Source organism: Chionomys nivalis, chromosome X (genome assembly GCF_950005125.1).
Source record: "Chionomys nivalis chromosome X, mChiNiv1.1, whole genome shotgun sequence".
In the NCBI taxonomy this organism is placed as follows: Eukaryota; Metazoa; Chordata; class Mammalia; order Rodentia; family Cricetidae; genus Chionomys; species Chionomys nivalis.
In genome coordinates this window covers 63,747,961-63,820,049 of record NC_080112.1, presented here as the reverse complement: position 1 = coordinate 63,820,049, position 72,089 = coordinate 63,747,961, and the positions used below count along the sequence as shown (strand labels likewise).

Sequence of the window (72,089 nt, the reverse complement as noted above, 5' to 3'; positions counted from 1 at the left end):
ATCATATTTGCTTTAAATGAAGATTTATATTAAAATTAATCAGTGTTAATGGCTAAAACTTCATTTTCTACCATCATACCACCTCTTCTGCAGAAGCAGACACTATCATGTATTTGGTGCTCATGTTTTATATATTTACTGAAAATAAATTATATACAAATAAAACTATAACCAATAATTATAATGACTTTTGTGTTTTCTAATGATGCCAACATGAATAGCTAACTTTAATCCAAGTGGAATTTATTCTGGTTTTGTTTTCAGGAACCTTTTAAATTCTAATTGCTGTTAACATTTACTGTTCCAAACACTGGAGTAAGTCTGATCATAGTCCTAGGGATTGAATAAAGAAGGTATAAATCCCAATTTCTAACAGAACTTACATTATGTCTCTGAGAAGTCATTTATGTGCCAACCTTCTCAGATTTCTAGACCACACATAGACTTTACACATTTCTCATAAGATTTGGGGGTATTTTATATTGTAACAGAAAGAGGGTAACCCTAATTTTTCAAGTTTGGGAGGCTTCTGGTTTGGGAAATAGCAGGGGCCAATAAAAATCTTCCTGTCTTAGACAATAATAAATGCGTTTAAACCCTAAGTCATGAACCATGAATTGAGTTGTTCTATGGCATTAAACCATAGAGTAAATGAAAAATCTGTTCCTTGCCTATAGGACTTGGGGAAAGATTGTTAAACTGTGTAGACAAATGTTGTTCTCTTAAAACATATATCATGAGGGAGGGCAGATATCTGTCAACTGCCCCTTTATGCTTCTGAACCTTAGGCCTTACGTTATCATAGAGTGATTTGAACATATACCAAGACCTATGATTCATAACTGGCTTTGTGTCTAGTTACAACTCTGATTTAGCAAGGAGAATACAATAGTGACTTATTCAGAAGAATATAGAATAGATCAATGTGTTCAACTATGGCTGTACCCTATAACTTTTGGACTAGAGCTAGAGTTTGGACAGGAATCATTTCACATTTTCCATAGTAAAATTTGTCACGCCTAATTGCTTGAGTCAGAAGGGGGTTCACTCTACTGGGAAGTGAATACATCTTTCCAAACTTCTATTTTCTTTGAGATTCTCCTGTTTGAAGGAAACTCATTCCTTCCTTCACATATAGATTTAGATCCTAATGCTTACAATTTGATACTGTAGTTCTTCCGTTCTGAGGACTAGTCAGAGAGTGGCCTTTCAGTGCTCTAACACTGTTATAGGAGAGGAAATGGGCAGAAACAAGGTCTTTGCCCTGTACATAAAGCTTACACCGTGGTGAACACCGACAGATTCTCATTGCTCCCAGCACATTTTCTGGAATTAGAATTGGAATGTATTGCTGCCATACATGCCTTACATTGGAGTGTGAAGATAGATTTGAAGGAAAAGCAAAATAACAGGAAGTAGAGAGACAAGGCTGGGTCCTGGGGTGTAGTAGTCTGTAGAGATAATCAAAAAACAGATGTCATTGGAACAAGCACTTGAATAAAGCAAGGAAACAAATCATGTTGCTGATGTATTCAGATCAAATATGTACAGATAAAGGTTATAACCAAATATAATCAGACAGAATGTGAAAAAGAGACTTAGGGGAGATTGTACAGATATAAAAACCCAAACAAAACTCATAAATTCCTACAGTATCAGACCTCAATGCTTTGAGTCTGTCTGACCTAGTAACTTGTGCGATCTTATACAAATATTTAGGGAGTATAGCTTAGTAGTAGAATATTTGATTGTATTTAGAGCCTAGCTTCTAATGACTTGTGGTGTCTCAATGCAAATGACCAACCTTAGGAAGTACAAATGGTGCTATAATATTTACTACCTAACACAATATTGATTTCCTACTTCCTTTGTAGTTTAATTAACTAAAAGTTTTTCATTTCCTTGTTTATTATTTTTAAATATTTATTACTTTTTCTGGACGGGTTTTTTTTTTTTTGCCTACATGTTTATCTGTGCATCACTTGCATGCCTAGTAACAGGTAGAAACCAGAAGAGGATGTTGGATTCCCTAGAACTGGAGTTACAGATGGTTGTGAGTCATCACGTGGGTGCTGGTAGTTGAACCTAGGTCCTTTACAAGCCAATGCTCTTAACTGCTGAGCCATCTCTCCAGCTCTATTTATTTTTACTCTATAAGAATTTCATATATTTATTCAAATATCCCACACCAAGGCTCTGGAGGTTGAGATAAAAAAAATTTTCTTAACTCTTGTGACAGTGGAACTGATTTATTGGGAGCCTACCAAGGCCAGCTGGACTGGGACTGAATAAGCATGGGTTGAAACTGGACTCTCTGAACATGGCGGACAATGAAGGCTGATGAGAAGCCAAGGACAATGGCACTAGGTTTCGATCCTAATACATGAACTGGCTTTGTGGGAGCTTAGCCTGTTTGGACGATCACCTTCCTGGACCTAGATAGAAGTGGGAGGACCTTGGTCTTCCCGCAGGGCAGGGAATTTGTACTGCGCTTCAGTATCGAAAGGGAGGGGGAATGGTGTGGGGGGTGGAGAAGAGGAGTGGGGATAGGGGGAGGGGAGTGGGGGGAGGGGGTAATATTTGGGAGGAGGGGGAGGGAAATGGGAAAAGGGGAGAGGTGGAAATTTTAATTAAAAAAGAATAAAAATAATAATAAAATAATAATAAAAAAAGAAAAGAAAGCTCGATTACCTATTGGCAGGAAATTCTTTCTCTGAGAATTATTTACTGTGTTTCTGCTTCTTCTACATAGAGGATATCCTTTACAAACTTTTTAATATCCATTCTGGTCTGGTCAATTCTTTTATCCCTGTACCTTTGGTGTATCATTCTCAACCATCTGGTGGCATGGATGGAGACCTGTGCCCAGCAGCAGTTTGTCCAAGAAGAAACCCACGCATACTATGAGGAGTCGCATTGCCCATGTCTCCCGTGTCCTTTCTTCACTCTGATGTTTGCGGTGGCTAACCAATCATCTGTGAACAACTGAGAATGTCTGGTTGGGGTGGCTCTCTACTAGTCAACCAGTATGTGACTCTGGACCATCTTCGCTTCTTAGTGTATAAACTAAGGAGTTCCTTCCACCCACTGTGAAATGTCTACTTTCTGTTTCTAACTTTGATGGACTCCGGTCAAAACTTATACTTTCATATAAACTGTAGGCAAAAGAACAAACAGGGCTGCTTGCTATATACTTTCTCAGGAAAAGGGCTTATTTTTCTTCCTTGTAGCGTGGTTGGTGGCACTAGCTTGTCTGAGGTGAATGTGCACATACTGTTAGAATTCCATCTTCCCTTTCTTGTCCTCCCCTTTTCCTGCCCTGGAAACACTGCTCCTCTGATGGGAGGGCACACAGCATGTGGATGACAGTCTGTCTATACACTCTCTCCTAGCTATGCTTTTATGCTTTCCTAGTGAGTCCTCTCTCCCCCTTATATTCATCCTAGTATGTAAAGTTCCCCTTTGCAGTGGGTCTGCCATGGCCAACTGGACAGGTTCATCTCCACAGCGAAATGCATTTCCATCTCTACAGGTTGAGAACGCCTTTTCTTACGAAGGCCAAGATTAAGGCACACTGACAGCAGGGAGGTCTTTTGCCCTAAGAGACACATTTGGTGTAATGGATTCCAAGTTCTCTATCCCCTATGAATGGCTACTGGAAGGCATTATCAAAGATTAATCAAAGTTTGATCGTCAGATTCTCAAAAAGAATAGTAATATGTATTTTCCTTGGTAAGAAAATTTGACCTTTGTACCTACTCCAGTCAAGAATGTCGACTGCATCAAACCTACACCCTGCAATTAGCATTCAAAAATAATTCAGAGACATACTCAGAGATTCCTTACATATAAGTTTTCTCATGACCTTGTCACAGAACGCTCAGCTGTGGAAAGGATGTCACACATGCCTTAATAGCTCACCTCCTCTAAACTCGGTTCCAGATGACTGTTCCTTTGCGTGCGCACAAACCATTGCTCAACTCTGGATTCTCTACCCTTCTACTTAACAGCTTGGTTCTATCTCCTCCTCCTCGGCCTCTTCTCCTACTGCTGCCTTTCTATTTGCCTTCAGAAGTCTTTGTGGCCTGCAGAAGTCTTTTGAATTGTTTCTATTCCTTACTCAGATACACTTTCTCCTCACACATTTACTCTGGTCCTTCATGTGGTAAATTTAGAAAACAATTAGAGACTTGCTATTTCTCTACGAAAACACCAACTTCTTTCCTAAGAAGCACCATATGAGTACCTAGCCCCTTCTCTTGTCCAAAATACAAGCCGAACCAAAGTCAGAACCCATCAGCCTTCATTATAGAATTATTAGGGTTCATTGAGTCCTTTGACCTAACATGGCAAGACATCTACACCATCATTACTACCTGCTATTTGTATAAGAAGTCCCGTATCTGGTCTTTAGTCTATGCCTGGTCAGGCTCAATTGTCATGCCACAGAGCTCCACTGGTTATAGCAGACCACTGACATAAGAAGCAATAAGGGAGCCTCCAACCAAACTCTAGAATTAATGACTGAGGGGAACTAATAAGGCCATTATCAATTCTGTTAATTATAACAAGTTATGGGAGATAACATTGAGAGCTTCCGAAAACTCTACTCTCTTTTAGTTTAGGCTAGTTTAAACCACAGATCCTCAGAATACAGAGGTCCAAGCTATCCTTGTCATAGAGTATATAAGTCAAACACCCCAGATGTCGCACAAAAACTTCAAAACTAGATTAGCCATCTCAGACTCCTTTCCCTACTCTACTAAACACAACTTTTTTCTTTCTATTTTCTTTTCTTTTGATCTTCAACAATTATTTCTTGCCACTTTTACTTTTCGATGAAAGCAGAGGGAATTTTCTAATTTTTTTTCATTTTACTAGCCATAGATTCTTTTCTCATACAATATAATCTGAATATCACTTCCCCTCCCTCTTCCCATTTCTTCCTCACCTCACCTCCCCTCTGGATCACCTTTCTTTCTGTTTCTCATTGGAAAAGAACAGGATTTTAAGAAATAACAGGACATACAAAAATAAAATATAAGAAGAAAAAACCAAAAACCACCATATTGAAGTTGGATAAGCCAAGACAATAGAAAAGTAAAAGAACCCCAAGATAAGACACAAGAATCAGGGAACTATTTGCTTGCACATCATTTTCAGAGCAAATTGAAGACAAGAGTGTATTGTTGGGAAGCACAGCAGTCTTGACTAGAAGATGAGTTGTCTATTTAGCTTCTTGACCAGTTTGTCTACTAGCACGAGAAATGTTAGAATGTTCCTTTTGGTATATATTGTAATATATAATGTCTATTGATGTTGGAAGTGAGGTGGCTTCTACTAAGGACAAAAAAAAATAGGGATATATAAAGAGAAATTTCCCTTTCCAGAATGCAGTATGGACATGAGTTACATTGAAAGCATAGACTGAATCTATGGAAATATCCTCATTCCTGGCCCCAGTCAAAGAACTCAAAGTCAATGAGTTTTGTTTTTTAGAGTGACCTTTACTTGTCTACAAGAAGGTCATAGTCTATGACTTTTGTTAGGCTTACTGCTGCATAATGTGAATGTTTGTATCCTGCCACCAGAAAATTGCTTTTATATGTGAATCAGGGGCTTCAGGCTAGTTTAAGAGAGGCATTGCTATAGATGTGTAGCCCTGCACTACAGTCAGACTTTTTATACAGGAGCACTGTAGAGAGGCCTTGGGGTTGGGATCTGGCAGTAAGGTAGTGCGGTGTTTACTGAAAAGGGTTGCTTTCGGGGGGAAATTTAAGGTAAAATAGTATAAATGTGGGCACTGGTCTTAAAGCACTGAGGTGAGACAGTTCAGATAAGCTACTGAGTAACCTATATGGAGAGGTCCTGCCATTTTCAGTCAAATAGGACCTGAGAGTCTGGGTTAGTGGGAATACAAAAGAAAACATCCTTAAGATCTGCCATCATGAACCAGGAGATGTTAGAGAGTATCTGTCTAAAGTGGGTATAAGGATTAATAACTTTTGGGTAGATCAGGACCCAAATTAGGACCACAACATAATTTTTGGTCCTCAGGTCATTCATTGGGATTCGTTTTATTTATGAATTGCCAAGATGGATATATTGAAGATTTATATTCTTGCAGTAGCTTAGTGGACAGGAATTTATCATTGAGAGGCTCTAAGCCTTCCCATGCTTTAGGCTTTAAAGGTATTGAGGTCTTTGTGTAATATTGATAAGGTCCTTATAAGTAACTATGACAGGCATGGCTGAAAGCATGCACATGGGAATAAAAGTGGATGAGCGCTTTTGTGTGGTATAGAGGATCTTTATGAGAGTACAAGGTATGCTTTTGAGGTCTCAGGCAGCTCTAAACTATTAAGCATCAGAGGACTTGGTATCAGAAATGCTTTTGGAGTCTCAAAACAACTTAAAAGTGTCCAAAGTTCAACCGAGTGTCCCTAATTAAGAGGTAAATGAAGCACCTAGAAAGGAACAGAACAGAATGAGTGAAAGGTGTTTGTCTATCATACAGCATACAGAGTTGGAAACTGGGCTGGTTAATGTTTGCCATCAATACCAGTAGGGGAGATTAAGGACCAGGAGGTCAAACCAAAGAATTAGGTCATAGCTAAATAAGTCTTCCTTGTATTGCTAAGAAATGTAATTTTGATCTCCAGCAAATCTAAGGTTAACTATGTGGCCTTCAAGACATACCATCTCAAAAAGAACATTGAGATTCTTTCTTCTTGGGTTACTTCACAGGGACGATCACAGCCTGCAGCATCTGTTCATTCTCACATTTGATATGAATGTGAGGTCCTCACAAGGAAGGAGATAGGGACACTCTTATTTTCAAATTGTCCCCACTTTGCACATTGTGCATGGCTCTGCTGGAAGCTTGTAACATGATGGCTTTGTGAATTCCTGGTTAAAATGTCCTAGCAAGACAAGAAAGTCTGTTACTGAGTATCAGGATAAGTAAAATTCTAACCCCAATTTTCCTTTTCTGGGATCACCTCCTAAGGTGATTATCTTAGATATGCTCCATCTTTAAACCCTCCCATGGGAGTCAGTAAGATGACTCAGTGGATAAGGGGTGCTTGAGGTCAGGGCTGACAACCTGAGTTCAATTCCCAGAACCCACATGGGAGAAGGAGATAACCAGCTTCTGCAAGCTGTTCTCTGACATCTACATTTGTGACATGGCACACACATACACACAATAAATAAATGAAATAAATAAAAGAAACCTCACAAGAGTTTTTGAAAAAGTCATTCAAAACTGGGTTTCTTTTTTATTTAGTTCTTTTTGAGAGTTTGTTTTTATTTTTATTTTTTTAAAAAAGAAAATAAACTGTCTTTTTTCATCATATATACCAATACAAATCCCTACTCCTTCTCCTCCTCCCACTCCTTCCACCTACCTCAACATCCACTCCCCAGAGAGTGGCATATTGCTTTGGGGAAGGTCCAAGGCCCTCCCTACTACATCTAGGCTGAGTAAGGTATCCATCCAAAGAGAATAGGCTCCCAAAAAAGCCAATAAAAGCAGTACGGATAAATCCTGGTGCCACTGCCAGTGGCCCCTCAGTCTGCCCCAGCCATGCAACTGTCAACCACATTCAGAGGGACTAGTTTGGTCCCATGCTGGTTCCTTCCCTGTCCTGCTGGTGTTGGTGAGCTCTCAATAGCTCAGGTAATCTGTTTCAGTGGGTGAACCCATCATTGTCTTGACCTCTTTGCTCATATTCTCATTCCTTCCACTCTTCAACCAGACTTTGAGAGTTCAGTCCGGTTCTCTAATCCGGGTCTCTGCCTGTTTCCATCAGTTGCTGAATGAAGGTTCTATGGTTATATTTAAGATAGTCATCAGTCTGACTACAGGGCAAGGCCAGCTTGGGCACCCTCTCCTCCATTGCCCAGGGTCACAGCTGGGGTCATTCCTGTGTTCTCTTGGGAATTTCTCTAGAGCCAAGTTTCTTGCTAGCCTCGTAATGGCTCCCTCAATCAACATATCTCCTTCCTTGTTATCATCCCTGTCCTTCCTCCATCTCAACCATCCTGCTCCCTGCTCCCTCAAATTCTCCTCCCCTCTCCCCTTTTCTGCTCCTCTTTCCCTTCCACCCTCCTTTCCCCCCCCCCCACCCCTATGCTCCCAGTTTTGGTAGGCGATCTTTTCTATTTCGACTTTCTGTATACGTTTTTCTTAGGGTTCACCTTGTTGCTTAGCTTCTCTAGGATCATGAACTATAAGCTCAATGTCCTTTGTTTATAGCTAGTATCCACTTATGAGTGAGTACATACCATATTCACCTTTTTGGGTCTGGGTTACCTCACTCAGGATGGTGTTTTCTAATTTCATACATTTGTATGCAGATTTCAGGACGTCATTGTTACTGCTGAGTAGTACTCTAATATGTAAATGTGCCACATTTTCTTTATCCGTTCTTCAATTGAGGGGCATCTAGGTTGCTTTCAAAACTGGGTTTCTTATACTTCCTTTTTCCCATTATTCATAGATTTGATCTGTTCATAGTATCCCAGATTTCCTGGATGTTTTATACCTGGAATATTTTAGATTTAACATTTCCTTTGGCTGATGTATTCACTTCTTCTACCTGTCTTCAACCCCTGAGGTTCTCTCTTCCATGTCTTGCACTCTGTTCGTGAGGCTTACTTCTAAGGTTTTTCTTTGACTTTCCTAAAATTTTTATTTACAGTTTTTATTTCAGTTTTACTTTCTTTAGTGATTCTATTTCTTTGTTCAATTCTACTTTTATTTTGTGAGTTGTTTTCTTTACTTCATTCCACTGTTTGTGTTTTCACAGATATCACAAGGTATGTCTAGAGTCATAGCCTCTTTACATTCCTCAAACACATTCATAATTACTGCTTGGAAGTTTTTGTTTGGTGCTTTAGCAACGTTATGTTTCTAAGGATCAGTGCTGGAAAATGGTCACTGGGCTCTGGGGGAGGCATATTGTCTCGGTTGTTAATGTTTGTATTTGTGTGCTGGTGTCTAGGCATCTAGAATTCGGATGATTGAGGTGTTTCTAGGTGTTGCTAAAACAATCCTGAACAACAAAAAACTGCTGGAGGTAACGTCATCCCCCAATTTTAAGAGATGTACCACAGTGATATAGTAATAAAAACAGCATGATATCATCATAGAAACAGATACATTGGTCAATGGAACTGAAGTGAAGATCCAGACTTAAGTCCACACACGGGGACATCTGATTTTTGACAAAATTAAATTCAGAAATACAGACTGGAACAAAGATAATACCATCATTAAATGGTGCTGATCAAACTGGATGCCTGCCTTGTAGAAGAATCCAAATAGATCCATATCTATTGCCCTGTACAAAACTCAATCCAAATGGATCAAGGACCTCAACATAAGGTCAGATACTCTGAATCTGATAGATGAGAAAGTAGAAATATTCTTGAATTAATCCTGACACAGGAAAATACTTCCCAAATAGGACATTAATAACACAGGCATTAAAAAAATTAATAAATCAAGGCCTCATGAAACCGAAAAGCTTCTGTATGGCAAAGGACAAGATCATTCAGGCAGTTTCAGGTTACAGACTTCAAAACTCATGCTCAGTGACACACTTCCTCCAACAAGGCCACATCTCCCAGTAGTTCCAGTTCCTATGAGTCTATGGGGTCATTTTCATTCAAACTACTATAGGCTTATACCCAAAGGACTCTACTACAGAGACACTTGCTCATTCACGTTCATTGTTGCTCTACTCATAGCAGTTTGAATTGGAATCACCCTAGATTTCCATCAGTGGATGAACAACAGAATATTATTCAGCTGCTAAAATATGAAAATACAGAATTCTCAGATAAATTGATGAAGGTAGAAATAGTCATCCTGAGTGAGGTAACACAGACCAAAAAATATAAATAGCATATATATTCTCTCTGTGTTTTTTTCCTGGCTTAGCTTTCTTTTTTTTTTTTCCTTTTTATTAAAAATTTCTACCTCCTCCCCTTCTCCCATTTCCCTCCCTCCCCCCCACTCCCTTGTAGAAGGAGCTTCAGGCTGCATTCCTGCCACCCGGCTCCCAGCCGCCTGGCTAGCTTATGCCCTGAAATAATTACATGGAAACTGTATTCTTTTAAACACTGCTTGGCCCATTAGTTCTAGCCTCTTAATGGCTAATTCTCACATTTTGACTAACCCATTTTTAGTAATCTGTGTAGCACCAGTCTTACCGGGAAAGATTCAGCATGTCTGACCTGGCAGCTTGCTCCATCGCATCTCTGACCTCACTTCCCTTCTTCCCAGTATTCTATTCTGTCTACTCCACCCACCTAAGGGCTGGCCTATTAAATGGGCCAAGACAGTTTCTTTATTAACCAATGAAAGTATCTCCTCCATCAATCTCCTCCCTCTCTCTCTCCAGTCCAAAGAGCAGTCAGGGTTCCCTGCCCAGTGGGAAGTCCAAGGTCCTCCCCCCTCCATCCAGGTCCAGGAAGGTGAACATCCAAACAGACTAGGTTCCCACAAAGCCAGTCCATGCAGTAGAATCAAAACCCAGTCCATTGTCCTTGGCTTCTCATCAGCCTCCACCATCAGCCACATTCAGTGAGTCCGGTTTGATCACATGCCCCATCAGTCCCAGTCCACCTGGCCTTGGTGAGCTCCCATTAGATCAGTCACAAGGTCTTAGTGGGTGGGTGCATCCCTTGCGGTCCTGACTTCCTTGCTCATGTTCTCCCTCCTTCTGCTTCTCATTTGGACCTTGGGAGCTCAGTCCAGTACTCCAATGTGGGTCTCTGTCTCTATCTCCATCCATCGCCAGATGAAGGTTTTATGGTGATATGTAAGATATTCATCAGTGTGGCTATAGGATAAGGCCAGTTCAGGCGCCCTCTCCTCAGATGCTCAAGGAACAAGCTGGGGACATCTCCTTGGACACCTGACACCTGGGAACCCCTCTAGAGCCAAGTCTCTTGCCAACCCTAAAGTGGCTCCCTTAATCAAGATATATACTTCCTTGCTCCCATATCCACCCTTCCTCCATCCCAACCGTCCCATTCCCCCAAGTTCCCCCCATCCTCCCCTTCTCACTTCTCTCTCCCCATCTCCCCTTACCCCTATCCCACCCCACCCCCAAGATCCCAATTTTTGCCTGACAATCTTATCTACTTCTAATATCCAGGAGGACAACTATATGTTTTTCTTTGGGTTCACCTTCTTATTTAGCTTCTCTAGGATCCCTGGGCCTGCACAGGTCTACACCAGGTGAGGTTCCAACAGTGAGAGAAGAAGCAGACATAAGCCCCTTATCCCTAACCCAGAAGCTATTGCCAATTAATAACAATTGGCAAAAGAAAAATTTTCTCTAATAGAGCCTCACTATACAAACCACACTTAAGGGCAGGCCTCATGTCCAGCAATAGATAGCTAACACAAAAAGAAACTCAATGATATTTTTTTTGAGATATTCTATTTCTTGTTCCTTTGGGTATTTTTTACCTTACTGTTTTTTTTTTTTCAGTTTTGTACCTTATGTGTGTGTGTATTTCTCATGCTTTTTCTCTTTTTTAAAATATTCTGAATTTATTTGAGGGAAGATGTTTTGTTTTCTTGTTTGACTTTCACTTGCTTTCTATATAAAGGGTATGGAGTTGAGTATGGGTAGAGGTGAGAAGGATCTGGAAGGAGTTGGGGCAGGAGAAACTGTTACCAAAATATAATCTATATTTTTCAATAAAAATGATAGTGTAAATAAAAATAAAATAGAATGGAAACTTAAAATAGAAGTGAACAGGGAAACATTACAACACTCATAAAAGAAACGGTACATTGTGAATATTAAAAACCTGAACTCCATTAAGTTGTAAAATTGAAAAGAAATAAATGAATTTGTTGAGTCCCCCAAAATATTGAAGTTAAACCACAAAAAAGAGATCAACAACATAAATGAACCCATCATTTTGACTTAAAAGTAATCCAGATGGATTCACAGAAGAAATTTTAGCAGTTTTAAAAAAGTTATGATCAATACTTTGTAAATTATTTTTTAAAACAGAAATTGAATGATCACTCCCAAAGTTTTTATGAAGCCAGTACTACTTTAATCCCCAAACCAGAAAAAAATAACAAAACAAAACAAAATAGTAGACAAATATCCCTGATGAACATACATGCAGAAATCCTCAGCAAAATGCCAGTAAACCTAACACAGGCAAATATCAATAAGACCATTCACCATTATCAAGTTGACTCTATTCCAGAAATTCAGGGTTAATTAAACATTGATAAATCAAATAATACAGTAAGTCACATAAATAGACTTAAGGACAAAAATCACATGGTCACCCAAATAGATGCAGAAAAAGCCTTTGTCAAAATCTAAAATATTTTCTTGACTCATAATTTCATATTTCATGAAGTCCTAGAGAGAGTAGGACTCGAAGAAACATACCTCAACATAATAAAACTTATGTGTGAGAAACCCACAGCCGACATCATCCTAAATAAGCCATTGCTATAAGGACTGAGATAACACTGTCCAGTACCAGCACTCCTTTTCACATACTTCTGGAAATACCACCTGGTGCAAGAGGGCAATCGAAAGAAATAAAAAGGATACAAATAAAAAATGAGTCAAATTATCCCCATTTGCAGATGATATGATATTAGACATTAGAGATTCTATAAATTCTACCAGAAAAATTCTAAAAACAAAACAAATTCAGCAAAGTGGCAGGATACAAAATCAAATTACAAAAAAACAGTAGACTTTCTATATATTAAAACCAACCACACTGAGAAAGAGATGGTGCACATACTCCCATTTACAATAGCATCAAAGACAATAAAATATCGTGGAATAAACTTAACCAAGGAGGCGAAAGTCTTCTACAATTGAAACTTCAAATCACTGAGGAGACTGAGTAAGACACTAGGAAATAGAAAGTACCCCATGTTCATGAATCAATACAATTAACACTGTGAAAATGATCATCCTAGAAAAAGTAATTTACAGATTCAATGCAATTCCAATCAAAATACTAACAGCATTCTTCCCAGAAATAAACCGTGCTAAAATTCATAAGGAACTAACTAGAAAAGACCCCAGAGAGCAAAAGCAATCCTAAGGGAAAACAATACTAGAACGATTCCCACTCCAGACCTCAAGATATATTATAAAGTTATCATAGAACTAAAAACAGTATGCACTGGGACCAAAATAGAAAAGTGGGCTAATGGAGTAAAACAGAATACCCAAGCATGAGTTCACATCCATCTGAAATTTGACAAAAGGCAAAACACATACATTGGAGAAAACAACATCTTTAACAAATGATTTTGGGAAAGTTGGGTATCCACAGCATGGCCCCTTGTCTAACACTCTGCACAAAAATTAGCTCCAAGTGGATCAAAGGCTTCAATTCGAAAACTGTAATGCTGAAAGAAAGAAGTGTAGAAAAGGACTTCATTTGCTGAAGAATTAATGTCCAAAATGTACAAATGGGACCTCATAAAGCTAAAAACTTCCTGTACATATAATGAAACAATACTAATCGCGTGAAGAAGAATCCCACAAAATGTGAAAGAATCTTTGAAGCTATACATCTGAAAGAGGATTCATATCCAGACTATATAAAAGAATCAAAAACAAATAGTCAAGAAAACAAATAGCCCAATTCAAAATGGGGTGTGGGTTTAAAAAAGAAGGTCCTCAATACAGGACATAAAAATGGCGGTGAAGTGCCTCTAAAAATATTCATTATCCTTAGCAATTAGAGAAATGCAAATTGAAAACCGAGATTTTATCTCATCCCTGTCAGAATAGCTAAGACCAACAAAATAACTGACAGTAAGTGCTGGAGGGATGTGAAGGAAGAGGAACCCTCATAGACCACTGGTGGGAATGCAGTCTGTAGCAACTATTCTAGGAAGCAGCATGGAGAAAGCTCAAAACCCTAAACATATATCTATTATACGACCCAAACATTCCACTTGTTGGCATATGCTCAAAAAGACTTGAAATTTTTCTCCACAGATACTTGCTCATAGCCAATCTATCGACAATAACCAGGAAATGGCAACAACCTAAATATTCTTCGATAAATGAATCGGTAATGAAAATGTGGTGCATATACACAATGGAATAAAATCCATCTATAAAAAACAACGAAACCATGAAATTTGCATGTAAATGGATGGAACTAGAGAAGGTTTTTATTGAGTGAGGTACAAGGCACAGAAAGGCAAGCACGGCATGCTCTCTTTCATCTGTGGTTCATAGCTCTAAATCTTCAGATGGTGCAACCACAGAAACCAGAAAAGTATAAGGGAGCACAGTGCAGGGGCGGGAGAAAATCTAGAGGTTACTAATAGTATACAGGTGATATGAAATGGCTAATGGAAAAAGAGGGAGGGGCGCCCACTGGAGAATGTGAGGGAGGTCGATACAGAAGGAGGACGATAGACAAGGGACAAATAATGCTAAAGTTGTTTGGTAAAGCCTCAAGGAATCATTTTGTCTTTATCTAACATTACACACAATGCATCATATATATGGTATATATGTATATATACATAGCTTATATATATGTGATATATATGTGTGTGTATATATATGTATGTGTGTATATATGTATGTATGTGTGTATATATGTATGTATGTGTGTATATATGTATGTATGTGTGTATATATGTATGTATGTGTATATATATGTGTATGTATGTATGTGTATATATGTATATATATATATATATATACAGCTTCGAGAAATTCTGCCAAAATCCCAAGGACCAGACATGAGAATCGTACTTTTGGAAAGTTGGTCAGGGTAGTAAGTCCATGTGACTCTCCAAACAATAGAAACAATTGCTGTTGTCCTTGGTTGCCTCTCAGAGGTTAAAGGTAAACCTCTGTTGCTGAAGACACTACTTATTTAGGACACAGAATTCAGATTCTTCAAACTGGATCTAATCTGAAAGCCTCCCTCCTGTGGTCTAACTTCCATTGTACTAGAAAATACTATGCGAGCTGCCAAGGGAGGAAGCAGTAGTCCTGTCCAGGTGGATTATCGATGAGCCACAACAGTAGTCAACATGGCAATGTAGCCATAAGTACAATAAGTAGCCTGCAGTTGTTACTGCCTGACTTAACTTATGGCTCACTCACTAGCAGGGAAATCGTGCCTGGTACTAGAAACCTAGCCAACCTTTTGGATCTAGTGAGGTCATGAGTTTTAGAAGAGGATCTACTAGTGCCACTTTGTTAGGCAATCATAATCCCTAACTACATTCTAAATCTATCCTTATACCCATAGTAACTACCACCCCTCATCAAAGAAGCTTCTCTTTATAGCAAATGGAGACCATCACAGAAACTTGTAACTGGGCACAATGCAGAGATCAATGGATAGTGGGGAGCTCAGCCCCAATATATACATCTACATTACAACTCCCATATCTGTGGCTCAGGAAGCATCATGGAAGAGGGGGGTGGAAAGAATGTAAGAGCCAGAATACCGGTAAGTCTGCTATGGAACAGTCTCTCATAGAAATTACCTAAATAAGATAGGAACAGTGGCAATATGTTAACCCAAAAGGGGGAAATATCACAGGATTCCATCCCTGGACAAAGAACTACAGGCAACAAATGACCAGGGATAAGACCCCTAAGTGGCTATCTAATAGAAAGTGGTCATCCCTGCAGGCATATAAACAACAAAAATAGACTCAGTGTGTTGTATGTATATATTTGTGCTTATTTATACACACACATATATATGCATATATATTCAAAAAAGAGGCTATCAATTTGAGAGTGATGGATAGAAAAAGACTTGAGGGGGGCTGGAAGGAGGAAAGGGAATGAGTAAAGTGATATAATTGTATTTCAATTGAAATGTATAAAATAATAAATTTCAACATGCACACACAGTGACAATAACGCACAGTGACACCTCAGAACCCCACAACCCCTCAAAACTAGAAAGTGGTCCTGGTGTTGTCTTGTAGAAAAAAAAAAGCACTGGCGCACTTGTTTATGTCTTTGAAAAGGTTGAGAAACAGAGGCACTAGTGTACTGGTTAGAAAAAAATATATTTTTACAGTTTGAGATGTTAATATTTAAGTAGTGAAATGAGCATAACACCCTAGACCAACCATGCGTTTCTTTCCAGTCCCAATACCATTAATCACTTCTGCTTATGTTACCACAGCTTGCTGTGCTCTATCTACCTTTTCTCTTTTGTGTATCTCACCTTTGACAGTTTTGATGTTTGGAGTTTTACAATGGGCATAGGGCTTCCACTCCTGGGTGCAGGATTCTCTCTGCATCTTTTCTAAAGCTGGCGCAGCGGGAGATAATGATTTCAGTTTTCCTTGGCTTAGGAGAGCTCTACTTTGCCTTCATTTTGGAAGGGTATCTTTTCTGGCACTGCAATTCTGTTTTTGCTTACATCTTTACCACATGAATCTTTAGTGAGGTATATTTAATAGGTGAGGTGACAATTTTCATAAGTGTTGATTTAGTAAACGAACATTTTCACTGCCACAGTTAGAAAAGTAGTAATCCATTATCAAGTAAGATTTGTTGCTTTTCTCTTCCAGATGTTACTGTTTCCTTTTCCTCCTGTACATATAACAATGTGTATATAGTATGCAGCTGAAGGGTTCGTGTATATATAACTGTCTACAGAATGTCCATATTTGTGTCAAGATAAGTATTTCTACAGAATCTTCATTGAATCCATCTTTAACATGCCTTTGGTCTTTGCTTCTCCTTCAGGTGTGCTAAGACTATGATAATTTGTTTACTGGTATTTAGGCTTTAAAATCTCTCTTCGTTCTTCTTTCATTTTGTGTTTATTTTGTCTGATTGGAATATTTCACACACTTTTCTTTAATTGCACAGATCCTATTTTTTCACTTGATTCACTGATAGACTTTCTTGGAGCCTGTATATACTTAGAAGCTTTTCTGATTAGTGATCTTTAAGATGCCTGTCCCTTGGCACAGTTCCTCATTTGTAGCATGAGGAGTCCCCTCCAATTTCATTGGATTGTTGGCATTTTTTTTTGATTTATGCTCAGTTTCCCTATAATCGATCTTTCGTATTCTTTACTGGGAATTTCTTCAGTATTATTTTGCTTGTAATTAGATATAGGAATTGCTGTGATCTTCAGAGTTGCCCTGTTACCCATGGTTTAAATATTCCTATATCTTTTGTGACTTGATCTTGAGAATTGTTTTCCCAGTGGATTAGTTGTCTCCACTATCTTCTCAGGTGGCTTTTATAGTATATGCTGCAATTATTAGGAAATGTGTCATGAACTGTTGTTCCAGGGAGCTACATTGTATTTGGGTTCAGTTGGATATTGTAAAATAATCTTCCTTTTGTTTCATTGGTTTTAACTTATGGGCGCTGCTGAAGCAAATGTGTGGTAATGTTTCTCCTCCTCAGAGGAATAGGGTCTACTCTGGTGACATTAAGAATAGTATAGACCGCAATAGTTGTGGTGTACTCAGTGTTTGGCCATTTTCACAATGGAATTGGTTCCATCACAACCTGGAGTACTGTAATTATGTCTACATTAAAGATGACAAGCCTTAAGTATAGAAAGCATGCCCAAGCCTAGTATTGACTGGTGCTGCATGAGGGGCTTGGGGCAGCTAACATAAATTGCTAAAGTAGCTTGGGCTATGTGTATTTGGTCCAACGTGGAGGCAGGTTGGTCCCTTTGTATTTAAAATGTATCTTGGTGAACGCTTGTGCCAAGCAGGCTGAGGTTAATTTTCAGTGATGGTGTTGCTTTAACCCTGGTACTTTGGCCATCATACAGAGTCCTTTGACCGAGGGATTGAGTGTGAGATAAGCAAACTTCCTCTCTTGAATAAAGCTTTGGTGCAGTCTCCAAATTTTCCAAATAACCAGAACCCCAGCTTGTCTCTCCTGCTAGTAGGGTGGCCAGCATCCACACAGAGATTTCCTGACCTTTTAGAGTGCTGTATTCTTCCAGCCAGGGAACCAAAGTTGCGATGATCAACGTGCTTTATTTCACTCTTTGTGGGTGTTCAAGACCTTTGTATCTTACTTTGTTCATGTCTCTTCCCTAATAAATTTCAGTAATACCTATCAATTAACTTGGTATGATTCTTATTTGTGGATAAATAGGACATCTATTAAGAAAGCATGTCAATTCTATTATATAACTTTATTGCAATCTGTACCTAAGTGTGCACATGTGAGACCGACAGACAGATAGACAAAAAGACAGACAGAAAGACAGAGACAGAGTTGGGGGGTGTCTCATGAATCCCAGGTAGGTCTTAATTTTTCTCTTAAATAGCCAAAGATGCCTTGAGATTCTGATACTTCAACATATACCTCCCAAATTTTTGGATTGCAGGTATGTAGCACCACCATATATGGCTTCTGTGCCTTTTAAAAGGTTATGTTTGTCTAATGATTTCCTGCAGCTTTACTCCACGCCCTTAACCTCTAGCAGTCAATACCTAATTATGACACCAGAGGGCGCGCACAAACCGGGTTTGCTGAAGGTGATTTTTGGCTCTGGAGATGATTTTTGCTTTGGAAAGATGCTAGACCTAAATGATCCTCAAATGGCTTGAGGAGGCCACCACGACACCCTTTCCAAAAGTACTGGATGAGCAAGGATTTTGAAGCATAATTTCTTTCAGTAGGACCACTCAAATTTTGCACTTCTTCTGGATCAAACGGAAAACGTAGATCAGTGGTTCTCAACCTTCCTAATGCTGCGACCCTTTAACACAATTCCTCCTTATTTTCTTTGCTACTTCATATTTGCAATTTAACTACTGTTAAGAATCGTACTGTAAATATCTGTGTCTTCCGATAGTTTTAGGAGACCCCTGTGAAAGAGTCATTTGACCCTAAAGGGGTTGCGACCCGCATGTTGAGAACCACTGAGCTGTCACTAATGACTACATTTTACTTTATCTAGCCTCTGATATATCAGCACTGCAACATTTCCAACACCTTAGGAAGGAGTATCTTTCTTATACTAGACTCCTGGAGTTCAGTTGAGGAGAGGGAGGAGGGAACATATAAGCAAGGGAGGGGGTCAAGACCATGATGGGGGAAAGCACAGACGCAGCTGACCCGAGCTAGTGGGAGCTCATGGACCTTGGACTGACATCTCAGGAACCTTTATGGGACCAAACTAGGCCCTCTGCATGTGGGTAAACAGTTGTGAGACTTGGACAGTCTTTGGGGCCACTGGCAGTGGCACCAGGACCTATCCCGTTTGCATGAACTGACTTTTTGGAGCCCGTTCCCTATGGTGAGATACCTTGCTCAACCTTGATACCGTGGGAAGGGGCCTGGTCATGCCTCAACTTGGTAAGCCAGGCTTTTTTGACTCCCCAAGGGAGGCCTTACCCTTTCTGAAAAGTGAATGGGGGTAGAGTGAGGGAGGTGGGGCGGTGGGGGAAGGGGCAGGAGAGGGAACTGGGGTTGGTACATAAAATGAAAAAAAATTAAAAAAAAAAAGAACTCAAAATGATGGGAATGTCTGCTGCTGCACTGACTCAATTTTAAGTTCTGAGAAAATGGGTGTAATTTTGCCACCGAACAGTCCCCATGCTTGGGGTGTGTGTGTGTGTGTGTGTGTGTGTGTGTGTGCTGAATGAATGTTTCCACTCCTCCATCTGGTGATATCAACGCCCTTTTATCTCCACTTCATTTGTTCTTTGGCCCTTTGTTTATCCGTGAATGTGTTTAATTTCCATCTAGGTTTGAATTATACAAGATTTCTCCTAACACTGATTTCTAGCTTCATGTTACTGTGAAAAAAAATACTTTCTATAATTTCAGTCTTCTTAAATTTACTAATAATTCTTTTCTGAACAATATAGAATGTAACCTGGCAATGTTGCATGTGTAGATGTGCTCAAGTTCACCATCACGTCATGATTCTGTCTAAACGAGCTATCTATTGCTATAGGTGGAAGTTTGACGTTGCTTCACTATTGTTAGAATTTGATTTCTTTCTCGCTTTGGTTTGGCTAATACTTACATTGTATGTGTAAGCACCTCAATGCTGGTTGCATATGCATTTACATTTGTTTTATTCTTTCAATAAATTGACCCCTTCACCCTCATATGATATCTGCCACGAGTCTGCTGACTGCTTTCAGTTTACAGCTTGTTTCTGCAGTAGGAAGAGATACCTCGACTCGAATCTTACTGCCATTGAACACACATTATCTCCATGCTTCTCTTTTTAGTAGCTGAATCTTTAAAACTGGGCAATAGACCGATAGCTCTGGCATTTTCAATTTGTCAGCCACCCTGTGTGATGCGCTTAGCAAAAGCAACCCTTTTACGTTTAAAGTAATTAGTGAAGGTGTTAATGACTGCCACTTTATTTTTTTCATTTATCCATCCTCTCCTTCCTCTCTTGCCACCAGGCTTTGTTATTTAAGCTGTTCTTTTCATTGTAGACTTCGATCTTCACTTTTAGATTTTTGTGGCCTGAGTACAGGTTTATTCTTTATTTTTAGTTATCATAATGGCTAGATAATTCCTTTACGGTGATCATTGTCTAGTTTCAGATAATCCCTTGGGAAACATGTGTGAAATTCTACTCTTCAAACTATTCCTACAGTTATTGGTGTCAGAACTTCCATCTTTATATCTCATGTACTTACTAATAAATTATTATATTAACATACTTGCCTTTTAATTTTGTATCAAATAATCATTTATGCAAAACCTGACTAGATGCTTGCTTTGCACAGTGACTCGTACTTTCATAGGCTTTTATACTGCAATTAGTTTTTATTTTTAAATCAATTAATTAATTATTTTAAAAAGCTATCTTTCCTCATTTAACATGCCAATCCCAGTTCCCACTCCCTCCTGCTCCCCTCACCTCCCCCCTCATCCACTCCTCAGAAAGGGTAAGGCTTCCCATGGGGAGTCAACAAAGTCTAGCACATTGCTTTGAGAAAGGACCAAGACCCCCCCCCCACTATATCTAGTCGGAGCAAGGTATCCCTCCAGAGAGAATGGGTTCCAAAAAGCCAGAACAAGCAGTAGATATAAATCCTGGTCTCACTGCCAGTGGCCCCACAGTCTGCCCCAATCATACAACTGGCACCCACATTTATTGGGCCTAGTTTGGTCCTATGCTTGTTCCCACTCTGTCAGGCCATGGTTGAAAGGCTTCCATTAGCTCAGGTAAGCTGTTTCAGTGGGTGAACCCATCATGGTCTTGATCTCTTTGCTTATATTCTCACTAATCCAACTCTTCAACTGGATTTTGGAAGTTCAGTCCAGTGTTCCGCTGCGGGTCTCTGCCTCTGTTTCTATCAGTTGATGGCTGAAGGTTCTATGATGACATTTAAGATATTCATCAATCTGACTACAGGGCACGGCAAGTTCAGGCACAATCTCCGCAATTGCTTAGGGTCTTAACTGGGGTCATCCTTGTGCATTCCTGGGAAATTTTCTGGGTTGCAAATTTTTTCCTTTTGAATTGAAGAATGTCCCTTAATGTTTGTGATAGAAAGTTGGAAGTGTGAGGAAGTCGGGCAGTTTGTTTGGTCTATGTATGAATACCTTTATTTCGCATTTCCTACTTCCGCTTTTCAACTTTTAAACATATAGGGGTTATATTTAATCATTTGCACAGAATAATATGCTCTATTTTGACATTTTCATTCACGTTTACAATGTATTTGGTCATATTCACCCCCCCCCATCACCTCAACTTGTCTTCTACACTCACACTGGTGTCCTTCCCCCAAATGTCCACCATCCTCCTTTCTCTCTTGTTTGTTTTAAAATCTTATTTTCATATGAGAGAATCTGGATTATTTTGCTTAACACAGTGATCTCTTCCACCCATTTTTAGCAATAACATAATAGTCTTCTTTATGGGTAAAGAATACGTTGTTGTGTCACAGTATTTTTATCCAATCATTTGTTCATGGCCACTGCTCTTCTACAACTTACCTATTATGAAAAATACTGCGGTAATCTTCTATGTATGGGAATCTTTACTGCATAGCAATGTTTATGCCTTCAGTTACATAAACAGGCATATAACTCCTGGAACACATGGATGTTCTACCTTGCTTTTTGAGGAACTTCCATCCTGATTTTCTAAGTTAGTTGGACTAATTTACATTGCTAGCCACAGTGGCTAGGCATTCTTCCCCTTCAGCCCTGCATCTTCCGCACCATTTCCTTTGTTTTTTCTTGCTGATTACCTTTTTTTATTGGAAAAAGATAGAATATTTTGTTGTTTCCATTCCCATAATTTTAAGATTAGGCATGTTTCATTTACTTATTGGCTTTTTACACTTCTTTTAAGTAATGCCTGTTATTTACTGATTATTATTTTGCTATTTAATTTTTTTATTTTATTGATTTTTATTGAGCTCTACATTTTTATATGCTCCCCTCCCTGCTTCTCCCCTCCACTTCAGGCCTCTCCCAAGTTCCCATGTTCCCAACTTACTCAAGAGATATTGTCCTTTTCTACTTCCCGTATAGATTATATCCATGTATGTCTCTCTTAGGGTCCTCATTGTCATCTAGGTTCGCTGGGATTGTGATTTGATTTTTAAGCCATCTGTTTATTTTGACAAACATGTATCTCCAAAAATATTTACATTATGATTCACTACAATAGCTAAGTTACAGTTATGAACTAAGTCATGAAAGTTATTTTATGGTTGGGGTCACCACAACACGAGGAACTTTATTAACAGGTCACAGTATTAGGAAGGTTGGGAACCACTGCTTTAACATAAAATACCCGTGTATGAAAGGAATACTAACTCTGTGGTGGCAGTCTTTACAGTAATGCCAATTGTGCCGGAATTCTTTCTTCTCCTCTAGCAAGAAGCTTTCACCAGTGTCAAGGGGAAGGAGTTCCTTTTTCTTCCTATGTCACCATAATTTTTCTCTCTCAAGAGTATATGTTTCATTTTCTAGAGTGTGGGCCTGTGGGTAATATTCTAGGGCCTGGTCTCCAAGCAGAGCGTTGCAGCAAAATATCTAGATACAGGATCATGTGTGCCACAGGATTGCTTTCTTCCTGGGAGAGTATAGAGCCTATGACCAGTTTGATGCCCAGTGAAAGTTGGAATTTGACTCTGTAGTCAGGCTAAATCACAGGTGCACAGGTTAAAGCCTAGCTCTAGGTGTCCATAGTAGGTATTGTCCCTGCAGTCTGTGATACAGTGAGGTGCTCACTCTTTTTTTGGTTTATTGAGGATATTTCCTTCTGTGGTCTGTTACCTTAGATTGGGGAGGGGTATTATATAGGCAGTGTGAAACTCTAATTTCAGCCTTCTTCAATGGGGCTTTCCTCTCTTTGTACCATGCCCATCTGATGTAATGTCTCACTTGTATTCCTTAATTCTTTTTTGAATATAATTTGGATGGTTATCTGACTTTCTCTATAAAGTTCTATTAAATTATATTATTGAGATTATTTCTCTGTTTTTTTCCTACATAAGAAATTAGCAACAGCCTTTAAGTGCCGAAAACGTCGATGGAGAGGTTGGTGGTGTTTTCTTGCTTTATTCTGGGTCTAGTTGCTTGTCTCTTTGTAAAAATGATCAAGGGTGTACTAGAGAGAGCCCATGAAATGTAAGCTTCATCTTGATTAGCTTCTATGTAAGGATTCCAAAAGGTGGGCCTGCCTCATTCTAGGACCCATCTACCTACCAATTTAGAAATTCTTTAAGCATTAGCCATTTTCAGAAACCCCAGAGAAACTATTAGAATTACAAGCTTTTTAATTCCAAGAAGATATAACCGGGGAACAATTGGAGATATCTTAAGGTCTAATGTCTGCAGTTCAATCAAAATCTTCTGGGCTTTAAAGTGCTTGGGACTATTACAAAGAGTATGATAGCTGGGGCATATAATAGATTTATTTTTATCTTTTTGAAGGTCCTCCATATATATATCCAGAATGCATTTTTCTTCTCTTGAGAAATTTTTGTTCAGATACTAGGTCCATTTTTGACCAGGTTATGTTTTGGTTTTACTCTTTGGGGTTTTTTTTTTTTATTTTTTGAGTTCTTATACATTCTGGGTATTAATCCTTTGCCAGATGCACAGCTGGTAGAGATTTCTTTCCCATTCTGTGGGCTTCTTCTTCACACAGTTGTTTCTTTAACTATGCAGAAGCTTTTTAGTTTCACTTGTCAACTGTTGACATTAATTCTTGGGCAAATGGAGTCTTCATAAAGTCCTTTCCTTTTTTAAAAAAAAAAAGATTTATTTATTTATTATGTTTACAGTATTGTGTCTGCCTGCAGACCAGAAGAGGGAACCAGATCTCATTACAGATGGCTGTGAGCCACCATGTGGTTGCTGGGAATTGAACTCAGGACCTTTGGAAGAGCAGGCAGTGCTCTTAACCACTGAGCCATCTCTCCAGCCCCCATAAAGTCCTTTCCCACACCTGTATCATGTAGGGCACTGCCTATGATTTCTTCTTTCAGTGTTTAAGGCTTCACATTTTTAGTCTTTGATTCATTTGGAGTTAGCTTTTGTTCAAGGGGATAGATTTGAGTCTAATTTTATTTTTATGCAAGTGAACATCCACTTTTGCCACGCCCATTTGTTGAAGATGCTTACCTTTCTTCAGCTTATGTTCTTGGCATCTTTGTCAAATCTTGTACATCCTGGTGCTTAGGTCTTTGATTTTGTTCCAGCAGTCTGTGTGTCTGTTTTTGTGCCAGTATCACATTGTTTTTATTACGATGGCTCTGTAGCTTGAGATCAGGAAAGAGAGAATGCCTCGACCATTGTTCTTTTTGGTTCAGGATTGTTCTGGATATCTGGGGTCTTTTGAGTTCCAAATGAATTTTAACAGTTTTTTTTCTAGTTATATGAAGAACAAGATAAGAATTTTCATTGGGGTTGCATTGAATTTATAAAAGCTTTTGGTATGAATGGTCATCTTTACAATATTTATTCTACCAATCCATGAGCAGAGCATGGGATGTCTTCCCATTTTCTGGTATCTCAGAGGTTTACATTTTTCAATGTAGAGGGTTTTCACTACCTTAGTTAGGGTTAGTCCTATTTTATTTTCTTGGAGCTATTGTGTATGGGAATGCTTCCAGGATCTTTTATTCTGTATGTTTGTGTTGATAAATAGAAAAGCTGTTTATCTGTGCAAATTTATTCTTTATCCTGCTACATTTTGAATGTATCCTTTCTCAAAATTTTCTGATAGAAATTTGGGGATCTCTAATATTTAATATCATGTCACTTGTAAATAAATATTTTGATTTATTCTTTTTTCTTTTTTATTAAAAATTTTATTAAAAATTTCCACCTCCTCCCCTCCTCCCATTTCCCTCCCACTCCCTCCATTCCCTCTTCCTCTCCCTCTCCAGTCCAAAGAGCAGTCAGGGTTCCCTGCCCTGTGGGAAGTCCAAGGTCCTCCCCCTTCCATCCAGGTATAGTAAGGTGAGCATCCAAACAGATGCTCCGACAAAGCCAGTTCATGCTGTAGGATCAAAACCCAGTGCCACTGTCCTTGGCTTCTCAGTCAGCCCTCATTGACCACCACAGAGAGTCCGGTTTGATCACATGCTCATTCAGTCCCAGTCCAGCTGGTCTTGGTGAGCTCCCGTGGGTGGGCGCACCCCTCGCGGTCCTGACTTCCCTGCTCGTGTTCACCCTCCTTCTGCTCCTCTTTTTTATTTATATCACTCAAATTTCTTTCTCTTAACTTAATGTTTCCCTAAGTGCTTCAAACAGCATACTAATATAGTAGACAATCCTGACCCCGATTTAAGTGCATTTCTTCAAATTCTTCTACATTTACAGTTATTTTTTGGCTGTGAGTTTCTCATACATAACTTTTATTATGTTGAGGTATGCTTCTTTCAGTACTATATTCTCTAGGATTTTTATCATGAAGGCAAGCGAGATTTTGTCGCTTTTCTGCATGTATTGAGATGATCGTGTGATTTTTGTCTTTAAGTTTATTTATGTGGTTTATTACATTTATTGACTTATGTGTGTTAAAACATAACTGCATTTTAGAGATAAAGTCAATGTGGTCATGGTGGATAATCATGTTTATGTATTTTTGTATATGGTTTGTGAATATTTTATTGACAAGTTTCGAACCTATGTTCTTCAGTGATATTGTCTTGTAGTTTTTCTTTTCTTTTCTTTTTGTTGTTGTTCTGTCTTTACCAGGTTTGGGTATTAAAGTGATACTGGCTTCATAGAAAGAGTTTTGTTTGTTTGGTTTGTTTGGTTTGGTTTGGTTTTTCGACACAGTGTTTCTTTGTGTAACAGCCCTAGATGTCCTGGAACTAACTCTTTAAACCAGGTTGGCCTCGAACTCTCAGAATCTACCTGCTTCTGCCTCCCAAATGCTGGGATTAAAGGCGTGTGTCACCACTGCCTGACTCTGTTATTATTTTTTAATAGTTTAAAAGGGATTGACTGTAGATATTCTTAGAGAGTCCAAAGAATTCTGTAAATATGTCTGGGTCAAACTTGTTTTATTTTGAAGGCTTTTTATTACTATTTCAATCTCTTAATTTGTTATGGGTCTCTTTAGGTTGTTGACTTCTTGGTTTAATTTTGGCGGTTGAATGAATCTAGAAATTAAATTTTTTTTACATTTCCAACTTAATGGATTATAGGTTTTAAAAATATTCCATTATAATATTCTGAGTTTCTTTTTTTGTCTGTTGTAATATTTACCTGTTCATTTCCAATTTTCTTAATTTGGTAGTTGGGCCAAGATTTTCTCCTGAGTTCCACAGGACAACATATAGAAAGGCTCCTCAAACCTTCTTACTTGAGGCAGGAGGTATATATAAGTTATGAAAATGATGGTGTTTGAATCCCGGGAAAAAAAATACTCAACTAGGCAGTGTGGCACATGCCTTTAATCCCAACACTCAGGAGGCAGAGATAGGCAGATCTCTGTGAGTTCCAGGCCAGCCTGGTCTACAAGAGATAGTTCCAGGGCAGCTAGGACTGTTACACAGAGAAAGCCTGTCTCAAAAACAAACAAACAAACAAAAAACAAAAACAAAACAAAAAAAACAAACATTTAACCCTGGTCCAATAAAGCTTCCTATCAAGGCTATGAAATGTCTTCAGCTGAAGGCTGTGAGTCAAGTTGGGACCAGAGTAACCCTTTTGCAAATACAAGCAGCACCAAACCTGACTTAAAGACAGGAGAAAAAACTGTCTCATTGTCTGATAAGACAGTACAAGTGTTAAGATATTTGGGCCGGCCTCTTCCTCTACAGATATTTTTCTTATGGTGGTCTCTGTCACTAGTCCTTCCACAGGTTCTACTTCTGAGCATATTTATAGGTTACATATTCCTCAACCTCCTAGAGTTTATCCTATCACGTGCCTTGATGCTCCACCAACAGTACTTTTTTGACATTTATTATTCTCTCATACAGTACATCCCAACCACAGTTTTCCCTCCCTACACTCTTCCAGTCCCTCCCTCTACCTCCCCTCTCCCTGAGATAACATCCCTTCTGTTTCCCTTCCCAAAAAAGGTAGGCCTCCCACGGATACCCACCAAACATAGCCTAACAAGATACAATAAGTTTGGGCACAAACCCTCATATCACAGCTGGACATGACAACCCAATAGGAGGAAAAGGGACCCAAGCCCAGGCAAAAGGGTCAGAGATACCCCCACTCTCATTGTTGGGAGTCCCACAAGAAGACCAAGCTGCACAATATGTATATGCAAAAGACCTAGCTAAGACCCATACAGGATTCATGAGTGTTGCTTTAGTTTCTATGAGCCCTGCTTAGTTGACTCTGTAGGCCATGCTGTCATTGTGTCCTCCACTCTCTGGGTTCTATGATCCTTTCTCTGTCTCCTCTGTGGGGTTCCCTTGGATCCACCTAGTGTTTGAATATGGATCTCTGCATCTGCTCTCATCATTTGCTGGATGAAGTCTCCTGATGACAAATGGGCTAATAACCAATCTATGAGTATAGAACAATATTATTAGGAATCATTTCTTTGACTTTAAGTTTTCGTGTTTTTTTCTTTTCTTTTGTTGCTTTTGTTTTTTCAGTTGTGTTTGATTCTATCAAGGATCTCTGGGCTGTCCTTCCTCTGGCCATCCAAGCAGTGTCGGGTGTGGGTTCCCTCTCATGCTTGGGCTACAAGTTGAGCCAGTCATGGGATGGCCACTCCCACAAGTTCTGCACCATAATTGCCCCTGCATGTCTTGCAAGCAGGACAGAGAGTAAGTCAAAGGTTTTGTGACTGGGTTGATATCCCAGTCCCATTGCTAGGAACCTTTTCCAGATTTAGAAAATAACCACTTCAGGTTATGTATCCCCCATTACTAGGAGACTGCACTAGGGTCACTCTCATAGATTCCAGGGAGTTCTCAATGTATTATGTTTCTATATCACCCCAAAATGCCCCCTCAGTTCCAATTTTTCCTCCAAGTACTCTTTCCCTCTGTCTCCCCCAACCACTGCCTGCTTCGTCCTGTTCCCATCCACACCTGCCCCCAGTCCACCCATAAAATCTATTCTATTTCCCCTTTCCAGGGAGGTCCATGTATCCCCCCCCCCACTGAACCATCCTTGTTTCTTAGCCTCTTTGGGTCTGTGGATTGTAGCATGGTTATCCTTTACTTTACAGCTAGTGTCCACTTATAAATGAGTACATACCACATTTGTCTTTCTAGGTCTAAGTTGCCTCACTCAGGATGTTTTGTTCTAGCTCCATTCGTTTGCCTGCAAATTTCATGATGTTATTTTTTAACAACTGAGTGATGCTCCATTGTGAACATGGACCATATTTTCTTTATCTATTCTTTGGTTGATAGACATCTAGGTTATTTCCTGTTTCTGGCTATTATGAATAAAGGTGCTATGAACATGACTGAGCAATTTTCTTTGTGGTAGTATTGCGTGTCCTTTGGGTACATGCTCAAGAGTGGTTTAGCTGGGTCTCAAAATAAATGGATTCCCAATTTTCTGAAGAACCACCATATTGATTTCCATAGTGGTCCTGCTAGTTTGCACTCCCACCAGCAACAGAGGAGTGTTCCTCTTGCTCCACATCCTCACCACAATGAGCTGTCACTTGTGGTTTTGATCTTAACAATTCTGATATGTGACAGACTCTCAAAATAGCTTTGATTTCCATTTCCCTTGTGGCTAAGGATGTTGAACATTTCTTTAAGTGTTTCCCTTTGAAATTTTTGTTAATGGTTCTGTTTAGATATGTACCCCATTGTTTAATTGGATTATTTGGTTTGTTGATGCCTAGTTTCCTGAGTTCTTCATTTATTTTGGAGGTCAGCCCTCTGTCTGATGTGGGGTTGGTGAAGACCTTTTCCCATTCAGTAGGCTGCTGTTTTATCTTGTTGACAATTTCCTTTCCTTATAAATGTATTTTGTTGGTGAAGTTCTAGTTCGCTTACACAGATTTTGTATTTCCAGATTTCCTTCAGTTTGTGTTTTCCTTATTTCTTCTATTTCCATTTCCATGTCTTGAACAGTTTTATTCGTTTCCTTCATCTGTTCATTTGCTTTTTCTTGGATTTCTTTAGGGGATTTATTCATTTCCTCCAATTGTTTGTGTTTTCCTGGATTTCTTTATGGGATTTATTCATTTCCTCTTTAAGAACTTCAACATATTCATAAAGTTGAGTTTAACGTCCTTTTATTTTGCTTCAGCCGTGCTGGAATATTCGGGGCTTGCCATAGCAGGATAGCTGGGTGGAATCCATAGATGGTGATATATCACCCTGGTTATTGTTCTTACACTAATGTCTAGGCATTTGGGTTTGGGGTAATTATAGGTTTAGGTGCTGATTTCTGAGTTTATCTTTGCTGGGTAGGTGCTCTTCCGCTTGGTTTTTGTTTCCTCTTTGGTCTTCTGGCCTGAGTGGCCTGCATTTCTGTGTCTATCTGGTATAGTAGGTACCTCTTCTGGGGTTCTAGTGGCCTGTGTGGATTCTGGGGTTCTGTGTGTCAGCTTGGCCTCTGTTAAAGCAGGGGGACTTAAGCCTGGGGGATGTTGTGGGAAGGCTGGGCAGGCTTTGAGGAACTGCTGGCAGTGTGTGGTGGACAGGGGGCTTCCACTGGAGTTATGGGTCAGGATATGTGTGGTGAAGAACCCAAGAGTATTTTGAAATAATACTCATCCTTTCCTGAGCCCTTACTTGCTGTAGAGCCCACAGATGGATTCCCTTTCAACTGTACTAGTTTAGCTTCCTGGCCTCCACTATGTATTACTGTTAATAACTCCTTTTGTTATTGCCCAAGATTACAGAAACAAGATCATAAGGCTATGTTGAATTTTATAACATCTTGGGAATCTGCTCCTGTGATCATTTCCAATGTTACCTATAGTGCAAATGGACTTTTTATGCTGATGGTAGATGATGAGACCCCACAAACGAACTGTTAAGATGGTCTGAGTGTGTTACCACACATTCTAGTTATAAAAGCATGGCTCAAAGAAAGGTGATTTGGGGACCACATAGAGAATTGTTTGGGAGAGAAAATTGAATGTCGAGATAGGGACTCACTGCAGTATAATTTAATCACTCCCATCACGTGTTGATTCATTCCAGTAACCCACTAAGTGGACTGACTGTACGTGGGTTTACCTGCCCCCCACCTTAGGATGGAATTAGGGCCTATGCAGGACCATATTTGGAAGTGAGGCTGATAAAGGGGCCATTAACAGTGTGGAAAGAAGATTATCACTGGAATGCAACTCAAATTGCTGACCATCTAAACATAACCCTAAATAAGCAATTAAAAATATCAACATGTATTCTTAATCCATAAGTTATGTTTTTAGGAAATATTCATACAAAATATAATGAATCTGAATGTTATATTACAGTGCCTGTCTTGTCTGCTATTTGCAGCAGAGTATGAAGCATACTCATTGGGAAAATGGACTCTGTTTATGATTCTCAAAAGACCAACAGATGTCTGGATTCAAGTTGGTCGTGAAGAAAGTTTTGCAAGAGACTCCAACTGTAGCCTTTATGCATGAAATAATAAATCACCTACAGAGGTGTACCGAAAGGGTTGTATGGTAGCTAATTGCTGAAATTGTGATCTCAGCAAACATTATTGCTGCAGCAACTACAGATATGAACTTATACCAGGGATAAAAACAGCTTCTTTCATATAAAAATTTCAAAAGAACTTTACTGGAAACCTGAAAAACCAAATTCACATCTCATAAGAGATTCTTGGTGAAATTTAATTACCAAATGTCCCTATTATTTTGTTGGGAGAGTAGGTACAGGACTTGAATTGGTCACAACACCTAAAATGCCATTATAATGTAACCCAGCATTGTGTTCCCCAAGTTCCATATAGTGAACCATATCATTAATAGTCTAGGATTCATCTGTTAGAATCAGATCATTTTCATAATGCATCATTGGAATGCACTCAAGTTACAATCCCAGGTCTTGGCAATGGCGGCAGCTACAGCCCCTCTGTTGAAAAGCAAACAGTTGTCAGAAGGATTAGCTGAAGGAATGGTACCATTTGGTCCCTTTAAATATTTTAAAAATCATGCGTTTAGCTTGCTTGGTTTAATGATTCTGATTATTATCATGTTTCTTTTTTGTGCAGTCCATCAAGCAGGATGAAACCACCAACTAGACCAGAAGAAGAACCATTTCCAGCTTTAGTCATGCTTACTTAATTACAGTAACGAAAGGGAGAAAATGTTGCCAATAGCCTCATCTTCAAAAGACGCGCATTCCATGTCTAAGAGCACTTTGTCCCTTGGCAACAAAGGATGTAGAGAAATGATCTGTGCAACAGATGCTTCCACGTCAAGGATATGTGAATGAGCTATTTCTTAAGACGGATAAGCTGTTTATGTTTCTGTTTTTCTATCAAAACCTTCTTGCCTTTGTTCTCTCAGGTAATCTACTAAGCAAAACATTCTATTCCCTTGTCAACATTATTTAATGATTTCACAGTATCCTTGCACGCAATTGTCGCCAATAAAAATGCAGCACTGGAAACACTCTGGATCCTTAGCGTTCCGCACATGCTCTTTGGATCCCCAGTGTTCTCTGATTATTTCACATTGTAGGCTCTAAGTGTTTTTCATGGACTGAGCTCCACTATTCCCAGCACAAAATGAAAATTTCCTATTGAGAGGGGGCCAGGTAATTCTCTATGGGATCAAATATGTTAACTAAAGAAATGGAGGAGTTCACCTGTGAAGGAAGCTTTGAATACTGGCAAATATTGATAACAAGAAAGTGTCCAAGGCATGAGCCAGGGTGACTTGAAACAATAGTGAAAATCAGTTAGTTAACTGAAGGGTTAACCTGGGAATTTGTTTAAGGACAAAAGCTACGCCTGCTGGTTGGTGGTTGCTTCAGGTATAACAAGAGAGTACCATAGAGCCGGGCGGTGGTGGCGCACGCCTTTAATCCCAGCACTCGGGAGGCAGAGGCAGGCGGATCTCTGTGAGTTCGAGGCCAGCTACAAGAGCTAGTTCCAGGACAGGCCCCAAAAGCTACGGAGAAACCCTGTCTCGAAAAATAAAAAAAAAAAAAAGAGAGTACCATAATCCAGGAGCATCATTCCATGTAATGGTCACTTTGCCTGACTGCTTGGCTTCCTATGAAAAAAATGCTGCCTTACAAATAGAATGTGGGCTTATGTAAGAGAAGGCCTATATAGGAAGGAATAGAATTTCACATAGAATCTTTAGAGCAGGGTGGTGAAAGAATATTTGTTTCCCCAAACCAGGGAAGTTTGGGAAGGAAAGTTGAAATTATCTTAAGATATAAAAAGATACATAGAATCAGGATCTTGTTAGTAAGTTGAATGAATATGGTTCTTTCTTGCAGTTTATCATCCAGAAAAATTGGGGCAGGAATTCAGAACAGGGTTGATGCAGAGGCGTTGGAGGAATGCTGCTTACTGGCTTGCTTGCTAGTGGCTTGCTCAGCCTCCTTTTTTACAGTACATAGGGCTCAGGTGTAGCACTACCCTCCCATATCACTCATCAACCAAGAAAATGTACTACAGGCCTGCCCATAGGACATTCTGGTAGGGGCACTTATCTGTTGGAGTTCCTTCTTTCAAAATGATTCTAACTTGTGTCAAGTTGACATAAAACTAGCCAGCACATAGATGTTTAAGTTCATCTTCCTTAAATGGCTACTGATCTACTCAAACAAGGCAATCTTCTATCCAAGAAACTTTGGGTGTATGTTTGTCAGTGGTTCCTAGGAAAGCATGTTCAGATATAGAGATGTTACAACCACATTGAGACAGGAGCCCAAAGGGAGAAAGTTAAGGGTAAAATATAGGGCTAAAAATGGCAATTCAATTTTGGAAAACTGGACATTAGTTTTCTACAATTTGTAAAGGATTACTTTTATCACCAATCCCTTGAAGGTTTAAAACTGGAGATTGAGTATGTCCATTAGAAGGAGGATTGTTTAGTTAGAATAGAAGTGTTTTCTCCTGTGCCTATCAGTATCTGGTTGACTGATACTGTAACTAATATAAGGTTTATCAATAGATATCAATTGAGTCTAGTATGCACATGTGAAATCCAGTTATTGATTTTAGCAATCATTACCATGGGGATGTGGGGATGGATGGTGAATAATAATAATCAGTTGTTCAAATTCAGCTAGAGATGGAATTTCTTGGCATAGCTGGGAATAAACCATAATACGAATTTTACTGGTATAATCTGAATCAATAACATCTGGGCAAGCACAGACTCCATAAGTGATACAATCTGATTTACCTAAAATCAAGCTAAATTTCTTGTAGTAAGTGGTAACCACAGATTTGCAGAGAGTCTCTTTCATTCTCCTAAACCTAATTTTTTATTTTTAATTATAGATAAGCACATCTTGAATTATTTCTAGTAATAGTAACAAAATATTTAATTTCTGTAGAGTTTGAGATGGAGCTGGGTGGCACGCTGCAGAGGCCATAAGATGCAGTTTGTGACTATGAACCAGGCTGAGGTACTGCAGGGGCATTGGAATTCCAAGATGGGAACAAAGGAGGCTTTCTTGTATTGCCATGAGCACCTTTGGGGCTCATTCTCTCCTTTCCCCAAACTGGAGTACCTTCCATCATTATCAACTCTGGATTGACATTGACTGGCACAGTGAAAACCTTTTCAACACTTTGAACATAATTTTAAGGGGAGTTTATTATATTAAGGTTTATTAACAAACTTTTTTTTTTCTTTTTCGAGACAGGGTTTCTCTGTGGTTTTGGAGCCTGTCCTGGAACTAGCTCTTGTAGACCAGGCTGGCCTCGAACTCACAGAGATCCTCCTGCCTCTGCCTCCCAAGTGCTGGGATTAGAGGCGTGCGCCACCACTGCTCGGCACAAACTTTTCTTCACATTGATTTTGGAATTGGCCTCTTTTCCCACATTTGAAGCAGGTAGGAGACCTCACGGCTGATGCCAGAATCTGAGCCTTATGCTTTTCTGCGTCAACATTTTTATGATCTCATATTTGCTATAATCTCAGCAACAGTATGAAGAGGATTAGTAACTTCGGAATGAAGAAATTTTATGTTAATAGGCTAATAAAAGAAACAAGGTGGCAACAGCCTCTTTATCACTACTTTTCAATTGCCTGGGGGAGGGGCTTGGCCCTACCTCAACTCCATATGTCAGACTTTGTTCACACACACACACACACACACACACACACACACACACATTATTTTGTGTCAGGGACATGGAAAAGTACATAAATTAAGATTAAAGTTATATATTTAGCTTAAGTTGCAAAAGTTGCTTACATGAAAACTCCAAGGTATAGTACATTTGATTGCACTGATCTCTTAAAACCAGGTTAAACTTAGAGTATGTAACAGCAGGTTAGGTACCTAGTCTTTTTTTTTTTACATCCCCGGCCACAGTTTTCCCCTTCCTCCTCTCTTCCCAGTTGCTCGCCGCTCACCTCACCCTTCTGTTTCCAACCCCCAATCCACTCATTCTTCCATTTCTTTTCAAGAAATGGCAGGTCTCTTATAAATATCAGCAAAATATGGCAGATCAGATTATAATAAAACTAGCCACATCCCCTCATATTAAGGCTGGACAAAGTTGGGCAGTGGTGGCACATACCTTTAATACCAGCGCTCAGGAGGCAGAGGCAGGCAGATCTATGTGAATTTGAAGCCAGCCTGGTCTACAAGAGCTAGTTCCAAGACAAGTAGGGGCTGTTACACAGGGAAACCCTGTCTTGAAAAAACATTTTAAAAAGGATAGACAAGGCAACCCAGTAGAAAGAAAAAATCCCAAAAGCAGGCAAAGAGTCAGAGACAGCCCCTGCTCCCACTGACAGGAGACCCACAAAACCACCAAGCAACGCAACCATTACATATATGCAGAGTGCCCACATCTGTCCCATGCAGGCTCTTCAATTATCTCATAACGAATTGTTAACTTGACTGCAAGATTAAGCAAAAGTTCAATCTCTTTGGTGTGGGAAGTTTCTGTCCTGTCCAGTCCTGCAGCCATTCAGTCCCAAAGAAACACACAGAGACTTATATTAATTGTAAACTGTTTGGCCTATTACTTCAGCCTTATTATAACTAGCTCTTATAACTTCAAATCACCTATAATTCTTATATATGTTTATCCATGTGGCTTGGAACCCTTTCTCAGTAAAGCATTCTCATCTTGCTTCCTCTGCATTTTGCTGATGACTGACTCTCTACTTCCCAGAATTCTCTTAATCTGATTGCCCCAACTATCCTTCCTGCCTGGCTACTGGCTAATCAGTTTTTATTAAACTAACACGAGTGACAAATCTTTACAGTGTACCAGAGCATTTTTCCATAGCACTTTGGAGTCACGAGATACTTTCAGAAAAAAAAAAAAAACTATTTCCACAGATTCTCTTTATTGAATGTTTTTCTTTTGCTTTGCAAAAGATTTTAAATTTAATCATGTACCATTTGTAAATCCTTGTCACACTTTCCTGAGATATTGCAGCATATTCAGAAAGGCATGGCATATGCCTAGGTCCTGAGGTGCTTCCTCTGTGTATTTTTTTGGTAATCTTAAAGTCTCATTTATAACATTAAGGGCTTTCATTCACTTTGAATTAATTTTGCACAAGGTGAGACATAGGTATCTAGATTCAGTCTTCTTCATGTGGCTCTCTGTTTTTATATGTATTACATGCTAAAAAGTGTCTTTTTTTACAATATGTCTTGGTACTTTTAGTAATTTGATAGCATAGCTGTCTGGGATCATTTCTGGATATTTCAGTATATTCCATTACCCTATATGCTTACTTTTGTGGAAGCTCAATACAGTTTTTGTTATTGTGGCTATGAAGTATAATTTGTATTATATATTATGATACCTCCTCCAGAAAAGCATTTTAAAATTCAAACTGTGTTAGCTATTGTGTGTCTCTTTTGTGCTTCATATAAATTTTTGGATCTTTTTCTACTTCCGCAAAAAATGTTAATGATATTTGATGGGGAGTACATTAAATTTCTGAATCAGTTGGAGAGAATACAGTCAATTTATTAATATTAAAATATTAATTCCTCTTTTCCATGAAAATATGACACTTGGCGGGGCAAGAAGGCTTGGTATTGTGATAAATTTCTGACCTCGGCGAGCAGCCACCCTTGGTGGGTTACCTGCAGAGCGGAAGCAGAGGGAGTACAAGTCAAAGCGTGGCCACTGCGTAACGGATTCCTGACTTGGGGCAGAAGAGCCTTCCTTAGTTCATGCCACTGTGTTCTGGTTCCTGGGCCAGAAAAGTACAAAAGGAGGTAAACGAGGAAGGAGATGAGTGGAGGTTTCTAGAAGTGGGAACCAACAAATAGTGGTTAGGAGCAGTCTGGAATAGACATCAAACACCTAGTACCAGCCTGGCATCATCAAGCAATGGGAAGCAAGAAACAGCCTGCCCAGCCCCTCCAGAGACCAATCACTTGTGAGGATGTAGCAGTGTATTTCACCAACGAAGAATGGGCATGTCTGACTGAGAAACAGAAGATCCTTTACCGGAAAGTGCAGTCAGAAACCTTTAAGAACCTGGCATCTGTAGATCAGTACACCATGCAAAAAGAAAAAAGACAGAAGAGATCAGGTCTCTGTCCCCCAAAGGCAACAGGAAGCAAGAAGAGGAAATCTCAAGAACCTAGCTCAAATCTGGAAGATGAAGAGAACAATGATAAAGAGAAGGGCTCTCTTGCTTGTACAGGGATGTTCAAAGGTGGACCACTCTATTTCTGCCTGACCTGTGGCAGATGTTACAAAAAGTACATCAACCTCTTTAATCACCAGTTTAAGGCCCAGAAGACTACTAACCACAAAGCCGTGGGCTCCAAGCCTCAGCATCATAAAGAGAGGACTTTCTCTTGCCAGCTCTGTAACAAGAACTACCGCGATCCTTCTGGACTGAGCTGGCACCGACGCACTCATTTAGGTTATAGGCCCAGTTCATGCTCTGTGTGTGGAAAATGCTTCCGGGATCAGTCTGAGGTCAAACGCCACATGAAGGTACACGAAAACAGGAAGCCAGTGACTGGCAACCAGGAGCATGAGGTGAAGAAGGTTCCACTTACAACACCTGGATCCCAAGGTCCCAACGTCAGGCATGTGAAAGCGATCCAAAGACCAGTGGTCAGGGCTAAGGCAAGCTGCAGCAGAAACTCATCTTTGAATGTCAGATCCAGCTCTATTCCAGTAAAATGCTCAAGAAAAAACATCCATTGCCCCTATTGTTTGATACGTTTTACCAAGAGGACTTGCTTTTTAACCCACCTCAAAGTCCACTTCACAAATGAGCCCGACCAATACCTCCGTCGCAGAGAGTCCTCCCACTCATCCGTGGTGGTAGGTTCCCAAAAGAACACCCACAGAAAGCAGGATATCTACTGTTGCCCTGTCTGCGATGTCTGCTTTAGGGAAAAGGAAAGCCTGCTGGATCACATGTGCTGTAAAGAATCAGGCAGATTCATTAAGTGCTGGGAAATCCTGGGTCATTTGCTTGCCTTTCTTGATGATCCCTTTGAAGCCAGGAAATATTTCAAAAGTAAAGGAGTCCTCAAGGGAAGAAAAGAAGAAGAAATGAAATCCAGGAAGACAAGATGAAACATGCCTACAGTGAGAATTCCTGAAACATAAGTAAAGGACAAGTCAAGGGTATGATTTGTTGACAAGGTACAGGCAGCATTTCATGTCCCTAGACTTCTTCAAAACATGGTCCCAGTCAAACTCAAGCCAAAGAACATTCTTAATATGCTGCCCTAGTACTCAAGTGTCAAGGCTATCAAAACCAAGGAAAGTCAGAGAAATTGAGACAGCCTTAAGGATCAATTGAGACTGAATGTGTGGTGCCTTATATAGCATCTTAGAATAGACAAAGGACATTAGTGATAAGTAGAGTGTAAATGAAATAGGTATCGATGAATGTGTCAATATTGTTTCATGAATTATAAATGTATGGTGATGCGAGATTTATTTTCATGTACATGTGTGCTTGCATGAGTTCATGGGGAGCACACACAAGTAGTGCCCTGGAGGTCAGTGACTGTGAGCCACTATGTGAGTGTAATACCAAACCTGGGTCCTCTGTGAGAGCAGACAGTGCTCTTAACCACTGATCTCTCTCCAAACTTGCAGGCTGTTTTAAGCAGAGAAGCTGGAGGCTCTGTGCCTCAATTTTGCAGTTTTATTTTTAGAAATATAAAAGCATTTTTAATTTAAATTCAGTTTAAGATTTTTTTTTTGTGTGTGTGTGTGTGAGAGAGAGAGACAGAAAGAGAGAGAGAGAGAGAGAGAGAGAGAGAGAGGAGCTGGAGGTACAGGCTTATTGTGAGCCATCTGCGGGTGCTGAGAATCAAATTCAGGTCCTTTGCAAGATCTGTAAGTGCTCTTAACCAGCCCCATACATTCTAAAATTTAAAAGATCATGTTTACAAAATAGTCTTCAGGGGCTGGAGTGTTCAGTGATACGTTTTTTTTTTTTTTCCTCTGTGCCTTCTGTTGAATGGGTTGAATTTCCAGTTCTGCTCCTATGTGTACGAGCATGCCCCCCAACCTTACCCAACTCCCTGCCCAATAAAAAACAACTATCAACCCTCAGGGATAGAAAAATAAAAAAAAAAAAGAAAATATGACACTTTTAGTTTCTTATTCAGTTTCTTTCTTTCAGTATGTTAAAGTTGCTCATCTCCATGGTTGACTTTATTTACAGGCATTTTAATTTTTTGATTATGTGACAAATGTGATTTTATTCCCCTCTGGTTTCTTTCTTAAAGTGATTTTTATTGGTACATTAAATTCTGAATAATTTTCTTATATATTGATTGTTTTTTACTTTTCTAAAAGATTTTATCAAATCTTGTAGTTTTCTGTTGAATTATTTTGAGCCATTTAAAATCATATTATATTTCCTACAAATAAGACAGTTTTAGTTCATTCTTTGTATTTTTTTTTCATTTTTAAAAAGTTTGTCCCTTGCGTTATTGCTCTGGATTGCAATACCAGCACTAGATTACATAGAAGTGAGGAGCATGGATATCTACTCTGTTACCTCATTTTAGAAAAATACATATCTTGTTTTCCCATATTTATTATAATGTTTGTGTGATGGGTAGTCTTGGCTGTCAATTTGACTATATCTGGAATCAGTTAAACTCAAGCAAATGAATATGCCTGTTAGCAGTCTTTAAATTGGATTGTTTGATATGGGAAGACCCACCCTGTCTGGACCACACTTTCTGGCTCATGTAAAAGGACGTGAGAGAGTGTTTCCTATTTGTCTGCCTAGCCTCCCCCAAACTGACAAGCTTGTCTATCTGGTTTCTTAGTCTTTCCTCCACTAGTATTAGAAGCTACTTTTTCAGGATTACAAGGTAGACTAAAGGCCAGGAGTCTTTGAGGAAGTCCCTGGGATTTCAGTGCCAGGATTGGGACTGCTGAGACAATCAGTTTTATGGATTCTTGATCTTTCCATCAGGAGATAGTCATTGTTATTTTGTTGTTCTACTTTGATGACAACATGCAAGCCACTATAAATAATCCCCTTTCAATGTGTATATTTGCAATACTGTTTGGCCAATAGCTTAAGTGTATTCCTAGCTAGCTCTTACATCTTAAATTAACCCATCTCTATTAATCTGTACATTACTACGAGGTCATGGCCTACCTGCAAGATCATCTTTCTCCTCTGGCAGCTACATGGCATCTTCCTGACTCTGCATACTCTCCTCTCTCTCTCTCTCTCTCTCTCTCTCTCTCTCTCTCTATATATATATATATATATATATATATATATATATGCTAAAAAGTGTCTTTTTTAACAATATGTCTTGGTACTTTTAGTAATTTGATAGCATAGCTACATGGAATCATTTCTGGATATTTCAGTATATTCCATTACCCTATATGCTTGCTTTTGTGGAAGAATATATATATATATATATTCTAGTATGACTGTATTCTGCCCTTCTATACGCTGAAGCAGCTTCTATTATTAACCATTGGTAGTAAAACATATTGACAGAATACAGAGGGGAATGGTCCTATTTGTCAGAGCAATGCCACAATTCTGGAACAAATTTTTGCTTTAGTTTGCTTTCTATTGTTATGATTAAACACAAACCAAAATCAGTTTGGGAAAAAAATGGTTTACTTGGCTCACATACTACAGTCCATCATCAGGAAAGCTGAGGTAGGATGTTGAAGACAGGAATTTAAGTAGAGAGCGTGGGTGAATGCTGTTTACAATCTTGTTCCTCATGTCTTGCTCATATGGCATTTTTATGTGCTCTAGGACCACCAGCCAAGGGATGCTACCACTCACAAAGACTTGGCCTTCCCACATCAATAATTAAGTAAAAAAATCTGCACAGGCTTGCCTGTAGAGCTTATGCCTTTTGGAGCTCTCTTAGTCAGTGTTCTGTTGCAGTGAAGTGACATTTCATCCAAGGCTACAATTTCTAGTCCTTTCAAATAGTGCTACTCCCTGGTAGCGAAGCATTCAGACATATGAGACTATGGAGGGGAACTCTTATTCAAACCACCACATGAGGGGAGCACACATTTCTGTTCTCTAGACACTTTTTGGGATAAGCATGAATGAAACTGAGATTTACATTTGAGAGAAATAACACCTTCCCTCACCTAAGTCATAACTGGGAGACGAGGATGGTATAGCTGTGTCATGGCTGGAGGGCTAAGCAGTTCTAGGTGAGCAGTATATGGGAACGTTTTGCATAAGTTGATGATGATATCTAACTATTAAGCATGTGAAAACATCCTTTGGTAGTTGAACAGAGACAGATGTGCTGAAACCTTGCCGGTAAATCACGAGCCTCGTGGTATAATATAAAATAACAGAAATGAGTTAATTTAAGATGTAAGAGCTGGCTAAAAATACACTTACTCTATCAGCCAAACAGTATTGAAAATAATAGTTTCTGTGTTATTGTCTCTGGGTGGCTGGGAACAAACAAGCAGCCTCCACGTACACCAGAATAATCAGATAGTTTTTAATTTGTTGAACAAATCAGACATGATAAGAATCAGTCTCTTTTTTTGGTTTGTTTGGTTATTTGTTTTTTGTTTCTTTTTTATTGATTTTTATTGAGCTCTAAATTTTTCTCTGCTCCCTTCCCTGCTGTCTCCTCCTCTTCAACCCTCCCCCAAGGTCCCCATGCTCCCAATTTACTCAGGAGATCTTGTCTTTTTCTACTTCCCATGTAGATTAGATCCATATATATCTCTATTAGGGTCCTCATTGTTGTCTAAGTTCTCTGGTAAGCATAGTGCCTGGACAACATCCTTCCCTTTGCTTCATGAACTTTAAGAGTAATCACATCCAATTTTATAGAGAGAATGAGAATGGAGACAATTATCTAACAGATAATTGTTTCCACAATGTGCCAAAATCATGAAACATAAAAAACAATTTTTTAAAAGTCTGCTGTCACAGATGTGCCTTTTCCTCCCTCATTATGTGGCGGACTCAGATCTGATGGAGGAAAGTCATTGATTAATTAATAAAGAAACTGCTTGGCCTGATTGGTTAGAACATGGGTGGGTGGAGTAAACAGAACAGAATGCTGGGAGGAAGAGGAAGTGGGGCAGACACCATGCCGCTCCTCTCCAGTGCAGATGCAATAAAGCAAGCCTCCAGGTCAGACATGTTGAATCTTTCCTGGTAAGACTGGTGCTACATAGATTACTAAATATGGGTTAGGCAAGATGTGAGAATTAGCCATTAAGAGGCTAGAACTAATGGGCCAAGCAGTGTTTAAAAGAATACAGTTTCCATGTAATTATTTCGGGGCATAAGCTAGCCAGGTGGCCTGGAGTCGGGTGGCAGGAACACAGCCCACAGCTCTCACTACAGAATGGCGCCAACGTGTGGACAATTGCATCCACAGAAAGCCTGAGAAAGCTTGGGAAAGAATAGAGTAAAGCATGGCTTCTTGGTAGCAGCTATTTCTCAGGTATGCTCTGTTTGCCAGGGGCTTCCTGACTCAGCTTTAGCTGCAAAACCCTGCAGCCCTTAAGAGGTCCTGCTATGAAACACTTAAATGCTGTTGATAAAAAGTCACTGCATGCTTGTTTGGTTTTAGCTGTAGCAGGAAAAAAGTTGTGCTGTTTTAAAATGCCGGCTTTCTGGGCCATCCTGCCAGGGCAAACTCTGACTCTTTGAGGCAGGAGGGCCAGCTACAGAGAGAGGACTTGAGTGTTGTCTGTGGGTATACTGTTGCAGCTTGTTTGCTGGCAAGGACCTTGAAATGCCATAGAGTTGTGGCAATAAAAATGGCTACAGCTGGTACCTCAGCCATGAGGCTGGAAAGCTAAGGAATGGGCTGGATCCAGCCGTCAAAGCCATGGCTTTAGTCCTACTGATATTGCTTGCTAAATTAAAGACTTATGTGGTCAAAAAAGAGACATACACAGTAAAAGAAAGATTCAAAGTCAAAGAAAATGTCTAAATGGTTTACAGTGTTAAAAATATATGCAGGCTAAAAGTTAAAGTTCTTAAAATTTGAAAAAAGGAAGAAAGAGAGTAGTTTGGTGTGGTAGTACACACCTTTAATCCCAACCTTTGGGAGGCAGAGGGAGATTGACTTCTGTGACTTCAAGGTGCGGTAGCACACGCCTTTAATCCCAGTGCCTGGGAGGCAGAGACAGAAGGATCTCTGAGAGTTCAAGGACAGCCTGGTCTTCAGAGTTATTCCAGGACAAAGATATACAGAGAACCTGTCTCAAAAAATAAAAGAAAAAAATAAACAAAATAGAGTTAAAATAAAGCTGCACAAAGATGGAAAATACACAGAGAATCTTGATACTCTATGCTATTATGCTCTCTTTGAATTGTTTGAATGTTGAGGAAGGAGCAACAGCTGCTAAAAGGTATTTGTTTATAAATGCTGCTAAACTAATCCAAGATAGATATTTTGAAAATACCTTGACTTTAAAATTTGGAAAGGAGTTTCTTGTTTTGTTTTCACAGAGGATGAGACCTTGTGGATTGCTTCTATTCCAATATAGTATGATGGACTACGCCCTCCTGTGAACATCTTCAAAAAATCACTTCACTCAACTGCCAACTGAGATGAATCTAGCACACAGGTTATACCATGAAAAACCTGATTAACAGCGCCCCCATACAGCAGGAAGCAGTTTGGAGAGAAATAACTGTGCCCATATTCCCAAATATTGTTTATAAATGTTCTTTTACATTTAAAGGGGATATGATATAGATATGAATAATTTGCATTGGTATGGATTTGACTTTATTGATATAAATTTAAGGTCAATCTTGTTATATGTATATATATATATATTTCTGATATTGATTAAGGTATTGTGATTGTATAGTTCATTTAAAAATGTAATGTATATAGGTTGTTAATAGATAATAATCTATAACAGTCAAGTTTGTAGTCATGTTAGTTAGATTTTCTAGATGTGCATAGATATATTTCAGATAAGCATTCTTCATGCATTTCAAAGACTACAGAATATGGCATTTTAAATGTTTTAATAACTTAGGACTTTTCATGACAATAAGACAGGTCTGCTCCTGGCAACACCAGCTACTTCAAAAGGAAGATAGGCATTGAAGAGGCTCCTGATAGAGTTTGATAGCCATTTGGGCATGAAACTGCTCTTGCCTGGACTATTGCATAAACTGGACACAGAGAACCCTCAGAAAGAGGACTGCTGAACTTGCCTAAAGGTGAGATGGTCTCTCAGGGTTCCTGATTCATGAAAGAGTCTGTGAAACATTCTGCAGGACACAGCAGATAGTGACTGAACTGCCTTTGAAATTTCCTGCTTCATGGAAATGTCTGCTGGATACTATGGGCCTGTAGGCCGAAGATGGATGCCCCAACGGTACAGAGGAACTTTAGGTGACTGTTCAAGCAGCAAGATGTCTCTGTGATTTCTAGAGTTTTGTAAGTTGCTTACTTCTCATTTACTTAGGTAATATATCCTTCTGGAGTCTTTGATGGAGTTGAAGAATGGTTAGTTATAGTTATAGTTTTCCTTTGTTATGGTAAAAGATAAAATAGATGTAAATATTGTAACTGTAATTCTTGCTTGATAACTGTTTTGTTATATGTAATTTTACTATGTTAAAGTTAAAGCCTTCCTTTTTTTGTTTAAACAGAAAAAGGGGAAATTATGGAGGAAGGTCATTGGTTAATTAATAAGGAAACTGCTTGATCTGATAGGTTAGAACATAGGTGGGTGGAATAAACAGAACAGGATGCTGGGAGGAAGAGGAAGTGAGGCAGATGCCATGCCGCTCCTCTCCAGTGCAGACACAATGAAGCAAGCCACCAGGTCAGACATGCTGAATCTTTCCCAGTAAGACTGGTGCTACAGAGATTATTAAATATGGGTTAGGCAAGATGTAAGAATTAGCCATTAAGAGACTAGAACTAATGGGCCAAGCAGTATTTAAAAGAATACAGTTTCCGTGTAATTATTTCGGGGCATAAGCTAGCCAGGCGGCCGGGAGCCGGGTGGCAGGAACGCAGCCCGCAGCTCCTACTACACAGATCCTCTCTGTACGTGTGGCTAGTTATGATGCCTGTACTTAGGAAAGGAGATTGACTCCTAGAAGTGGTATCTAAACACCCCTGTGCTGTTTTAGCACGTGGCCTGCCTATGAAGACTGCAGTGTCTGGACCTTATAAAAGAGTTTCCAGGACACAGGGGAGAGACAAAGGAAGGTCTTATGTTAATGTTAGCATGTGAGATTCTCTCTGTCTAAATACCACAGTGAAGCAGCCAGAACAAGGTTAAGGCAATTGTGAGCCATAGCCTGTGCTTAATAGGAGCTGCAGTGATTGCGGAAAGGAAGAAATGCTGGGTGTTCTTGGTGAGACAAGAAATACCAGTAAGTAGAAGGGTCCAACCCTGATTAAATCACAAGCATATTCCACTAACTTTCTATTTTTCTCCTTTTGCCATGAGGTCAGGGCGACTATGAGCCAAGAGAGTTTATAATAGCCAGTTGGCCTCTGATTTCTCAGTTTCTGAAATGTGCTTAGAGCCCAAAGTCACAGGAATTCGAATCATTCTTCTGCTCATGATCCCTGACAGATGCCTTCTAGACGGTGATATACAGTACAGTTTCAGTTCAGGAATGGCACATTTGCCTGGTCTGTTAGCCACTGTTCTCTTCAGCTGAGAAAATAAATATAAGGGGACAAAATGCTGCTGTGTGTGTGCTTCCCACTTGCTGAGTCAATGGATCCCACCCGTCGCATCCTTTGCCCCCTTTGTAAGGTGGATGGATTTAGAGGGCCTGAGGATTTCTCTAAAGTCACACAGCTGGTAAGTATGACAACTGAACTTGAATGCAGCCTGAGCTATTTCTGTGTGCTCTGTGCCACATCCTGCTATTACCAGTTTTTGTGATGTTTTCACTTCTAAATTCTGTTCTCTCATTTCCATTAAGGCCAGTAGGAGAAGGGGGAAATGGCAATATCACTTTTTTAAAACCAAAGTGTTTATTTGCTTGGCAATGGTGGTGCACTTCTTTAATTCCAGAATTTGGGAGGCAGGGGCAGGCAGACCTCTGAGTTGGAGACCAGCTTGGTCTACAGAATGAGTTCCAGGACAGCCAGAGCTACTCAAAAAACAAAAACAGATGTGTTTATTAGTTTGATATTTATTTATTTATTTATTTATTATTTAGTGTATATATTGGTTACTTTTATGTCAACTTGTCATAAGCTATTAGAGTCATTTTGGAAGATGGAACCAAAATCAAGAAAATGTCATCACCAGATTGGCTTTGTGGGCAAGACTATTATATATATTCTTGGCTGGTGATTGATGTGAGAAGGTTCAGTTCACTGTGGGTGGTGTCAGCACTGGGATGATGGTCCTGGTACTATAAGAAAGCAGGCTGAATAAGCCATGAGGAGCAAGCCAGTAACCAGCACTCCTCTGTGGCTCTCCATGAACTCCTGTCTCCAGGTTCTTGCCGTGTTTGAGTTCCTACTCTAACTTACCTAAGTGTTAGATTATGATACAGCACTTTAAGATGAAATAAAGTCTTTCTTCCCCAACATGTTTATGGCAATGGTGTTTTATGACAGCAACAGAATTCGTAACTAACAGTGAGTGTGTGTGTGTGTGTGTGTGTGTGTGCGCATGCGCTAATGCGCACACATACACTTGTATACACACACCCTATGGCATGAGTGTGGATGTTTGAGAACTTACCGAAATCATGAAACCAAGGTCGCTGAGTTTGGTGGCAAGTGCCTTAACTCACTGAGTCATCTCACCATACCAAGTATAATATCTTCTAAGCACATTTTTAAAATGTTAATATCAGAATTTAAAAATAATTTCCATGTGTATTTAACTAATATTTTAATGTCTTTCAGAATTCTAGTTCTAGAACAATGTGGAGTGGGCTCACTTTTTTTCTATTCTTACCACAATATGAACCAAAACCTCCCCAAACATAGGCATATGCCAAACAAATAGAATAAAGCTCTGAAAGATATCGAGAAAAACATCAGCTATAGAGGGACCTGGGTGCCTGTGAAAGAAAAGGGTGGCAATTACCCTGCTGTTCTTTCTGCCTTGTGTACCCTAGAAGCTGGGCTCGAGAGCTGAAAATGTAGCAATCTAGAAATGAAAATAGGCAGAGAAAAAATCCTGAAAATAAATTCTTCTGTCTTTAATCAAAGGTAAATGAAATGGGCAATCTAAAAGTGCAGAAAAGCTCTTGGTGAGAGCTACCAACCAACACAGAAAAATCAGTCTGTCTATTCCTTCCTACAAACACAAAGTGAAGGGACCCAGACTTTTAGACCCATGTATCTGCAATGAAGTGCCCCAATATCCCCTTCTCCACTGGGGTGGTGTCAAAGAAGGCTGGACAGGAAGCCAGACATTCAATCATAAAACATCTCTGAGATGGAGCCAGAAGCGATCAAGTCGAGTCATGACTCATACTATCCTGTGCTGAGACAGGCAAAATAATGTCTCCCCAAAATGTTCACATCCTAGTCCCTAGAAGCCATGAATATGCTATATTATTACATACTAAAATGGAATTGAGGTTGGGAGTAACCTTGAAGTTGTTACTTTCTTTTTTCTTGACACCTTTTTAAAATCAAGTCAACACTTTTATTATCAGTTATGTTTTACAGAAAGAGATGTGTAGAACAGGATAGGGTTGTAAAAGAAGACTATGTTTCTCCACCTTGCTCTATTTACAAGCAGCTGTGGGGATGCCCCCACTTCAGACACAGCACTTGCGCTTGTCCAAATCCTCTTTGCAGATGCAGCCATGGGAGCACTTGACACAGCCCACAGGTCAAAAGGAATAGCAGCTTTACTTGCAGGAAGTGCATTTGAACTTTGCATTTGTAGGAGCTGGTGCAGGAGAAGGATCTGTCTGTGGCACAGGAGCAGTTGGGGTCCATGACAAGAGGAGACCAATGAGAAACTGAAGCTGGAGTTCTAGAAGAAGGTGTGATCTTTTATTGCCACATTTAAGACAGAACAGTTTCCTGGATCATCTTGTTAGATCTATTGAAGTGACCTGAGCTCTCAACACCTGTGAGAGGGATACAGAAGAACTGGTAAAATCCTGACATTATTGCTGGCTTTAACATTAGAGAAAGGGGACCTTAAGTCAAGGAATAGAGCAGAATCTAGAATCTTAAAATAGCCACTAACATTCAGGTACAACGAAAAACAACACACCAAGTTTACCCTTGCAACGAATTAAATTCTGCCACCAACTTAAAATGACGAGAAAATGCATTCTTCCTGAAAGCTTCAAGAAAGGAAGATAGCCAGAAAACACTTGGAGTTTAGGTCACAGAGCCTTGTACTAGACATCTGACCTGAAAAGTTTAAAAGATACTAAGTGTTTACTATTGTAAATACAGACAAAGTTTTGTCAATTTGTTGCAGCAACAATAGGAAATAAAGCACTAGGTACCTTGTCCACATTTTTCTAATTAATTTTTTTAAATGCTTAATTTAAAAATTATTTAAAATGCTATTTTCTTACGCTAAATTTTGATTATATTATTTCCCTTCCCCCAATTCCTCCCACATCCTCCCCATTTTTATACCCACCCAGATTAACATTCTTTCTCCCTATGTACACTTATTTTTTCAAAAAGGCCATATGTGAAGGAATAATGTGACACTCCTAGGTCCCATAGTGTCAACATAACAACATGGTGTCTCCATAGCCCTAATGGAGAGCCTGGATTTCCACCCCTGTCTGGTAGTAGCAATGACCTCCTTTTTACCCTCTAGCAAGGTGTCCCAAGAGGTCTGCTTCAGCAGAAGCAATAAATATTATACAAAACCTCACAACACCTGATACCTGCAGAATTCAACAGAAACTCATGCTAAGAACCAGTAAATACTTTACTTAAATGTGAAAAAAAAAATCAATAGGCTCAGAACCAAGACCATAAAAAGTGGAGAATATCCCAAAATGGGTTTTGAACTAGCTCTCATTAAAGTGATTAAATGAGTAACTAAGAACATACTTGAGATAAGTGAAAAAATTAGGAAGTCTCAGGAAAGATAAAGATACAAAGAAAAATCCAATGGACACATACTTTGCAACTTTTTTTAAATCATCAAAATTAGAAAGGGATTGGTTACTTTAAAATTTAAATGCATAAATTGGTCATCAAAGTGGAGATGATAGAAGAAAAGCAACCAGTGGACCTAAAGACAGAGAAAAGATTACACGCTTTGTTTGCGAGAAAGTAAAGTGAAAACAAACTTCTGCATCTTGTGAGGTCATGCGAAAGGTTTACCAAGTGCTCTCATTTGATACTTTAGTAGAATATCTTATCAAAAAACATGGAAACCATAAAAAAGTGGCTCTACATTACCAGAGTACTGACAGAAAAGGAAATAGAGAAGGAAAAATCCTGTCATTCCAGCGTCCAATAAATAGTAGAAGCACCTTCTGGGTGTGTATATGCATGCGCACACGCACGGAGTGTGGGTGGTAATATAAGCAGTCTCACGTAAAGGAAAGTAGAGAATTAAAGATGGCTAAAGGAAGTTCCTAAAAGTACAATTGATGAAAATGAAGGGACCAACAGACAACAGAAAGAGTGAAACTATGTGTAAATACAATGAAATTTGCTTCTCCTTTTGAGTTCCTTCGATTCTGTTTTGAAGTTGAAGTACAAATCAAAATACTGTGATTTTCAATGTGGAAAAATACTCCATAAAGCAATGCTTCAATTCGATGTTTTAGTAAAGACTAGGAAGCAGTTCTCAACTTACTGAGAGCCTATCTTATGGAAGGGCTAGTCCCTGCTATCTCTAACTTCATTTGCTTCATTCAGGGGTGGTGGCAGTACCACTCTGTAGATGGGGAGACAGAATGAGTGAGCAAACGACTGTGAATGGTGACTGAAAGACACAGGATCCTACACAAGGTTAGTAGAAGAGCAACTTAAGATGAATAATTTTAGGAAGAAGATTTTTGGTAAAGAGGTTACATAATTAGGCACAAGATAGATGGGAAACTAGATACCTGTGAGTATTAATTCTTGATCATGGTTTGTATATATATATATATATATATATATATATATATATTTCCCTTATTTTCCTGTCTGAAAATCCCTAGATCATCTTACTGAGGGAGCAAAAAGGATAGACAAACTGATAGAAAGGTACAAATCATGGTTTTCTGTTTTTCCGAGAAAAATTTCCACGGAGGATGAATTTTTAGCAACTGGTGTCTCTGGTAGTTCTGAAACAAAAATAAAGTTATATTTTGAAACAAAAAAACCCTAAAGCTCTCTTTCATAAGGCTGGGTGTGCCTTCTTTAAGAGTATGATCTGTGTCTCACAGATTGAATTATTCAATGAGGAGAGTTCACAAGTGGTTACCAATTAAATATAGAACTTTGAGGACAATGTGGAATGGCAGGAAGATCCCTGAAGTTTATATCTAAAGGAACTTCAATTTAAATGCACATTGCACAAATTATGGCCTATTCCATGTTGGAGAGGTTACTTGATCACTTTGAGTCTCATTTTTCTCATTTTGAATGAGGGTATTAGAATGAACACCTGACATTATGTTTGTGTGTCGCACCCGCCTTGACCAGCAAGGAAGATGCAACACGGGAGCTCTTCTTGCAAGCAGTTTATTCAGGACCTTATTTACAGCTTCTCTCTCTTTCCCTTTCTCTCTCTCTTTCCCCTCGGGCAAACCTTTCCCAGCCCTTAAATAGGCACGGGCCGCCAACCCCGGATTGCCACGTGGGCACTGCCCATAGGTCCACGCATATGCAAGCAGCTGACGATCATTGCGTGATAATAGCATAAGTCACGCCTTAGCCATATAAGGAGGTGATTATTACAGAGAGCACTCGCTTTTGGGATTGCGAGGGCGGAAGCCAGCACCATTAGGTGCGGCTCCACGCAGCTCTTTACACATCTCCATCAGGTGCGGCTCCACGCAGCTCTCTACATTTGTGAAGGCTGAATGAAAAAGAAAAACACACAGACAACTTTAATATATTTGGTGCTATTTAAAAAATCATATATTATACTGTAGGAGAAACTTCCCAAGCAAAAACATTGCGTTTAAGTCATGGCTAGAGTGACATTATACTGAGGTATTAAGTTTTACCCAAATAGCTACTAATTTAGGGTAGAATATTCTTTGAAAATTCATAATATCATACCTGATCAGGCAACATTGGTGGAGATATTAAATGATTTAACAACTAGACATTGTTAGATTTAGAGACATGTAACTTTTATGTTAGATTTAGAAACATATTACTCTAATGCATCTAATAACAATATGTATGTTAGATTTAGTGATGTACGACTATGTATGTGTGTGAGTGTGTGTGTGTGTGTTAGAAATATATGACTTCAGAACCACTGGAGGAAATAGATCAGTTGAACCCATTAAAAAATAACACATTGATTTCCATTTGTGCTTCCCAAATATGCATAAATGACCATCCAGGGGAGCATGGTCAAGCTACAAGGGACCACAGCTATAAAGAAAACCAATTCTTACTCCTACCCTCCCCCAAAAGAAGAGGAAGTTGAGAAGAAGGTGGGAAGCAGAGGTTGGATCCAGAGAAGTTATAGACAGGGGTATGGAAGTGAGAAATATGATTAAAACACTATATATATATATATATACATATATATATATTCATCAAAGAATTAACAAAAGCATTATATTAATAAAAAAGCAATATTAGAGTCTAAAAATACCAAAATAGGATCTAAGAGTACTTATAAAACCATATGAATACATCGGAGTAGTACTTTGAAGATTTGTAACAGAAGTTTATTTCAGGAAATAAAGGAATAATTCAAATTTATAGACCAAGCAAGCAAATTATGAAACTAGAATATCAAAATACATGCAGGAAAGTGAAATTCAAGGATACTTATTAAAATCACATAAGGACAACTGAATACATATACAGCTAAAATGAATATCCATAAATATCATCATGGTGGAGAGCATGACAGCATGCAGGCAGACATGGTGTAGGAGAAGTAGCTGAGTGCCCTATATCCTGCAGAGAAGTAGACTGTGACATTGGGTGGTACCCTGAGCATGTGAAACCGCAAAGCCCACCCCCACGGTGACACACTTCTTCCAACAAAGTCATACCCACTCTAACAAAGTCACACCTCCTAATAGTGCCACTCCCTGTGGGATTATGGGGGCCAATTACATTCAAACTAACACAAATGACCAAATCAACTTGGAGTAGGAAAGGGTTTATTTTATCTTACAATTCTTAGGCCATACTCCATTACTGAAGGAGCCAGGCAGGAACTCAAGGCAGAAACCTGAAAGTAAGAAATGAAGCAGAAACCCCTGAAGACCCTTACCTACTGGCTTACTCACCAGGCTCACATTTTGTTCATTCATTACCTTTCTTATACTTTCCAGGACCACCTGTCCAAGGGTAGCATTGCCCGGAGTGGGCTAGGACCTCTGACATCAACCATTAATAAAGAAAATGCCCACAGACTTGGCTATAGGCCCATCAAATGGAGGGATTTACTCAAATGATGTTCATTCTTCCTAGATGACCCTGGTTTATATAAGGATGATTAAATTCTAAACAACTTCGTATTTCAATTATTTTATTTCCATATTTTTTTTATTCTTAATTGGCTATGACAATCAAATCCAGGACCTTGTGCATACTAAGCAAATGTTCTTCTTTTGAGCTACATCCCCAGTCTTTTATTCACTTATTCTTTTAAAAACTTGCCAGGCCAGTATCACCAATGCAATTTGTAATAGTTATGTGATAAATATATCTCAAAAGAGGAAGGATATTTTCAGATATTCAAAACATACTTCACATTTACTGATTGTATGCATCCTACGTGTTTCATCTTATTACCCTGCTTCTTGGCCTTACACCAAGTTTGACAATTGAATTTTGCCAAAATATGCAGTCAAGTAATTCTTTTTGTATTCTAACCTGGGTGTTTAACCATATCACTGTGGAATGTTTAAACTAAATTTTCACCTGCAGTGTAGAAAAATTCACTTCCAAGAACTATTTATGTACTAATTTAGTAATCCCTGTCATCCTTTAGGGTAAAGTCAGTACATCTGTCCACTAGGAGGAAAATTCTACCTATGTTCAGTTTATCAAGGAGATACAAAGCTCCCTCTGTCTAGGCTGTATCTCCACATTATCTAAGCCATGAAACGGTTAGAAAACGCCACAGCAGAAGTTTGCTTTTGAAACATAGCCCCTCACTAGATTACTAACTTGTAAAGTCCAGACCTTAATTTACCCAATAGATTTAAATTTGGACTAGTTGATCTTCCTAATATCTTAAGATTATGTCTTATATTTACTGCTTAGGTTTCTGGGGAAAATGTTTGCATGATCTGCAAACAGATGGCTTTGATTCACACTGAGATGATTTTAAAATGCTGTATAGCTGGAAACATTATTTTAATAAATTAGTTTTAAAACACCACAGGATATAGAAGATAGCTTCACTATCTGTGCCGATGATGCATTTGTAGAACTTATTAAGGTATGTGAAAGTTGTTTGGAGGACAAAGATGGGAGCAAGATGTAATTCCTGATAAAGAAATCATCATCCAAACTCTTAGATGAGTAATTCTACTTGTATTTAATGAACATAAACTGAGAGGTCTGCCTGAAAAGGTATGTCTGTGAGACTGGCCGGAGAACAGAAAGTTTTGGACGGAAGTGCAATGTGTGGTCCTCCAAGGTAGGGGGCGCCAGTCTCCAAATGACTTCATAGTATTGCTGAGTGGCTCATCTTGGCGGCCATTTTGATGTTTCCGCTGTTCAGCCACGTGCTGTTCAGCCGCCTGTTCGGCCGCCTTCCGGCTTGAGGTATCGGTTTTTTTGGCCTCTACGTCTGACGAGGAAGTTTTCACCCTTCAGACGAAGCCATGGGTGCCGTAAAGAGTATATTTTCATTCAGAGGAAATCGTCCCGCAGAAGAACCTCAGGCTGCTAGAGATGGAGAGGCTGCTGAAGCGCAAGCGGCCGCTGCCCAGGAAGAGCAGGGAGGTGAAGCGGGTGAGGCGTCAGGAGCTGTCGCTAGTCAGGTAGGCCGCAAGCGGAAGGCCAGTCCAGAAGGACACCCGGCAAAAGTCCCCCGGAAAAAAATGGCAAAGACTAAGCCCAGAGCCATTTTCGAGTCACTTTTCCTGAGGGGTGAGAACAGTGACCTAAAGATCCGTGCGTTTGAGGAGGAATGGTGCTTGCACCGGGTCTACCTATGCCGGTCTGGCTACTTTGCTAGCATGTTCAGCGGCGCCTGGCTAGAGACAAACATGGATACAGTAGAGATTCAGATGCCTGACGATAATATTGATTGCGAGTCTTTCTATGAGACTTTGGGCTACTTATACAGTAGTAACATAACAATTCCTCCCCACCGAGTCATCGCCTTCTTGGCCACAGCCAATATGCTGCAGTTGGATGAGTTAATTCAGCAGTGTGAGGAGATAATGAAGGTCTCAGTCAGTGTCGAGACTGTGTGTAGCTTTTACTACAATGCTGAGAATTACGGACTCGTGGACATCAGATACATTTGCCGCCAGTGGTTCTTAGACAACCTGATGATCCCGCAAAACAGCGAACTATTGCGAGATGTCGGTCTGGATCTCATGGAAGAGCTCATTGCTTCTTCAGATCTCTTGGTGATTGGTGTAGAGATAGATGTATACACTACACTGAAAAAGTGGATGTTCCTGCACCTGGAACCCACATGGTCAGGATTCCAAGGAGCACTGTCGGTTGCAGCTGACTTGTACTTTGACGAGTACAAAACCAATTCAGATGGTACCCCTTTTCTGGAAACTGATCAGGGGAGAGCCTTTGGGCCAGTGTTCCAGCAACTAAGGCTCGCTTACATCATCTGTGACCTGCCTTCAGCACGGATTATTGAACAAGATGCACTGATCCCTGCAACATGGCTGACCCCAGTATACAAAGAGCAATGGCTAATGGTTATTCGGGCAGAGCACTCCAGGGAACTTGGGCCAGCAGAGGTCTACATGTCTGAAATCCGTGGAAACAGCATGCGGTGTGGAGGGCAACTTCATATGGATGAGCCGTGCAGCTGGACCTGGTCTGGCTTCAACTTTGGCTGGGACTTGGTAGTGTGCTACACCAACAGGCGCGTTGTATTCCGGCGCAGTGCACTGAACAAATCCTGTGGCCTTAGTGTCAGCTTACTCTGGCGGAGAAGAATTGTCTTTCGTGTGCGTGTGATCTCATTTGATGGGACTGGAAACGCTGTTTTAAGGAAGGACACTGGCTATCAAGTTCTTTGCCTGAGAAGGCATCAAGAATTAGAAGTGATCAACCTAGAAGGCCAAGAGCTAACTTTCCCCATGTATGTGGCATGTAACTTCCTGTACATTCCTGAAGAGAGTGGCCCTAGCCAGTGTGGAAAGTCAAGCAGAAGTCCAAGAAAATGAGAAGCTACTCCGTCAGCTCAGGGGTTAGCAACATCCTGAAGATTCCATCTGCCTCGGTGATACTAACCAGACTTGATCATCACTGATGATTAACTTTGCATTTCTGTTGAAGAAAGCCCAGAAAGTTTGAGAATATCTTGGAATTAAGAAAAGTTCCTCCAGACTACCAAAACATAACAGTACAGTTACTGCGGCAGCTTATCCTGGATTACCACCTATCAATATCTTCATAATTTCGGAGAATGCTGGGAAGATGATAGAAGGAAACCAGGAGTGAGCCTACCTGACCTACTTCTTGGTGAAACATTTTAAAAATGCATTTCTTTTAGTTTGGTTAATTAATGTTGAAAGGAATATTTTCATTTCTCTTTCAGTTATATTGAGAACCGACTATCCTACTCACAGTTCAGTTCTTTTCTTCCTCCATTCCTCCTTCCCTCCTTCTGAGTATAGCACTTAATTTTCATGTTTTCTGTGTGGAAAAAAGGAAGTGTTATTTTTATGTTTGTTGTTCTCAAAACTAGGAATGTGGTAATATTAACTAGGCTTTACTTGCATTTTCCCAAGAAGACATTACAAAATCGATAGCACTATTTGCGTTGTAATGTTTGGGAGCAGTTTCATTCCATAGTTTTATTCATCTACTAAAGTGTAAATATTTACAAGTATACACATACCATTGGGCTTCAGAAATGTTTGCTGTTGAAGTTTTATTTGGATTACAGGGTATAACAAGTTATAGGGTGTTTTGATAGTGGGTGTGTGGCTCTGAATACAACACCAAGCCCTGAAAAAATTCTGTATTTGAAAAAATATGCTCATTTTTTTAAAAAGTGAGCTTATAGTTTTATTTGCTCATTTTAAAATAGGAAGCAGAGAGAGATAACACTATATTTTATCTTATTTTTATGTGCACTTGTGTTTTTGGCATGCGTGTCAGGGTTCCATTTAACTGGACCTGGCATGTGAGTGCTGGGAATTAAACTTGGAGCAGTCAGTGCTTTTAATTCCCTAAGCCATCTTTCCAGCCACAAAATATGTTTATTTTAGAGAGCAAGAATAGTAACATAATATTTGAAAGAGGGAGACTAATAATAATAATAAGTGCTCTGTGTTCTGAAGTAGGATAAACGGCCGTTTAGTAATCTAAAGAGCAAGTAGAAAGTCTTATTGTCTGAAATGGAGAGAACTGCTAGGAACAACCTTACTGGTAATTTGAAAACTGTTATCACTTTACCTCTTCTTAGATATTCTACTTCTCATTTATTGATTCTTTGTGGCTAAACAATGTAAAATAATTGAGCTCAGTTAAGAATTCATTTAAATAAGTATGTACACAGAGTGTAAAAACTAACACAAACTGAAAAAAATTTAAAAACCAACATTTTTAAATTTACTTAGGTGAAAAAGAATTTTCCTTATGGGTTTATATTTTTCTTCCCAATTAAATTAAAATCTTTAGTCCTTGGGAAGAAATTGCCTTATTCATTTTCTTTTCTCATTAAGAAGGTTAGCTGGGTGTTGGTGTGTACACCTTTAATCCCAGCACTGGGGAGGCAGAGACAGGGGGCTCTCTGAGTTTGAGGCCAGACTGGTCTACAGAGAGAGTTCCTGGACAGGATCCAAAGCTACTCAGAGATACCCTGTCTTGTTAACCAAAAATAAATAAATAAATAAAAAATAAAAAATTTTAAAAATTAAAAAATTAAAAAATATTTGAAAGACTTTGTAGTAGTAAACTTATATACTAGTGTTTCAATAATAATTTAGTGTTGGTAATATGAAATAGCTAAATGATAGATATTTCCTTATGTTTTATATACCTAGCTCTAGCTACAAACAACAAGCCTCACTTTATATTTCAAATGAAACTGTAAGCCCCTCTCTAAGTTTCCAGGCCTCTATTCTCACTCCTACACTGAGACAAATATACAATAGTTAGAAGCTATGATCCACATATGAGAGTGATATTTATCTTTATGAGACTTTATGAGACTTGTGTTAATGTGTTCATTTTTAGTTTTGTCAGTTTTACTGAAAATTTTATAATTTTATTTCACTAAATAGGAAAGTAAAAATTCATTGTGCCTTATCTGTTTATCTATTGATAGGCATTGATTGGTTAATTTCATTTACTCACTGTGTTGGAAAAAAAAAGCAACAATAAACATAAATGTACAAGTATCTCTGTTGTGGAAGATAGAATTCTTTGGATATATTTTTAGGAGTATTGTAGCTGAGCCATATGGTAAGGGAGGGGTATTATGAAAGTAATGGGGGAAGAGAGGAGGCAAAAGAGTGCAGAAAAGGGATGAGCTCAGGAGATGAGAGGAATGAGGTGAGGGTAGAAGAAACCAAAGCTAAATATATAAGAGAATGTCAGATTTCTATGCTAAATCAATAATTTTTAATTAAAAATATATAAAATGAAGATATGGAGAAAATAGTCTGGAGTGGACAAATCATGTTTATAAGGCTGACAGATAGCTAGGGGCAGGGAAGGGCCTGGATGCTAAAGTGGACTTTGAAATGTGTACCATTTCATGTACTTGTGATACTGAGGGAGCCTGGAGTCCACCCTGAACTTTCATATGCTGATGGGTGCCACAAGTAGCCATATGTCTCTTCTGCTAGAGGTAAGAGAAATGACTCCTTTTGGCTGATGGGAACTTGTTTCACGAGTTTCTGAGGAATAATGACTTTTATCAACCCACCATTTTCACTATAGTCCAGTTTGAGACCCGTATTAGACCTACATATTGACCGCCTGAAACCTAACATTCCAGCCTTTTGTTGATGACAAAATCTGTAATTTCTGACAGAATCAGCACTATGGTAGGGTCATCATAGTATGGGTCCAGAAAGGTTGGAATATTGGTCAAAAGCCTGGACTTGGGAGCAGTCATCTGAAGCATCTGGTTTGCTGACCCAGCCTGAGGAGACAAGAAACAGTCACATCAGCTGAACTGGTTTACAACAGTGTTCAGCATGTCCAGGGCTTGCAGGTTCTGAGGTGGTGGAGGGGAGAAGGCAGAAATCTTTAATAAATAAATAAATAAATAAATAAAAATTAAAAAAAAAGAATATAGGTTCAAATCCTGAACAATAAAAGAATTTCCAGAGGGGAAAAAAAAAGACTACCTGGGGCTGGTGAGTGGCAGGCCATTTCGAAGTTTTCATGGCCTGGATGGTGTATTGTGTGATATTTTCATTGTATTCTAACAAAGTGTACTTGGAGTCAGAGGGCAGAGCCAGTCACTAGCCACCATAGAAGTTTGGAGAACTGTAGAGAGAAGACAGGAAATAGTAAGGCGAGGTTGAGGCAGGATCTCAACTCTTTTTGGACGGAGGAACAGAAGAGGTTGCTCCCCTGATTCTCTGATCTTTCAGATTTTTACCCCAATACCTGACTCCTGATTTTTATTGATAAAGCTTAAATAGATTGACACTTAACCTGATATCCAATTTTTAGGGCATGTATATACAAACTAGCCACTTGTCAGTGGCTTTGCAGTCACTAGCATGAACTGGAGCTGCATGAGGGAGCTGCACCCACTGGAGTCACCGCACCTCTGGCTAGGTTTTCCTTTTCGTCCCCAAGCCCTCTGAGCAAGTGATGGATTTTTCTGTTGTACTTTCTCTACAGCAATCTCCACGGGCATGTAGGCTCCAACTCCCACCAGAGTTAGCCCCTCACCACCAGCCAGCTCTGCCTTCAGGCAGCTCCTGTCACACCTGCTTCTTCTGCATGATCCCCTATGTGGGTTTCAGACAGCTCACTCTCCCCATGGGTTGCAGGTGTCCTCTAGACCCAGTCCTCAAGCTGCTGTCTCACGAGATAGCTAGTCTTGATACTTGCTCAGGCTTCTACTGTTGTTGCAACCGCCACACGCTCTCAGCTCATGTCTACAAGCTAGCAGTTGCAGCTGTCCTCAGCCAGGCTGTGCACTGCCTGTGTACTCTGCTCAGATGTGTTATGCAACAGTAACCAGCCTCATAATTCACCATCAGCAGCAGCAGATTTGGTGAAACAATTGGGAATTCTTAAAGGAGGAATTAATTAAAAAAATAAGAGAGATTTTTCCATTTTAAAAAATGGTAAACACTTATGATGGAGGGAGTTAAGTCTCTGTATGATTATACAATGGATGTTTAAAATGTGGGACAATTAAATGAGGGGGTAATTAACTTAGATGAGGTTTATGTGATGCCAATTATAAACATTATCAGTTTGAGAATTCTTGTTTTATCCCTAAAGAAATTGGTTGACATGAGTGCCAAGATATAGGCTTAGAAAAAGTCATTAGAGAAAATACTGCTGTTTTGACTGATAAGTTACAAGCCTTAGAAAAACTTACTAAAACAGATACTAGAGAAATTCAGACAAAGACAGAGGAATTAAAAGGAAAGCCAACCTCCAATTACATTATAAAACTAGGAACAGTCCAAGGTTATCAAACCAAAAGTTGGTTCTGGGTTAAAAGCATGAATACTCTTCCCTCTGTCCAGAGATAATTTCATTACAATGAGTAGTACTTTTAAATCTATATTTAGAAAACAACCAAAGAAAAGTTAAAATTTTGAGCCTGTAACTAGAATAATTGTAACCAGTGTTGTATCAAGGTCAGATGTTGTAGAATATTCCTTTACGCTGTTTGAAGATGTGTCACTGTGATTGATTTAATAAAAAGCTAAATGTCCAATAGCTAGGCAGAAGGTAAAACAGGGACTTCTCGAGAGAGAGTGAGCACTGGGAAAAGGAAAGACAGAATCACCAACCACACGGACAAGAAGCAGGATAGGAAATACTGAGTAAAGGTAACTGAGCCACATAAAAGAACATAGATTTAAAACTATAGATTAATTTAAATTATAAGAACTAGATAGGAATAAGCCTAATCTAAGGCTGAGCTTATATAATTAATAATAATTCTCCATGCCATATTTGTGAGCTGACAGTGTAATGATTGTTCTGGTCCTTTAAGAGACAAGCCACGCCCACTTCCTTCCTGCCTGCAGCCTCAGACACCCACCTTCCCTCTTCCTGTCCTCTCTCTGGGAGAGGCAGCCTCACTCCTTCACGCTCTCTCTCTCTCTCCCCCCCCCACCCCCTTTCCCCTTTTTCCTTCCCCTCCATAAACCATCTAATAAATATCTAACTTTACCTTATATGTCTATATGTCCCATCACAGTCACATGGAGTCTCCCACATGGTCTCGTGCGCCATCCGTGCTTGGGACCCCAGCAGTTTGCAGCAAACCCATCTGCATGGTGTGTCTATCTGTCTGCCCCTTGCCCACCCACCACCCACATGGGTAGCAGCTGGGGACACCCAGGGGACCTTTGGAGACCTGCTGTGTGGTGCGCCCGGGCCCTGCCTGGCCCCCTCTACTCTCGGGACCCACAGCAAATCCATAACATTTGGTGCCATGACTTGCATAGGCCCTCCTGCTCCAGTTCCTCTCCAGAGATTGGGATCCTGAACCAGGTTTTTTTTCCTACTTCCACCACCGGCTTCCATTGGTAAGTCTCCCCCATTCTGCTATGGTTGTTTCCCTCAGCTTAAATTGTGTTTGGAATGGCCCGGGGCCAATCCACCTGTGACTAAGGGTCCAGGGTCCCTCAGATCCTTCTTTATGTCTTTTTTTTCATTTCTTTTCTTTTCCTTTTCCCCCCTCACTGTCAAAGGCCATTCGGAGTGGTCTCTGGCCTTCTGGCTTCCAGTCGCAACTGGATCCAGCCAGGCCTTATGTTCCCACTCATGGCCTGGGGGATGCTCCCTTCAATTCCCTGGTCTTAAATTTTTTTCCCTTAATTTAACTTTGTCCTCTGTTCTGCCAATACCTTAACCAGGTCTAAGAGACACCAGACATTTCCATGCCACAAACACCGGACAGGAACAAAGAGACCAGCTACGCCATGATGTGGCCAGCACCCAGCCTTCTCAGGTTTCCCCCGCCCCAGAGACGACACCCACAAATAAGCTGGGAGCAGTCTTGAGAATCTGTCGCCTTAATTCCTTCAACCTGTGGTGCCTAATACCCCACTTTTTATTATATAAAAAAAAGGTCTGGGAATGCAATGCTTGTTCTGTCCCTTTAAGAGACAAGCCACGCCCACTCCCTTCCTGCTTACAGCCTCAGACACCCACCTTCCCTCTTCCTGTCCTCTCTCTGGGAGAGGCAGCTTTTCAAGATCCCTGGTGGCAGTAGGCAGCAGAAATGCTGTAGGTCCCAAATGGTGGTAGCAGGCCATGTGGCGGCAGACAGTGGGCCCTGGGAACAGCCAGTCCCAGGCAGAGATGGCTGCCGGTCACTGAGTGGTGGCTGGTCCCAGGCAGGAAGACACATGGCAGGCGGGCAGGAGACAGAGACATGGATAGACACGACATGCAGAGTGAGGTTGAATATTTATTCAGGGGGTTATGAAGGGGGAAGGGAAAAGGGGGAAGAGAGAGAAAGAGAGAAGGAGAAAGAGAAAAGGAGAAAGACACAGAGAAGGCGGGAAGCAGAGAAGTGGGGAAGCAGAGAAGTGGGGAGAAAGGCAGAAGTGAAGCTGCCTCTCCGAGAAGAAGATGGAAGAGAGCAAGCTCAAGCCTGAAGCTGAAGATCAGCCTGCCTCAGCGGATGGGGGAGGAAGTAGGTGTGGCTTGTCTCTTAAAGGGACCAGGGGCCAAAACCATAACATTCCCAGGTCTTCCTTATAATAAAAAGCAGGAGATTAGACACCACAGTTTGAAGGAATTGGGGTGTCGAATTCTCAAAACTGCTTCCTGCTGATTTGTGGGCGCCGTCTGTGGAGGGGAACCTGAGAAGGCTGTGTGTTGGCCACATCCTGGCATAGCTGGTCTCTTTGCTTCTGACCGGTGTCTGTGGCATGGAAATGTCTGGTGTCTCTTATTCTGTTTAAGGTATTGACAGAACAAAGAACAAAGTTAAATTAAGGGGAAAAAATTTTAGGACTAGGGAATTGAGGGGATGTATCTGACCTGTTTAAGGTGAATTCTTTAATTCGGCTCCCTGGAACTCACAAGAACTCATTGAATTTGTGAAAACAGAAGTTTTAGACATATAATGACCATGGCATATTTTTGTATAATGAAAAGTATTTTTAAGACTATGAAAGGCAGTATAAGAAAGAAATTTGATTTGAAATTTGTTTGGTGAGGTAATCTGGGAAAACCTCTCAGCTATCAAACTGTCAGAGATCTTTGAGAAGGATAAGATTTTACTTGAGTTACTGATTAAAAAATGACAGAGAACTTACTTGGTTGGTGGTGCGGGAGAATTGTTTGTATTCTGTCAATCATGTAATAAATAAACACCGATTGGCCAAGCAGGAAATATAGGTGGGAAAACCAGACAGGAAGTAGAAATGATGTAATGAGACCAGGAGAATTCTGGCAAGGAGGAAGTTGATTCTTCCCACTCCTGCCCAGACCACTGAAGCAGCAGGATGCGAGCTTCCAGCTAAAAAAGGTACTGAGCCACATGGCTAACATAGATCAGAAAAATGGGTTAATCAAGATGTGAGAGTTAGCCAGTGAGAGACTAGAGCTAATGGGCCAATCAGCTTATAATTTATGGAGACCTATATGTGATTTTCTTTAGGGTTAAACAGTTGTGGGGTACTGGGCGGGACAGAAACCCCAACAACAAGCAGAGGCCCCTCCGTGTTACAGATTGGCACCCACGTGGATAAAAGCTTGGGAAAGACTAGAGTAAAACATTTTGGTTTTCAGCCTTAGCAGGAAAAAAAGCTGCTGTTTTAAAATGTCTGCTTTCTGGGTCTTCCTGCTAGGGAAAACTCTGACTCTTTCAAGCAGGCAGTCAGGACTATGGAGCTATGGATACATTGTTGCAGCTTGCTTCCTGGTAAGAAACCGCCATAGGCGCTTTTGACTGTTGTTTACTATTGCAGCTTGCTTCCTGGCAAGGACCTTGAAACGCCATAGAGTTGTGGCAAAAAAACTTCTCCATATTCCTTACCAAATTAAAGACCCATAAGGTCAGAAAAAGAGAGATATACAGTAAAGAAAGATTAAAAGAGTAAGAAAACCTCTAAATGGTTTACAGTGTGTTAAAAATATATACAGGCTAAAGATTAAAGTTCTAAGAAAGAAAAAAAAAGAAAGGAAGGAAGGAAGGAAGGAGAGAGAGAGAGAGAGAGAGAGAGAGAGAGAGAGAGAGAGAGAGAGGCTGGAGAGATGGCTCAGAGGTTAAAGACACTGACTGTTCTTCCAGAGGTCCTGAGTTTAATTCCCAGCAACCACAAGGTGACTCACAACCATCTACAGTGAGATCCACAACAAGCAGGGCCCCCCTCTATGTTACAGGTTGGCACCAATCATATATATATATATATATATATATATATATATATATATATATATTAAAAATGCTTCAAGATCCCTGGCAGCAGTAGGCAGCAGAAATGCTGTAGGTCCCAAATGGTGGTAGCAGGCCATGTGGCAGCAGAGAGCAGGCCCTGGGAACAGCCAGTCCCAGGCAGAGGCGGCTGCCAGTCCCAGAGTGGTGGCCCAAGCGGTGGTGGCGGACTATGTAGCGGGAGGCAGTGGGCCCTGGGAGCAGCCAGTCCCAGGCAGAGACAGCTTCCGGTCACCGAGCAGTGGCTGGTCCCAGGCAGGGAGACACATGGTAGGCAGGCAGGAAACAGAGACATGGATAGACACAACATGCAGAGTGAGGTTGAATATTTTTCAGGGGGTTATGGAGGAGGAAGGGTGAAGGGGGGGGAGAGAGAGAGAGAGAAGGAGAAAGAGACAGAGAAGGGGGAAGCAGAGAAGTGGGGAGAGAGGCAGAAGTAAAGCTGCCTCTCCGAGAAGAAGATGGAAAAGAGAGAGAGAGGAGGAGGAGGAGAAAGAGAGACAAGAGGGGAAACGGAGAAGTGGGGAGAGAGGCAGAAGCAAAACTGCCTCTCTGAGAGGAAGATGGAAAAGAGAGCAAGCTCAGGCTGGAAGCTGAAGATCAGTCTGCCTCAGCGGATGAGGGAGGGAGTGGGTGTGGCTTGTCTCTTAAAGGGACCAGGGGCCAAAACCATAAAGCAGCCTCTCTCCCTCTCTCTCTCCCCCTCACCCCGTTTTCCCCTTTCTCTTTCCCCTCCATAACCCATCTAATAAATACCTAACTTAACTTTACATGATGTGCCTATCTGTCTCTCTTGCCTGCCCACCTCAGTCACATGGAGTCTCCCACATGGTCTTGTGTGCCGTCCCTGCTTGGGACCCGGGCAAATTGCAGCAAACCCATCTGCATGGTGTGCCTATCTGTCTGCCCCTTGCCCACCCACTGCCCACATGGCTAGCCACTGGGGATACCCAGGGGACCAGCCACCTTTGGAGACCTGCTGCATGGTGTACCCGGGCCCTGCCCAGCCCCCTCTGCTCTCAGGACCCGCAACAAATCCATAACAGACAGTCCTAAGAAAAATCCATCTACAGCTAGGTTAATAGCCTATCAGAAGTCTACTAATTAATATGTTAAGATTCTGAACTTTGAAGTCCTAATATTGTAGGTATCATGTTTGAGTCTCTTTTTTCACATACCTAAAATCTCTTTCTTTACAATTTGCATTTGCAAGCATTAAATCATTACATTAGACCTTTACAACTTCCATAAACTTCACCTTTAAACATTTTTGGGGGGGTCTGGAAACATGCAGTCCACCTTGAGCTCATTTCTAGACATACAGTCAGCCTGACCTAACACTTTTCTATCTGTTTGGTCTATATCCAGGTCTATCTTAGTCTTTCTTTGTAGCTAACTCATCTGTCTTCTTCTTAGTCTGTTTTAATGACACTGTATAAACGGATGACATGAGCATTCCATAGTATGGGAAAATTTTTATTATAGATATGAGGAAGAAAACAGCCACAGGCATCAGGAAGAGTCAAGAGAAGAGAGAAAAAGTAGACTAAATGTGAGCAGCAGATTGGACATGACCCAGGCTATTTGCAAGAAAAGAGAGGAGAGCAGGGACAGAGGACAGAGAGAGCATAGTGAGAACAGCAAGAGTAGGAACAGAGCATAGTGAGCTGGGTTATAGGAAGGATGGGTAACTGCAGGGAGTTAAGGGCCAGGAGACTGGCTTGGGGGCTTTGAGATGTGTAACAAGTACTTGTGAGTAGGGTACTGAGGGAGCCTGGAGGCTTTCATGGACCTTGATATGCTGATAGGCACCACAGGTGTGTTCATTGGAGAACACCTTTGCCAGAGATAAGGGAAATGACTCCTTTTGGTAGACAGGAACTAGCGTCACAAGTTCCTGAGGAATGCTAGCTATCATCTAACCACCAGAAGTGTTTCTATAGTCCAGATTGAGCTCTTTTCTGGATATTTGAACTAACTTTTGGAGTTTGGAGAACTGCAGTTTTCTTTGGACCTGACAGGTAATTCCTCTCTCTGTGTTTCCATTTCCATTTTCACATTTCTGGCCTTTTCTTTGGTGTGTGTGTGTGTGTGTGTGTGTGTGTGTGTGTGTGTGCGTGTGTGTGTGTAAGCATGCATACTTGCCTGCTTGACTGTCTCTGTGTCACCCATCTGCCTCTTGTGACAGGAAAAAAGAATACAAATTTATAACATGCATAAGAAATGGAAGTATTGGATATTGGATTCTTGTCTGTCTTCTATGATCTCTGTGGCTGCTTCTGGGTCATGCTGTACAGAGAACACAGCTGGTGGACTGAGGCATTCAACAGTGAGGATGTCCATAGGGGCTTTTGCTTTTTGAGTACATTCGATTTATTCACACAAACATTCCTTCTAATACCACCCTATTATAAAGGTTACTGCAATCTTATGTAAACAGGCATCTCACCTAGTGAACAGGTAGAAACAGCCAGTCAGGCAGGAAATACTGCAGGTTTCACCTGCAGAATCTTCTCTGATGAGAGCACCAAGAAACAAGCTCAACCAGTATCCAAAGGGAGGTCCTTCAGCTGTAGCAGGCCAAAGGAAGGCACAAATGAAAGTCCCATAAGGTCCTTGAGAGTGGCAGCTAGCCACTAGCACAGACAGGTGGGCATTTGTTGTAATGCTAAAACAACACAGTTCCCTGAGAGTAGCAGTGGGTCACTGTGGGTGAGTGGGCAGGGCTTGAATTCTCAAGACTGCTTTATGCTTATTTGTGGGCATCATCTTGGGGGCGCAGTGACCTGAGAAAGGTGGGTGCTGGTCACATCCTGGAGTATCTGTGAACAACTTAGCCAGGCTCTTTCCACGTTCCCATGGGTGAGCCAGCTTAGGACACTTGGAACCTTGGGATTGGAAACCGGGTTTCTTCACAATATCCCTGTGTTCTATCTGCCTAAATGTCGACCTCTAAGCACACTAGCAGCTTTGGTGATGAGTTTTCTCCTTCCAGTCAGCTTAACCGTTTCTCCGAACCTGAGAAATTGACCACTGAGCTCCCAGAAATTCCCTGCTGTTCCTAGAAAGGGGGGGGACCCCCAACCACAGCCTTTATGGCTACAGTTGAGCCCTTTGCTGACATTCACCTCTAGTTGTTTCCCATAGCTAAAAACTAGCACTATCCAGGATAGTCCTCCGGCACTAGCACTGCACATGCTGAGCAGTGGGTTCACTTTGGGACTCGGTGTCCCTCAGATTTTTCTTTCTTTTCTTTTCTTTTGGACTGCTCCTAAGTGGTCCCTGTTGTGCAGACCACTCAGAGTGGCCTCTAGCCTCTCTGGCTTCTGAGTCGCCTGGACTGGGGCCAGTCAGCTTCATTAACACCCCTCCTGTAGAGAGAAGATGTTCTTTTACAGGCCTTGTGGTGTCGTGTCGCTGTTTTTGTGGGTTTTTGCGTTTTCAGCTACGGAGAATAAACCCTCAAACTCTCAGTCACCTGCCTGTAAATCTCTGGCAGTGTCCTGCCAGTTCCACTTTTCCTTTCACTGAGCAGCCTCTTCTCCACCTGACTGAAAATGCTCTTTTCCTCTTGCTTCCATTCCTTCTATTCTATCCCTGCCACGGCTACCATTGGTCCCACAGAAACTAACAAGATCAGTTGGATTTGTAAGGCAGCTGTTTCCAGTTCCAGGCTTTGCTCCCAGCTGTGGCTTGTGGCACAGTGACTCAACTCAGCAACAGGGTGGCTCGCAGTGCTGAGTAATTTTTCTCTCTACTTCATGCATGAAAGAATGTGTGAATGGTGTGGCTACGTGGATATAATTCTGATTTAAATGTATGTTCTGCACAGCCTCTATGTCTCTCTTGTTATTATAGTTAAACCTCCCGCAGCTCAAAAAATGTGGTTTCTCCATGCAACATGTGACTACTGCCATTTTGACTGAGGTCAGGAGACCTTACCACCATCTGAACTGAGGTCAGGTGACTTCACCACTATCTTAACTAAGGGCCAGATCAGGTGACCAAATCCCGCCATCTTTACTGAGGTATTCCCTGCCTGCTGACTCTGTTACATTTGTATTTTGTATAGTGGCATGCCTTTGGTAGGACCCACCAAGAGCATCCACTTTGCCCAATTTCTGTTTAATATGTGTGTGTGTTCATAAATATGATTTAAATGCACATATGTTTACTGTTAAATGTTATAATTGTCTGCCCATTATATCTCATTCCAGACTAAAAAAACACCAATGTCTCATGTTTTAAATTGGTATGTACTTTCAAGTCTCTTACAAAAATATTTTATATTTAATCCAACCCTGTTTTAAAATATATTAAACTGTTCTCTAATATTGTCAGTCCTGCCATTCACCTTCTATTGAAAGCAGGTTTTTTTCCTTTTTCTGTCTTTTACAAGTATAAATCTTACCTGTTAAGTTGAGAGCCAGTGCATTCAAGCTTGGACCCAGCTCTCCAGGCAGATTCTATAAGTTATCTATATCCAGTAAACAGCCTTCAACTGCTCAGAGATCTGGGGAATATGGCATTTAAATGCTTAATCATTAGAAAAACTTTTCATAACAAAAAGAGACAGGTTGGCTCCTAGGAGCAATACTCTACTTCCTCCCACGAAGACAGAATGGTACAAAACAATGTCCATCTGCAATTCACTTCAACTGCTAAGCGATGACCACTGGGAAAAACTACCTTTCATATAAACTAAAGATTTCCAGACAGTGGGAAGAATCACCAGGATTGACAGCCTAGCTGCTCAGGTCAAGGTAGGCTTGTCTTCCTACAGATTTCTTAGCCCACAGGATCTTCTGAAGCCTGGCAGGCCCTGTGTTAAACAGCAAAAGGAAAATACGACTCTCAGCAACCATTGAGGAACCTGAGGAGTAGTTCTCTGTTGTTTTTAATCAATAACTCAAGAAAAGTTTTGTCCTTCTCAAAGATCTCTGATGCAGTTTGACAGCTCAGAGGTTTTGTCATTTAAAATGACAGCCTCACCAGACAAATTTCAATAAGCTACAAGTTAACAAAATCCTTTCTCATGCTGCCTTTCATAGTCTTAAAGATACCTTTCATTATGCAAAAATATTTGTCACAGTCATTCTGGTAAAACTTATGTTTTCATAAACCCAAAAAATTCTTGTGAGTTCCAGGGAGCTAAATTAAAGGATCCACCTTAAACAGGTCAGATACACCCCTCTCAATTCCCTGGTCCTAAAATTTTTTTTCCTAAACTTAACTTTGTCCTCTGTTCGGCCAATACCTTAAACAGGTCTAAGAAACAGCAGACATTTCCATACCACAAACACCAGACAGGAGCATAGAGGCTAGCTACCCCGGGATGTGACCAGCACCCAGCTTTTTCAGGTTTCTCCCCACCAAGACGATGTCCACAAATAAGCAGGAAGCACTCTTGAGAATCCACTGTCCTTACCGCCTGCCTTTTTATTATAAAAAGAGAGAGAGAGAGAGAGAGAGAGATGGGAATGTAATGGTCTGTTCTGTCCCTTTAAAAGACAAGCCCCACCCACTCCCCCTTTCACTGAGGCAAGAGGATCTTCCTTCTTCTTTTAACCTGTGCTTTCTCTGCCCCCATCACTCTTAGGAAGAGTTTGCTGCTGTCCTGGCTCCTCTCCTCTCCTCTCCTCTCCTCTCCTCTCCTCTCCTCTCCTCTCCTCTCCTCTCCTCTCCTCTCCTCTCCTCTCCTCTCCTCTCCTCTCCTCTCCTCTCCCTCCCCACCCCCAGCTCTCTCTTCCCCTTCCCTATCTGTCTCTGTCTTTCACATGATGTGATTCCTGGACCCCTTGCCCCACCAATGACAGGCCAAGGTCTCTCGCCTGCTGCCTCCCATCTGCCTGGGACCTACAGAGGCCTCAGGTTATAGGACAAGGCTGCTTCTTGTGACCTGCTGTGCCCCTTGGGGAACCACAGCCTTTTATCAAAACTGTTACATTTCTGAACTCAGCAATGGTGCTGGGAATTGAAGGACTGCTGAAGCCAGAGTCACAGAGTGGCTGGTTTCAAAGTCCCCTTGCTGGTGGGAATCAGCACAGAGGCTTGAGATGCTATATCTCAGGAGCATAGCAGTGCCATCCTGGTGTCCCCTCCAAAGTTCTAGCTTTGTGCATTGTCCACAGTATAGGGCTAACTCATTAACATACCAGCGGGACCTTGGGGCTGGTTCATTAGCATATCAGAGCCTACCATAAGCTTGGAGTTGAACCACCTTATGGCTGGCTCATAGTAGAGTTGCCTTGTTGCTGACTCCTTAACACATTGTCAAACATTACATTATTCCAAATCACACAAAATAGTTTTCAAGTTTATACAAAATGGTATCACTTATGTTCCTAATAATCTGTTATTTCTATTTATTTATCTCTACTTTGTCTTTCTTGCTATCTTCCTGTCTTTCCGAGTGTCTAATTATTTACTCATTGCCTGTTACTCCTGCTACTTTCGTTACAGTCACAAACTGTCTGTCTCTTCCTGTGTCTATTTTTCTTTTATTTCCTGTTTCTTGCATTCTATACCAATTTCTACCTGTGTCTGCCTGCATCTTTTCAACGCATCTTTGTCTGCCTGCCCTTTTAAATGTGTATTTATCTCTAGCCTTGTGCTGGGCTGTCCCTGTCCTGACTGACTGACTGTAAGGTCCGAAGCAGGCCCCAAAACTGGCAATGCCTCTCACAGTGTCCTAAGATCACAGCCTAGGCCTAAACCAAATCAGGAGTCTGACTAAGTAAACAGAAGGATTGTTATTGGGTAAACAGAAAGCTGTACTCAGCATAACTCAGAGATCTCCTAAGGCAGGTTCTGTTTACCAGAAAAATCACTACCTCCCTTATCTGCCCCAATGGTTAACTACCTCCAGCAAGGGCTTCTAGTTTCTGATGAACTGAAACAGCAGGCAACAGATCAATATTCCCTTGCTAACCCCATAGGTTGTTCTGCCCTCCACCCTCCTCAACCATCACTACCACCTTCCCAATAAAACTGGCAAGCCTTCTGTCCTCTACTTCCTGAAGCAGCCTAGCAGCTTGCTCCCTCAATCAACTTTTCCTTGTACTCAGAGTGGTCTGGTGTTACAGAATACCTACCACAGATGACCGCTCAGACACAGTTTATACCCAATTACAATTTTTAATTTTAATTACAGTTGGGATTATACTCGGATGTTTGGTAACCCCAAGCATTTAGACCAAAGGGCTTTTGAAAAGCAGAAACTATATCTTATCTTGCACAGCAGCTAGAGGGGAAGGTTTGCACAGCAGGCAGTTTAACAGAAACTAAGATAAGTTAGTTGGAGCATCTTGACTTTAGGTTCTTAGAACAGAGCTGGGTAATTTCCCATGGAATTCTCCATCAATATCAAATTCTAGTTAAATCTGAGATGGCCTCAACGAGAATACAAAAGGGAGGAATCTGCACTGTCTTGCCCTGTAGTTTGTAAAACTAGTTTGGTGGTATCATTGTGCCTTTGCTTACACTGTCTAGCCAGCAATGGACAGCTGCTAGGCTGTCCAGTTTCTGGCTATTTAGTTCCCTGGTACCATTCTATCTCTTGCTATATCCTTTCTCTGTCTATATTCAGGAGGCAAGATTGAAATTATATTACAATTTAATACACATGTCCTCTTCTCTTATATCTAAAGGCGTAAGTCATAAACAATCCCACACCAGTTTGGAATTATGATTAATAGGGTGGTATTTATTTAAAGGGGAAAAAACTGACAGATCACCGTCCCAGACAACAGCCCTCTGCGCAATTAGGAAGAAGTCTAGTCGCCGGAACTGGAGCAGGAAGTAAAGAGAGCGAGGAGGGAAGTAGCCGCTTTTTTTAAAGGGAAAGAGACCACGCCCCAATGGGTTGGTATCTCAGCGGCTATTGGCTGGAGGAGCAGAAGGACCTGCCGCAACATATATCCCCTTCTAATGGCAGGTAATTGTTTTAGTCATCTATGAAGAAAACACGGGTAAACAGTCCTTTGACTCACATCCAAAGAGGCAAGGATTGTAAACAAAAGATGACCTATGAATAAGAAAGAGGAGTTATGAGGAATGTAGGTAGACAAGTGTAAAACACACTCCTTTGGAAAGTGTTTAAATAAATATTGCCAGATGATATTGGATTCTGTTGAAGGATCCACTTCTGTTGTAGAAAAAAACAAATGGGATATAAATGTT

The 72,089-nt window shown here is 40.3% G+C and overlaps 2 protein-coding genes across 2 annotated transcripts; both read left to right on the top strand.

The window, feature by feature from the left end:
- Positions 1-36,923: 36,923 nt before the first annotated feature.
- On the top strand, positions 36,924-38,135 carry LOC130868442 (zinc finger protein 57-like). The gene is made up of 2 exons (XM_057760669.1): positions 36,924-37,090; positions 37,157-38,135. Exons 1-2 carry the CDS (start codon positions 36,924-36,926, stop codon positions 38,133-38,135), a joined length of 1,146 nt encoding a protein of 381 aa, XP_057616652.1.
- A 15,847-nt stretch (positions 38,136-53,982) lies between these two features.
- On the top strand, positions 53,983-55,521 carry LOC130868441 (germ cell-less protein-like 1). The gene has a single exon (XM_057760668.1). It carries the CDS (start codon positions 53,983-53,985, stop codon positions 55,519-55,521), a length of 1,539 nt encoding a protein of 512 aa, XP_057616651.1.
- The last annotated feature ends 16,568 nt before the right edge of the window (positions 55,522-72,089 follow it).

Bases quoted from the DNA above. Each gene is read 5' to 3' on its own strand.
- LOC130868441 (XM_057760668.1), top strand. From the start codon at position 53,983: ATGGGTGCCGTAAAGAGTATATTTTCATTCAGAGGAAATCGTCCCGCA.
- LOC130868442 (XM_057760669.1), top strand. From the start codon at position 36,924: ATGGGAAGCAAGAAACAGCCTGCCCAGCCCCTCCAGAGACCAATCACT. The intron at 37,091-37,156 runs GTACACCATGCA...GGCAACAGGAAG, and splicing joins AACCTGGCATCTGTAGATCA to CAAGAAGAGGAAATCTCAAG.